Genomic DNA, 72,089 nt, shown 5'->3' on the forward strand with positions numbered 1-72,089 from the left:
ATAAATTGAATTAATCTACTTGATATTAATTGCACAAATTTGTATAGCTTAATGAAAGTATGCTAACTTTGTATTGTATATATTTGTATAGTTTTGGCCGATGAATTGTATATGCTTTAAATTGAATAGTAATCTATATAGCTCTACTGATAAATTGTTTGTGTTTGTAATTTGAAGTAGTTTGCATGATATGTATTATCAATTTCTGTATATCACAACTGGTTGAATTGTTTATGCCTTAAATTTAATTAACTTGTTTTGTATTATACATATAGCTCAACTTATGAATGATCGTTTGCATTTGTAAATTTAATAATCTGATTGGCTATGTATTGTATACTTTTAGTAGAGCCATCGATGTAGCTCAGTCGGCAGACTCACTGGACTGCTGATCCGGAGCTGCGTTCGGGCTTGGGTTGGATCCCCCTTTGGTCTTTGGTTTCTTCCGAGGTTTCCCCAGCCATGGGACTGAAGCCGGATGGTCTATGGCGAGTCCTTGGCATCAACCCCTTTGATTTGATTACCTGGTTGGGTTTTTCCGAGGTTTCCCCCACCAAAAGGCAAATGCCGGGTAATATTTTGGTGAATCCTCGGATCTCATCTATCTCACTACATCTCGCCAAAAAAAAAAAAAAAAAAAAAAAAAAAAAGTAAGTAAAAAATTGCACAAAATTGTAGAAATTTACTAAATTGTAAAACTATAAAAATTTGTAAAAATTGTAATTGTAATATTGCAAAATGTTGACTTGTTCCACATCTTAAAGCTTCATTGCTCATGTAAGATCTATGGAATAAAATAAATGAATGAATGAATGAATGAATGGATCCTTTCAATGCAGCTAAAGTTACGATTGGAATGTCCACACCTGTGGAGTAATGGTCAGCGCGTCTGGCCGCGAAACCAGGTGGCCCGGGTTCGAATCCCGGTTGGGACAAGTTACCTGGTTGAGGTTTTTTCCGGGGTTTTCCCTCAATCCAATACGAGCAAATACTGGGTAACTTTCGGTGCTGGACCTCGGACTCATTTCACCGGCATTATCACCTTTCATTCAGACGCTAAATAACCTGTGATGTTAATACAGCGTCGTAAAATAACCCAATAAAATAAAAAAAATACAATTGGAATAATAGATGTTGGTATTCCAAGCCTCTTAAAAACATCTTTCATGAAGAGAGTAGCGGTACCTCTTGCTCCAACCAGAAGTCCGATTACTTCTGCCGCCTGAAGTCAAGGGCTGCCGAACATTGAATTCTTTCAAATCCAAGTTAGAAAATTATCTTATGACGAGTTGCCAAACTAACTTACTATTATGACAAGTGTTGTATTGCATGTTTCCACGTATTCACATTTTTTTTATGTTCTAATGATATTCAACTTATTTTATATTTTTGTTTTCATATTTTCCGATAATGTTATATCTCTAATGTGATAAGTTGAACTATATATAATCTTAATTTTCCTTATTGTGTGTACTTAGAAATATTGTATTCACTGTATACTTTGTACTGCACTATTTTATTACTACTATTAGTATTATTATTATTATTATTATTATTATTATTATTATTATTATTATTATCATTATTACTATTCTTCTTTATTATTATTATTATTATTATTATTATTATTATTATTATTATTATTATGAATAATTGTCTTTTTTTTTTGTATGCCTCATTTATTTTGACCTGCTGTTCACATATTATTATGCTTTTTTCTTTCTTTCTGTATGTTATATATTATGTCTGATTTCTTCTTATTTGTTGTTTATTTTTTATTATTATTATTATCTTATTCAGTTTTGTGTGTAAAATTGTAGTGTAATTTGTTAATTTGTAGTGTTTTTGTAACGCAGTCTTTACTCCTGGTTGAGTGTTAGAGAAGGCCGTATGACCTTAACTCTGCCAGGTTAAATAAATCATTATTATTATTATTATTATTATTATTATTATTATTATTATTATTATTATTCAAGCTCTTCTAGCTGGTACTTTTGGAGGTAATATGGAATGGTAGGATTGTAGATATTCTTTTTTTCCTTATCCATTTCTGCTGGCTGCTCCTCAATCGTTTCGAAACGCACAGTGGGATCAATTATAAATCCAGATCTTGTAGATTCCTTGAAAGCTATTATATCTATGCGCTGTATACTGCCAGTGACGGAGAGACCATGTACTTCTTCAAAGGTGTTTAATCGGCATCTTTAAGGGCAGTGGCTATAATTGATCTAATTGATCGTACTTGGTGGTGTCTAGCATTTCGCAGACCTTCGCCATGCGGACAGGATCCCAAGGACGTGTGAAAGAGTTTCAACCTCGTTGTGGCAATGCCTACAACGGTTGTCCTGAGATGTTCCCGGCACATCACGTACTGCAGCAACATTTCCAACCATTTTAATGCCATCGCGCCATTCGCTGTTGGAGAGTCGTTCGTGTTTACAAATCCATTTGTTGGCACTAGGATATTATTTAAATAAAACTACGCCTTTCCCTTTCTGTGGATGACGACACCAAATATCAAATTCTCTGTTCCTCAGAAGGTTACGAATCTTTGTAGCATTTAAGAAAGTTCATTCTTATGAAATAAGGCATCTTCTGGAACAATGTTCAGAGATTGGGCAAATCTAATGCTCTCCTCATGAACCTGACGTGTTTATATGATGTATGGGTTTTGAGATTTGTGTAAACATCGAAGGGCATTAATTTGTCACGAAGCTTGAGTTGTGAGGGTGCTAGAAACAATTGACTGTGCCGGTACTTTCCCGCATTGTCTGTAATAAGGCGAAATTAGCGATCCTAGTGGTTAGCAACTATCTATGGATGCATATTTACTACGTATTGAGCTTCGTGACTGTATATACTAGACTGTGGTATACTCATATTCGCAACAATCTGAGTACTGAATCGATTTGAATATAAAACGAGAAGACGTAAACGACAATGGTAAATGGCAGCCAATAAGCAGTAAAATTAAAAAAGAAAAACATAAATCTCATTGGTCGTTTCTATCTGAATCACTCAACTCTTTGAATTAAAATTATATGTTATATCAATCCATTGTTGACAAACCATATAATAGAATTTTCAGTGTTAAATCACTTTTATGGGCTTTTAATAAAAATTAAGAAACTCATTCATTTTATATCTGCAAAATAAAAATATTTTGAAAAATATAAAAAAAATGGAAAATTGGAAAGGTGTGAAAATTTTGTGACATTCTGTCAAAAAATCCCTCAATCTCTTTTCGACCAAAAAATCCCTACGTCAAGGAATAAATCTCTCAACCTGGCAACACTGTCTTCATTAGGCTTTTTCTTTACAAATAAATCTAATAGCCACGTAAAAGATACTGCAATGCTAGCGCAGTCAACATTTGTGTCAAAGATTTCAACAATCTTATTATTCAGATTTTAATCTTTGATCAATGGATGCTATGGTCTGTGCTATGGTTCCATGGCAACTCGTTGTTCCATGGCGTGACTATTACTAACTAGTCCAAAATAGAGTAGGTCAGAGAGATTTTTATCTTTAGTTCATAATGTACAACCCTATAGTACACTTTATAGCATCTTTCATGTACCGTATATTTTATACTTTTCAATATATATATTTTTTCTTCAGCATGACTTAATATTTTCATATTTAATTTCGCAATGGACTTTGTATTGACTACATTGTTCCGCTGATTTGCAACTCGTTCTTGCAGCTGCAAAGGCAGGTTACGGACGTCACTCCTTGTATCGCCTTGTTTAGAAAATGGCGGATACCAAGTTGTATGATGTGTTAGGAGTAAGTAAAAGTGCGTCCGATCTCGAGATCAAAAAGGTAAATTCACATTTATTGTAAATTGAATTACATTTTTTTAGTTTGTTAGATTTACTTGATGTGACTATGTCTGATAAGGTGTTGCGTACCGGGATGTTGAAAAGGAAGAGCTGGATTTGTACCATTTGCCAAGGCCACTACTCATCGTGACATGAGGTTGAAATTAAATAACAGATAATAAAATACCACATAAACTCAGAAACTTGTATCCAGGCATTGCTAATTTTGTGAAAGAATAACATGAAGTAGTCTGGTTTTACTTTTCGTTTACACGTTTTTAAGATTACGACACCTATCGAATGCCGATTTGTAGAAAATTACACAAAGCGCAATTGTTCTTTATTTCTAGATTACAACTTTGGCATAAATTTGTATGGGTTAGTTACTTATTGTATATATTATACTGTGAATATGTTCAAAGTGCCTTTTAATTATGATAACGGAACTGACCAACACGCCTAAACTATTGAAACAGTAATGAATTTGGTTATTTAAGCACTAAATGTTCAAAGTTCATTTGGTTTTCTTTGTTCATATTATGTGAAGCAATTAAAACTTTATTTACTTCATAAATATTAACGTTGCAACTCTGTGACACGAGGTTCTTACAGTGCATAAACTATTTGTATTTAAGTAAATTTGTATATGTATTTTGGTCACCAGAAAGAACTTGGTGCACTCCAGATATGAGGTGTAATGCATTTTAGCTACGCATTTGATTTGTGAGAATTCGTTGTATAAAGACGTTTTGAATATTTCCATCAATCAGTTCCTCGGGATAGCTGGATTTTTAGTAGAATATGTAATAATTTAAACTGATTTAGGGAATATTTCGGATTTTGGCCATTTCTGGTGCTGAATAAGATTTCATAGCAAAGATGTTACTAAGCTTAGTCAGGGTATACCCTATCTAGTCACCGAGATAGGCGTATGCAATGGGGGGGGGAGAATATGCCACCCTACCCAGTTATCTCCTGTATTAGTTGTCTCATGAGTGATGCTTTATTGGTATCACGATTTTCGAACGGTTTTTCACAAACAACGATTTTATGCTCGATTTTCGAAAGATAATAGAAACAGTTTTCGGAAATATACATAACGTAACCCATCACAGTCTAAACTAACCTAATCTAACCTTAACTAACGCAACCTAACCTAAACTACTTGATCGCCACCAAGCAGTAAACATCGTCTCTCAACAAACATAACATTACGCTATCATCCAAAACTATTGTAAAACTTTAAAATGTAATTATGGAGTTTGACTACTGCGCGGTTTGTTAAATAAGGCTCTTCATTATAGAGTAGATTTATAAGTGAATACAATGTTTTGGTTTTTATTTTTCGGAAATGACGGAACATGTTTTTTTGATTAATTTATTGCGATTTGTAAGTTGAATTGGCCGGGCGTTGTTACAATCGGTGGCTAAGTTTCAATGGGGGTGGTTGTGATTGGTTGCTGGGTGGTGGAGTTCGATTGGTCGATCGATTTACAGTATTCTAGGATCTGGCTTTTGTTTTTATGACTTCGATGATAGTGGATGGACGTCTCATGCAGTGCCAGTGTGATCGTGCTCTGGTTACGTCTTGCATATACGAAGGCTAGGTTTGGTTAGTTTAGGGGTTTATTAACTCCCATTCTTACAAAGAAATGCGTGAGTTCTTAATTAAACATGGTGTGTTGTCTGATAGTTGTCCGTGTGGCACTTGTGTGGATATTTTGAAAACAGATTGGGAGACCCTATATTAACCACGTAACGTCTAATTGGTAAGTTGTAGAGCTTATTATATTCCCCGTTAATAATGGATTTTGACAATTTTTTTCAAACTTTCATTTTCGCCGTATTTCACCGTCGTAAAACAATAGAAATAGCCTACTCAATTGTCAGAAAGCACCTATAATAATGTAACCTAACGTAACATTCACAACAAGTTTACCACCTTTTTTCTTTCCAAACTTTCATTTTCGACATTTTGACAACCTGGAAAATTCTGACAACCAGATACATTACAACCTAAATAATCGAGTCGATAGGTTAGGTTACAGTTGATTTCCGACAAATGAAAATATTTGTATCGTTTTTGCGACGATAAAATACGGCGAAAATGGAAGTTTGAAAAAGATTGTGCGAAAATAGTGAAACTCCATAATTACCTTCCAACCAGTCTTTGGACCGTTGACTAAACATTCGTTTCGAAGATTGATTTAAAGTAAACTGTGAGGGGAGGGTAATCTATTCGTTGAGGTCATTGGGCCTATTTACTTGACTGATTCCGTCGTTTGTAATCACCCCAACGAACAGAGTACCTACTCTTCTCACCTTTGTTTACCTGAAGATGAAGGCATCAGTCTTTGAAACATTATGACGTATTAATCACAAGCTTTGAAATAATAATAATAATCACCAGCACTTTATTAGGAAAGTTCAAAGTACACTTCTTCTGAATAATCCATCATTACTTTGTCAGGTATGTTCAGGTATGGGAATCCTAGTAGGAGAGGAAACTATACCCTCACACATTTGCTGCTAATAACCCAGGATTATGATGATAGGCTATGGGGGTATTTGACTATGAAATTGGTAGAGGAATATGATAGATGGAGATTAAAAATAAATTTTGAGAAAACATTTTACTTGCTGTTTCAGGATCAAAACAAAGATTTAAAACTGGAAGTAAATATCGTAAAAGTTTGCAACAGATATAGGCCTAAATATTTAGAGTTCCAATTAATAATCAAGAACTATCAGATATAAGTTAGTGTTAAATGGAGTCCTTTGGGATAAACAATAAAAAAACAAAATGACCATTGTTGTTTGGTCAACTGTCCGAAGACAGGTCTGGACTCCACAAATGATACCAACAACGCATCATTCACGAGACAACTAGGCCAGGAGATAATGGGAATATAGCCTACAAGTCAAAAGTACGTAGTATATTGACATATGGTTCTGACACCTGGAACTTGAAAAAAATATATATATATTCAGTCAAAATTGTCCACGAGAATTGATTTTGTGAGATGTTAAGCAAAGTGTTCAAAATTGGATGGAATCAGAAATGGAATACTGGTCTCTCTCTCAAGAGATTGAAAGAATTGAATTGAAATGATAGGATTATGTGGCGAAAAGAATAGGCATAGGAAGATATTTAAAATTGTAAACTATTACATAATATGTATTCCTCCCTTGACTCTCATTGATTTTTGGAATAGCTGTAAAATTGTTCTGGTTCCCAAAAAAGGATTTCAATTCTGACAGAGTGATCCCCACTTATTCCCGTCTGACCTAGCACTCACATAAGTGTGACTATTATTTTGTTAGATAAGAAATTGTTGAAGTTGGAACAGGTTTGTTGTTACCCAAGCTTGAATGGGAATGATGGAAGTGATACATAGAGTACGTAACTAGTTAATTATAATACTTTTTATTACAGTGCTTCTGTGATAGTAGGTCATCTTTTTGTTTTCTCATTAGCACAGTAGAGAAGGCCCTGAAAACTTGATTCAGAAGCCAGACAAACTGTGCAATATTAAATGACTGCTCTGAACCATTGAGGGACTCATGTTGAGGGTCTCGCATACTGATGTGGGCAGAACAATTGAAAATATGAAGCATTGTTGCCAACTCTAGTATTTCTCAGGAAATCCGTATTTTACTTTATTGCAGTCTCTTTCTGTGTTTTCTGCTTTTCTCCTGCATTCTTTGCATCATGTAAATCGACAGTTACTAGGTATTTGTGTTATATTCTCTGTATAAGGAGTTTCGTGTTCATTTATGTGTATCTAGCATGATTTGTCATTGTTACAGCATATCACCACAGTCTACTATATACAGTCACGAAGCTTAAGTTTTGAGGGTGCTAGAAACAATAGACTGTGACGGTTCTATTTTGCATTGCCTGTAATGAGGCGATATTAGCGATCCTAGTGGTGAGCAACTATCTAATGTTTGCATATTTAGTACGTGTTGAGCTTCGCGATTGTATATAGTAGACTGTGATATCACTGAGGTGAGAAGCGTTTTTAAAAATAAATTACAATAGAATCAACTAACTAGAAAATTAAATAGACTGTTATTAAATACAGGGCTTTCATTTTAAAACTTCTCAATCTAAAGAACTGTTTATTTCGATTAATTTAATTTGAACAAATAAACAGTCGATTTAGATATTTAGGAGGAAGTTTAAAACCAGTGTTAATTGCAACTTCAGGTTTAATACCCTCATCCTCCACCACTCGTTTCAAATTTCAATTTACACCCATGATACTAAAATTTTAAAGAGTAGGTATTTAATTGTTTTTGTATCTCATTTACTTCACATCTTCTGTTTTCTATCGTCAATCTGGCAACCTGGGTTGTTGTTTTTGTTGATTAGAACTGAAGAGACTAAAACTACAAAAACTATTGTTGATTACAGGCTATTTCAGATAGTTACACAAACTGATGTTAAGGAATATTATGGTTGTGTATTATAAACCTATTCTTTAAAAAATTTAAAACAATAGAGGATAATAAAAGCCGAAGCTTGGATTTACATTGATAAGTGCAGTACTATGGAAATGCTATGTAGAATACTTTCGAAATAGACCGTATTACTGTTTAGCCAATGATAGAGCACATTTTGAACACTTAATTTAGTAAATTTAATTAATCACATTTAGGAAATTACGCAAAATAAACAATGTTTTCGCCCTACAACCATCTGACAATAACAATCGATGTTGTCAGGCGACAATAGAAAGCAAAAGACGTTAGAACAAATGACATGTATAAACAATGAATATTCTTTCAGATTTAAGTATAATAATAATAATAATAATAGTAATAATAATAATACTAATAATAGGGCTACCATTTGAAATTTCAAAGGGGGTGAAACGTAAAATGCAATTAACACCGGTTTTGAACTTCTCCTTAATATCGAAGTTGACATGTTTTTCTTTAATTAAATTTAATTGAAACAAATAGTTGTTAAGACCATGAAGTTTTTAAATGAAAGCCCGGTATGTAAACTTTCACTTTCTATAATTCTACAAAAAAATCGATTTCGAGACTTTCGAATTATATATACCACATTTCAGCATTTTCTAATGCCTAAAAAGCAGTTTTGAACATGTCATCTGTCAAAGCCAGTTTATCTATGCATGCATAGGGATCTTTCGAAAATGATTAGAGTGATTTATTAATATTGATTATATACAAATGAATTTATCCAGAGTAATGCACAAGAAATATAGCAACTTTTAGTAAAAATTAATAGATATTTGAAATAAAAAATACGAAATGATAAATAGAATGTATTATTTTTTTTTGTACATAACATGAAGGGACAAATGAAATGAGCTGCCCTGTCCAGTATGTATCCAGACTGCTATGTTTTGGAGCAATTAATTGTTACATCTTTTTAAACCATACTAATTATAAATAAGTTAACCAGGGATAAACAATTCTCAGGTTCCAGGTCGCCATGGTGCCTAAAAATTTATGTGGCTCCTGAATTTCATTTTTGAGTTAAAATTTTTTAAGACTTTGAATTAGATTAAGGGGGAGACGAGTGAAATTTTGGTCATTTTCAATCAAAAATAGTATTTTAATTTTCTTGTGAAAAATGACTCAGCAATATCTTAATGTTGAGCAAGTTTCAATGCTCTGTGGTACTTGAAAGTGTAAAAATTACGTAACATATAAATGGCTGCACCTTGAATTTTAATTCCATGCAAATTTTACAAGCTGTTTTCTCACTTTTTTTTTTTTTTTTTCCAGTACATTTCATAAGGTTCGAAGTGTAAAGGCTCTTACAATTTTGATGCTAGGAACATGAAATTTTTACTTCATGTTCTATACACTGAGGTTAACAAAATAGCACATGGGTTTTATGGTTAAATTAATACTTTTTGAAATAAAAAAAATCAATATTTATAGTAGCAATGGGAAATCTTTATTTTTAGATAAATTTTTTTTCCCCCTTTTGTAGTGAAGATATAGGAAAACTAATGCTTGATGTTTTTCTAAATATTTTATTGGTCTTGCAAAAAATATTTCAGACATTTTACTGAAAAATTGAGGGACACATTTCATTTTGAATTACGCAAATTTTTAAAAATATTTTTGTTAACTCAGAACCTAATTGACTCACAGAAATAAAACTGCACTATATCATTATCTATCACACCGTGATTATGTGCACAAAAAATGAAGGACGAAGCTTGAAAAATGTAGAAAAAAGAAATTTCACCCATCACCTCCCCTAATATTGAAATATTTCTTGCGCATTTTAAGATGATTGTTACTATATATTGCTTTAGTGAAGAGCACAGAGAATCTCTGATAGCATATGTTTGCATTACATAGATACCGGTATTTAATATTGTTTAATATATTCATAAAAGATGGGGCCGAAACAGGTCTACAGAGGCCTAATTCCTGAAGGATGATGATGATGATCATCATAAAATGTATCTCTGCCTTAGCTCAAATTGTTTTCCCATTGCATGTGTGGATTAATGTGCTGGCTCCTGAAAATTTTGGAATTTTGATTATCCCTGAAGTTAATTATCTTAATTTTAATATTATAATCCCGTCACTCTTATTTCCGGCAGCCAATCACGTTGCAGGTCGGCTACATTTAAACTTTTGCGTTTTGTGATTCGCTGATGATGACGTTATCCATTTCCTAAGGCTCGATAAATAATATCGCCCGCCATTTTGGCTCTTTCGTTGGCGTTCGCAGAAAGCACACGAGGATGTTATTTGCCGCTCAATTATTTGCTGAATTACAGTGCATTTTATTTATTATCACAGGAGCTGCGGTATGATAATGTTTAACGGTGAGGCAAATAGATTCCTCGTGTGGTAGCTCGGCAACGAAAGAACAAAAATGGCGAACGATACTACCTACCTAAGACGTAAGCAAAGAGGAGGAGTCACGCCGGGAATAACATCGTCGCGACTATAGCAAATTTTTGATGATTTTTTCCATGCCTTTATGTACAAATTCCCTTAAGCCTTCTTTGAACCTTTGAACTTGGCATTTGGCAAACATATGATGACCATTAGAATATTGAGAAGGACTAGGAACTAGTGTATAAAATGAAAGTGTGTATTTATTTCGCACTGCTTGTTTTTTCACTTTACACGTGATGACGATGCATTTTGTAATTGGAAAAACAAACATTACATATTCTTTGTGTTTACCATAGTTAACTGTTGGAAATTGATATAGATGGGCTCAATGGGACAGTAAAGATCTTTCACAACCAGTCTCTCACTCAATAAGTTGCTTCTAAAACGCTAACATAATTATTAGATAAACATATATCAATCGTAAAAGCATTTTCCAAGAAAAGCAGACCTATGGAGTTTGAAAAGTAGGCTATCCTTGAAGTGGTTGTAATTGTGTTGTTTATAATTTGACAAGTGATTGCTTAGAGACCCTCCAAGGTCATTACTAAACAGTTCTTGTCCTTGAGGAATTGAGGATTGTCTTCAGAATAGTGATGGGTTTACTAACGAGGAACAGTATACTTAAAAAAACCTATGTACTGGTGTAAACTTTCATTTGTATCTTTTGTGGGCTAGAAGAAGAGATTATGTTACATATCATCTGTGAATGTGATTCAGTAAGCTTCAGGATATAAATTATTTTTTGTATCAAAAACTGAGGACAGAGAATATCGCTAGAAGAGATTGTAAGTAAGTTTTTATTGTGGACTGATGAATGTGTGAGCACTGTTTAATTAACTTATTTTTATATTAAAAAAGTGAAGGTATCCTTAATGCTCTATAGCAGTGATTCCCAAACTTTCTGAAGGCATGGCCCACTTTTTGGCGAGACTTCTGTTTGCGACCCTCCCCCTCCCCCCACTACCGTACATCATGACCCCATTAAAAAAATACATATCCTTATAAAATTTCAAACAACTATAATTTTATTCAAAATCAGTAGATACCACCCAAAATACGATTTTAAATAACAGTTTGAGTATTTTCTGGAATAAATAAAAAAAACGACATGGATACTGAGTCCGTTTTTAGACAGTTGCGTGCAACTGGCTTAATGAAGAAAAAATGAGAGAAAATCTCATTGAACCTATTGATGGAATGTTGAAACTACACCTTTTTCGCATAGCATAGACCAATTTTGAATCAGAAAAATACCTCGAGCTTGCAAAAGAAGCTTGATAACATTTGCAATCTCGTATTTATGCAAAGTAAGTTCCTAGTTTATGATTGCCACCAAAACAAAATCGAGAAATCTCCTTGAACTTGAAAATGAAATCAATATTTAAGAAGCTACTTTCTGAAAAACAGGCACATTTATAGTATTAATATTGTTTACTTAATAGGTAATAAGCAGGGAACGGATTTATATGGACTAAAAATATATGAAATATGTAAATATATATGTAGTTATTTTTACCAAAATATGGAATTAAATATGGATTTTTACCAAAATATGGAATTAAATATGGACTTAAAATTATAAAAAAATGACTATGTACGTTAAATATTGGTACATTTTAATCAAACTAAACAAAAAATATAATGGACGTACCTTATCTTCCAATGTAGTTTCAACAAAACACAATTTTTATTGTCTGTTACCATAACAATAGGTTACAAACATTTCTTTCAAGTGCTGAAAAGTGAATCTTCTTCTATTGTCTCTGAGGATAGATTTATACTGACTAAAAGAGCGTTCGACGTCACAAGAAGTAACTGGTACATAATTCAATTTCACAATGTCTGCTGGGGATAAGTCCAAGTTAATCTTCACTGTTGATTCACCACTCATCACAGCAACAACCTTTTGTAGTTCTTCATATCCAGGGTTTTTTGAAAGTACAGTGTCCACCTTAGCTCTTACTGCATCTGCAACTTTACCTCTACCACGATTCAGTTGTTCCACAGTACTATTTATAATTTCAAAACTTTCAGATAGTGAAAGGTGCCTATTTTGGAGACTTTTGAGCGTTTTTATGATGCATGAAAATGTATGCTGAATGTGAGCTAAGTCATTCTTCACACTTATGTCACAGGTAACTGTTTTCGCAGTATCAATTGAGACTGCATCTTCAGAGTCCAATGCAAGGAGAACATTGTTAATAGAGTCTATATGTTCGGCATAATATTCAACTGCTTCTAGCCATGTACCCCATCTAGTTAAAATTGGCTTTGGTGGCAATGGAATTTCAGGGTACATTTCTTTCAACACGTTAACTCTACTGGGAGCTTTGAGAAATACTTTTTTCACTGATGAAATCAACAAATCTACTTTAGGGAAATTGTCTCTGACCACTTCTGCCACACGATGAAATGCATGCGCCACACAAGTAAAATGAGTCAATTTAGGATATACAACAGATAATGCTTGTCCAGCTTTGACCATATAAGGGGCAGCATCGCTAATAAAGAATAACACATTATCGTACATAATACCCTTTGGCCACAGGATACCCATAGCTTCGTTGAACAGTTTAACTATAGTTTTGTTATTGCACTTTTCTAGAACATCACAATGTAAAAGAATTCGTTCAGAATATTGTTCACTTAACAAACCGATAACTACATTACCAACAAGTCTACCTTCTTTGTCGGGAGTCTCATCAATGGAAACCCAAATTGAACTATCTTTAATTTCATCTCTTATCTTCTGTATTGTCTCATCGTAGATGGATGGAGCATACGTCTTCCTAAGTGTTGACTCATCCGGGATTGTATGTTGAGTATATTTTTCAAGGAATTCCCTGAAGACCTTATTCTTTAGTTTGTAGAGAGGAATATCAGCAGAGATGAGAGAACGGCACAGGTCGATGTTAAACTCAGATCTTACATTCGATGTTGTTGGTTGTGTTAAAAACAATTGTCTCTGCTTGGAATTTAGTTGTTTGTTGGCCTGATGTTTACTAGTTGTAATGTGTTGTTGCACCAGGAACTTTTGTGTAGATGATACTGCACACTGACACAAATTACAAAATAATATTTTATTGTCAGTTGATAAACCATCTTCTTTAAATTCTGAAATGTAACTTGTTAGTTTTGATTTTAAATTGACTGAATGACGTACTTTTGGCATATTTACCGTCTTTATAGTATGATTTACAAAACTGAACCTATGTGTACTCTGACTGGCATTTAACTGTTGAGCTGCACAACTGAAGTCTGTTAAAAATTTTAAATTAAATTAATACAGTTTTGTAACTTACTTTCCCATTGTTGATAGGACTGCTAATTTTCAAATAACTCTGATGTTAAAGGGATTACTGAACATGTGTTTAAATCTCTATTGTTGAAATGTATTTTTAAAAGTTAATGGAATTTTGTTTTGTTTTATTGTTAAACCTAATATAATATGGACTGTTTTATATGAAATATGGAAAATATATGGAAATTAACGAAAATATGTACTAAACTCTAAAATATGGAAAAATATGGAAAATAAAAGTAGGATTTTTCAACCCTACACATTGTGAAACATAAAGATAATGCAAAATATAAATTATATTAGCTTTATAAGTAAATATGTATTTACATATAAATCCTTTCCCTGGTAATAAGTTATAACTTACTTACTTATGGCTTTTAAGGAACCCGGAGGTTCATTGCCGCCCTCATATAAGCCCGCCATAGGTCCCTATCTTGAACAAGATTAATCCAATCCCTACCATCATATCCCACCTCCCTCAAATCCATTTTAATATTATCCTCCCATCTAAGTCTCGGCCTCCCCAAAGGTCTTATTCCCTCCTGCCTCCCAATTAACACTCTATATGCATTTCTGGATTCACCCATACGTGCTACATACCCTTCCCATCTCAGACGTCTGAAGTTAATGTTCCTAATTATGTCAGATGAAGGATACAGTGCGTGCAGTTCTGCATTGTATAACTTTCTCCATTCTCCTGTAACTTCATCCCTCTTATCCCCAAATATTTTCCTAAGAACCTTATTCTCAAACATCCTTAATCTCTGTTCCTCTCTCAAAGTGAGAGTCCAAGTTTCACACCATACAGAACAACCGGTAATATGACTTTTATAAATTCTAACTTCTCAACTGAATAATAACAGGCATTTCCTATATTTATTCTGTGTTTAATTTCCTCCCGAGTGTCATTTATATTATTTTGTTACTGTTGCTCAAGATATTTGAATTTTTCCACCTCTTTGAAGGATAAATCTCCAATTTTTATAGTTCCATTTCGTACAATATTCTGGTCACGAGACATAATCATATACTTTGTCTTTTGTTTAGCCTCATGGTCTAGTGGTCAGAGCTTCTGGCTATAGTTCATGAGATCCCGGGTTCGATTCCCGGTTAGAGCACAGGAATTTTTCCTTAAAGGGGATTATTCCTGTGTTCGTCCATGGTCTGGAATTTAGGTTAAGTTTAGATTTAAGACTTCTCCTGGCACTACATTATCATAATCATCCTATCACATCATTGGGGTAATGTAACTCCTCCTTCCAGGCGCCCCAACCTCAGAAGTGGGTTACAACTAAGCCATGGCCAGGAGAGAAGACTAGAAATGTCTAAAAGAGACAACCTGGTGGCATTGGATTTAAAAAAAAAATACTTTGACTTTTCGGGATTTACTTCCAAACCTAACGCTTTACTTGCTTCAAGTAAAATTTCCGTGTTTAAATAACAAGTAATAACTACGGTTTTTTATTTTTTATTCTGGGCATTGTATATTTTTATGTTTCTAAATACAAAATAAGTGTATGTTAATATTGCTTTTTTTTTTATTTATTTTGTAAACCATCTGGCGACCCCCCTCAACTCTTTACACGACCCCTATTTTGGAAATCACTGCTCTATAGCATAAAGGGACGTGAACTTAAAAAGCCCACATGCTTTCTTGACCTTGTCAGTGTGACAGCCTCTTTACTCCCAGAAAAAAATGGTATTGAATTTGATAGCTGTCTAAGTATACCTTGGAGTCGGTCTGTAAGTTATGAAGAGAAAAATTGCTGTCCAGGGTGCCAACTCATGACCCTCTTGTTCTTAGTCTGTTGTTCTACCAGAGACTGAACAGTTCTTCTGGAAGATATTTTGGAAAACATCATTTGAACATTTTTACTCCGTCATTACAGTGAGAAAAGTGGTTTAGGGATTCAAATTCACCTAAAATATGGTTCCTTAGTCTTACTGAACATATGGTTCCCGCCAGAATGTTTCTTTTGACATTTGTGCAGAGTGTGAAATCCGCACTAGTAGCAACAGAGTTACACTAAATTCCACACCATACTGATAAATGAATGAAAAACTTCAATTTATAGTTTGTTTCTTCATCCTCTCTTGCTGTCGACAGTACTATGAAATTTTATATCAACTATCATTAAATAGAACATTGTTAACCATGGGAAGTTAGGATTTCATTAGTTTGTGTGAAGTAGAGGTAGGCCTGAAGTAAAACTGTTTATGGCAGATTATAGGTTATTTTTGGTACATAGTATTATAGTATAAAATTAATTTATTTCCGAAGTTTAGCGTTCTTTAAATAAAGAATTTGCATACATTTTCCAATTCTTAAAATGCATGTTTTACATTAAAGTAACCATTCTCTACTTCAAACAGAACTTCTGACAACAACAATATGTTTTTCCTCCAAGTTGTAAATACAGCTCTTACAGATAATGTTCGTGCCATCTTACAGCACTACAGTCTGGCAAGTGATATTTAGCGTTTAACTAGTGAATAATTGTTTTTTAGGGAAATGGAGAGAATATTATGTGAATTTCAGAGGATTTCCCCCATTATATTCTATGCACATGTTGCAGCAATGTATGAAGTTCTGGGACACATTGTACTTGGGGTCAAGAAAACCCAACTCACTAATTACCTGCCACACAGCAATCTCGCAGCTCGGTGAGAATGCCGACTACTTAGGTTCAAGGTCGGCCCATGACACATTGTATAGGCTCTCCTTATCAGTTATTGCACCACATTCTCACTTCACATTGTCAGTCTTAGTCAGCTGTCGGATGAACTCTATTCAGAAATTCCCATTATTAAATGTCGGCATCCAGTACTTAATTATCTTGCTCTTGAATATTAAGACTGAGAATAGTTTCAACATTTGAACATTATAGACGAACTCGTCAATCAGATAAAATGTATTTATATGTTGAAAATTTTCACTCTCTGTCAGTGTTTGAGATAGAAAACTACAGTACTCGAATGTAGCCTATAATGAAGCAAAACTGTTGTGATCCTCGTTTGATTTCAAGAAGCTTGTAAAATAGAACTGTATGTAAACTCTTCTGTCTCAGCAAAGATGTTGTTGGATTGTTGTTTACAGCTGACGCAGAGCTTCAGAAGACAGCCAAATTCAATTTTTTAAAATTTTATTTGAAAAGATTATCTGTTTTCGCGAGTATTTCGCGTAATAAATATTCTGAAGTACGAGTCTAGTGACTATGAGGCTATTTTGTTGAAATCATTCGATTTCGCGATTAATTTTAATTCATTTTCTAGATTAACTTCCTAAGATTTATGTTTTTTGCGGATACAATGAAGTTTTCAAGCATTTCACATATTTCATTCATAAATCACACCCATGATTATTACTGAACATTTGTTTGTCGGATGCCACCACTTTGCTATCTTATTAACAATTCAGTCATTTTCAACAATCATCACAGTGACATCCTTTTCATATAGACTAATGAACTTGAACTGGCATGTATCTCGCTAAACCAGAAATACTTTAAATACACAATGCTGCCAATCTTGAGTAGTCAGATGAATGATTAGTAATCTAGGAATATAGAACATAATGGAGAACATTTTGAGCAACTGCTCTCTGCTCTGAAATGCAGGTAATATTCTCTCAGTTTCCTTAAATAATTAATTCACTAATTGAACGTGAAAGGTCACTTGCAAGACTGTAAGATAGCAAGAATGTTATCAAAGACATGGCAGGAGTGTCAGCCCTTAGTTTTATCTTGCTCTGTACAGCTCACATCCAACAGGGTTTTAGGTTATACAGTCAGCTAAAACTTCTTCCTAGACGAGACACATAATAGTGTCATGAGTTCTAGATAACTCTTCGTTTGTCAAACTATTACTTGAAACCTGGTATGATATATCAGGTGAACTGGAACAGTTGGAGTGGCTATAAAAAGAACAATTTTTCTCATCTTCGAATGTAGGCTTTCACGGCTTTCCAGGCCGGATGTAACATCGCCAGTCGACCATGGTCTCTTAGCCTGGAAAACACTCACACTATTTTCTCATCAATTTTGTTAAAGAAGTAGATGTAGTAAGCCCTTTGGAATTGAAGTACAGTGAAACCTCTCATTTACGGACATGGAAGGGACGTAACAATCTGTCCGCATGTGAGAGGTATCCTTTATTGGGAGGGAGACTCCCCAATCTAACAGTAAATTTATAATATACATTATGTATCCCTTCACGCTTTAAATGAAATGTATTACTGTAGTTTAATTCTAAATACAGTCTACTGTACTACAGCAAATTCTTTGCAACTTTGAACTACAGTAGATAAGACCGAAAAAGGAAAATACAGTCTTTGCCATGCAATTTTATTCTAGGTCTACAGTTATGCAGTACTGTAATTTACAGTTTTCAACTTAACCTTTACGTTCAGGTGCCATGTCTCTCGAAACAGAACAACTGATTGAAGTGAATAGAATAATCCTAATAACCCTATCACGTGTCGAATAAAATTTCACGATGGCGGAAACCTTGGACCCATCAGACAGGTTAAATTTTATGACTTTGTTTATGCACCTGCTTCCAGCTAACAAGGGGTAGCCGGCTGGACTAGTGGTAGCCTATAAGATCCTTATTGTCATCTATCATGTTAAGGAATTTCTGTACAGTTCTCAAAACTAAATTTTCCATTTTTGTAACACAATAGGTCTTGAAATCGAACTTCTGCCCGCAGTCAGGAGCTGAAGCAGGCTTTAGGACTGTGAAACAGCTGTCCGTGTCTGAGAGTGTCCGTAAACGAGCGTTAAAGTTATCATTTCTACATTATTTCAGTTGAGACATAAAAATCTGTCCATATATGAGGAGTGTCCCTATCTTGGAGGTGTCCATAAGGAGAAGTTTCACTGTATCAGGTCTGATCTGATATCTCTGTCCAGAAGTCTGCTTAAGATTTTTTAATGTCTTGTTGAATCTTAATATTAACTATGAATTCTTTCAACAGGCCTACCGCAAGCTAGCCAAAGAATTTCATCCTGATAAAAACCCAGAAGCAGGTGATAAATTCAAGGAAATATCATTTGCATATGAAGTTCTCTCAGACAGCAAGAAACGTTCCATCTACGACAAATATGGCCTAAAAGGGATGCAAGAAGGAGGTCATGATGGACCTTCAGTTTTTGCTCCTGATGATCTGTTCTCTCACCTTTTTGGCGGAGGTCTCTTTGGTGCAGGAATGGGTGGCATGCGTGCAAGGCGACAGCACAGAGGCGAAGACACAATCCATCCATTAAAGTAAGTTTCGCCGTTATGCATAAAGTTTTTTTATTCTTTTGTAAAACTTTTTTTAGAGTAAACAGATGATGTTGATATTATGATAGTTTCAATTTGAGCTATTGATGCTAGTATCAAATACTTGCTGTTGAAGAGAAAAGACTTGTGTTGTTTGTTTAGCGATACATGCTAATCCAGGATAGTACAATATTTTGATATAATTTACGAAAATAGATCATTTTCAGAATCTCTGAAAATGGAAAAGTTCATTTGGGCATGGAGTTAGTCTTTGAGAGCGTCTGTCCACACAGCACACATGCACACACATACAGTGTACTATGCCTTTTCAGACTATCAGACTAATGGTATCTGTACACCAATCACAATATTACATCACGTCGCATCAATGTGGTTGAATAGTATTGTAATGATTAGAGCTCTGATTTCCATGACATGTCATATTTTAAATGTGCACCAGGTTCATATTTTAAATGTGCACCAGGTACACAAAAATTCGTGAAATTCTAAGATCCCATTGAATTTCCAACTTCAAAATTTATAAGAGTAATCTTAAAATGTCAAAGAAGAAACATGATTTTTTTTAATCATATGGTTTTTTTCGGAAATAGAATTTTGAATTTTTGGGCCCATAATCTATAATAATAATAAATCTGTAGCCAAAATTTTTCTGGTAATTTTCGATTTTCCAAAAATAATTGGTCCTAACACATATAATTAACCACCCTGAAACCGAAAATCGCTTTTTTTTAATTTTTGTTTGTATATCTGTCTGTCTGTCTGTCTGTCTGTATGTTTGTTACCTTTTCACGCGATAATGGCTGAACGGATTTCGATGAAAATTGGAATATAAATTAAGTTCGTTGTAACTTGGATTTTAGGCCATATGGCATTCAAAATACATTATTTAAAAGGGGGGTTATAAGGGGGCCTGAATTAAATAAATCGAAATATCTCGCTTATTATTGATTTTTGTGAAAAATGTTACATAACAAAAGTTTCTTTAAAAATAATTTGCGATACGTTTTATTCCTTGAAAAATTTTGATAGGACTGATATTTAATGAGATAAATGAGTTTTAAAATTAAAATAACTGCCATCTAAGGCCGTGTAATGAATTAAAAAACAAATGACTTCGTCTATAAGGGGCCTTGGACAGCAACAATCGAAAGCTATGAAAGATAGCCTACAGAGAATGTTTCTGTATTTGTATGAAGTAATATTGGAAGCTAAATTCGATTTGTATAATTAATTATTATTTCACCATTGGAAAGTGTAGTTTCTCTATATGGACATAATGTTATAATGTTATTACAGTAACTTCTGATATAATATAATATAATATAATATAATATGTAATATTATATAATATAATTTAAGTTATTTGAAGGGTTCAGAACCATAGTGGGCCAAATGCCATTTACTGAATACGTAGAAAACAAGGGTTAAAATTAAGTTATTACCATAATTCAATGGAAACCTATACAAATAAAATAAAATATACACATTAAATCTAAATGATGTCAATCTTCATTAAACTATGGTTGCATGTAATAAAAATTAAGAAACATGTTAAAGGAATTGTCATTGCACCAAATGAGTGTCTCTGGACCAAAATGATCTCATTTTAATTATTTGGATGCAATTTAAATTAAGTAACATATTAAACGATTTATCCTTCTATCAAACACGAATGTTCCCTGGATCAAATGTCCTATTTTAATTATGTAAATTACTTTATATTTATTTCTAACGGGTGCAGCGGAGCGCATGGGTACGGCTAGTGTAAAATATAAGTTTCCATAATAATTCACTAGAGGGGTGCTCTGCAATAACAAGGTATGTACACATACTTCGGTATATTCGCCACAGTTAATGTATCAAAATAACAAATTCTGTAACGAAATTTTGACGAATAATACATTAAACTTATACATATAAACTGTTAATAATACTAATTCAAAAACACAGATTTGAAAAAATCTTTCTTTGTTAATGAAACAATGTTACTTTTACTTACTGCCAAATACTGTCCACCCATAAACCACAAAAGTAAATTAAAATCATCAGTACCAGTTGCAGAAGACAGCCCTGCAGTATATATTGACTACATCCCAACTCTGGCTACTAGCAACAGGCATCTATAATGAACACCGACCAAATACCCCTCATTTCTCGTGAAAAACAACTGAGTAGACTACAGTGGATTTTGTGGACTTTATGTTAGCAAACAGCTGGATACATTAAGAAGATTGTTTGATTGATTGATTGGTTGATTACTGCCAAACACTCACTTCTTACACATGCCTTGTTATTGCAGAGCACCTCTCAATTACAACCTGAAAAAATAGCATTTTTGGCGTGTTGAAATCTGAGCACAATGGTTTTTTAGTTCGTTTTAATATGAGGCATACAGAGCAGAAGTGGTGTAAGTAAAAAATGGGTAATGGGGATTAAAATAAACATTCTGTAAAATACACCGCAAAGTAGCAATTAATATTCAATTTATTTAAACTATTAGTAGTTAGTGGATTGCAAGAAGCACATATTAATTGCTACTTTGCGCTGTATTTTACATAATTTTTACTTTAAACCTCATTATCCAATTTTGACTTACACCACTTTTGCTGTGAACGGCTCATATCTCAATTACAGGCAGAGAAAATGACATTTTTGTATATTTGTATGTGATCAAAATCGTACTTTCTTTTTTTACATTTGACATCATTATACCCATAAATTAAGAATGTGATGAGTGAAAATTGTGAAATTAAAGATTTACACTCAGTTGTGGAAACCTATTGACTTGGCCAAATTTCATAAAAATCTGAAAACCTAAGGTAAAAAATTAATTAAAAATTAGATCACTTGACATGGAATGACCCGGATGCATATTTTTATAGTTCTTTAATTAGGTCATACAAATTCGACCTCTAGTAATAATGATACCAGTAATGAATACTGAAATGTAGAAAGGCAGTGGAATAGTGGAGGAAAATGGGAGAACCCCAAGAAAACCCCTCAGAAACTTAACTTTGGCTTTGTCCACCACAAATAAGAGACCCCCCCCCCATCACTAGGATTCAAACCAGGTTCTGCAGTCATCATAAGCCAGTGCTCTGCCAACTCAATACGGAAAACACAAATACAGAATCACTGATTATGTGGGGACGAGGAGGTTAAGTTCTTGTGGGACACTTTTCAATATAGCCTATAGCTATTTTTTAACCTGATGTCATAAATTCATTCGTGTATGGTTCTTGCAAAGAACATCGAACTTACTATATTTTGCATTTCATAAATGTATTTTATAAGCAATTTTCTTTGTAATAGTGTAGTACTAAACATATACAGCCTCTTCATGTTCTTTCATTCGACCATTCTTTCACAGCCATTTCTCATTCACACGCAGATACATACATCACAAAATTCCTGAAAAACATATACAGTAGAACTCTGTTATAACAAATCCAAGGGACCTTAAAAATTATGTGGTTATAAACGAGTGTCATAGTAACCAAGTTTCATATTATCAGTCTAGTGAGGTGGAAAATGAAAAATAACAAACTTAATTAGGCTTATTTTAGATTTATGTACGGTACTAGCCGTACCTGTGCGCTCCGCTGCACCCGTTAGAAATATAAAGTAATCACATAATTAAAATAGGACATTTGATCCAGGGAACATTCGTGTTTGATAGAAGGATAAATCGTTTATTATGTTACTTAATTTAAATTGAATTAAAAAATTAAAATGCGATCATTTTGATCCAGAGACCACTCATTTGGTCATAAAAATTAGTTTAGGAAATACAGGAAACGAATATACAGAAGAGCCTATCAAGTTTTCTGTGCATAAGAATCTATTTTAATCTTACCTGTCCTCGATTCACTCAGAAGTTACTGTGACTATTACACTTTTACTATGTCACACTACTTTCGACCAATAAAACGGCACGAAAGGACGTCTTTCAACCAATCATGGCTGCTTATCGCACAATTTTATCGCGTCCCTAGCATTTGTTTAATTTTATCACGTCCCTAGCATTTGTTTATTTTTTTTATCACTTCCCTAGCATTTGTTTCTTTGTTTGCCAACATTTCAAACTGCACTGGTCTGGCCGTCAAAAAACAGAAAATTACAAACCACTCCAGTCGATGCACATCACTTTCAAATATGATTCGCATTTTGGCATTCAAGAACAAGAATTAATAAAGGTCACTGGTCATATATGAAGAGCACCATTCGGAAATCCTGAATGAGTTGAGGGATACACCATGTACACCAACGAGTTCACTTCTTTTACGCACACGTCCAAAATAACATCAACTGAACCACCAACCACCAAAACATTCAAATTTGAAAATTGTATTTTCAATAATTGTTTCTTTTAAAATTATTCATGTTTATTTTTTATTTCATCATTGTTAATTATAACGTTTCTTGTTTATTTCATCATCCCTAATTAAAACTTTTCTAACACTTGTTAATATTATTTAGGTTATGTTTGTTATAGCTTCTGCTATATATTATGGATAGTCACGTATCAGAGATTGTTTAATACTAAGATTTATTGAAAATCATCTGTCAAGTGACGTTGATTACTGGGATCCGGATGATTGAAATGGTATGCAAATGTTTTAATAAAAATTATACTGAATCAACAAAGCCTTCTTGACTAGTAACAGTCCACAGAGTTCAATGATGATTCCATAGTTGGCACAACTGATACCGGTAACAAGAAAACATCATAAGACACTACTGCCATCTAGCGTAATGTTGAGATGGTACAATAATACATTTGAAGACAGTTGTATTTTCGTAAGCCAATTAATATTTTATTGTACACTTTGTTACTTCTAATTTTTATGTTGCCTACTTTCTTCTAATCGTGTAATAGTCAATTAAATCCCACTCGGGTTTTGATTTTCTCTAGATAAATCAAAAACTCTAGTGAGATTACTGTTGATAACATTATAGCATTATGTCCATCTAGAGAAACTACACTTTCCAATGGTGAAATAATAATTAATTATACAAATCGGTTAATTTAGCTTCCGATATTACTTCATACAAACACAGAAACATTCTCTGTAGGCTATCTTTCATAGCTTTTGATTGTTGCTGTCCAAGGCCCCTTATAGACGAAGTCATTTGTTTTTTAATTCATTACGTGGCCTTAGATGAAGTTATTTAAATTTTAAAACTCATTTATCACATTAAATATCAGTCCTATCAAAATTTTTCAAGGAATAAAACTTATCGAAAATTATTTTTAAAGAAACTTTTGTTATGTAACATTTTTCACAAAAATCAATAGTAAGCGAGATATTTCGATTTATTTAATTCAGGCCCCCTTATAACCCCCCTTTTAAATAATGTATTTTGAATGCCATATAGCCTAAAATCTAAGTTACAACGAACTTAATTTATATTCCAATTTTCATCGAAATCCGTTCAGCCATTATCACGTGAAAGGTAACAAACATACAGACAGACAGACAGACATACAAAAAAAATTTCAAAAAAGCGATTTCCGGTTTCAGGGTGGTTAATTATATATATTAGGACCAATTATTTTTGGAAAATCGAAAATTACCAGAAAAATTTAGGCTACAGATTTATTATTAGTATAGATTCACTTTTAAGCCTACCATGAACATAATAAAATACACGTACAATTATAAATGCAATATTCTGTATTAAAACAGTTTGTTCAATACTCACCAAACTTCTTTACTTAGGAGTCAAGTAATCGGTCATTTTACTCTATTGTCTCCTATTTTCCCAATACACACTTTCTAAATTACGTTCTATATTCATTATTTCAGTTACAATTTCACTGCTCCTTCCCCTAGCTTCAATCTATTCTGTTCAATTGCAGAAACAATTTTATCCTTGCGTGCACTTAGTGAAAGCTACCTGGCCGAAACTGATCGTACGCAAGTGCCATTAATACAGCATGAATTCGGGCGGGTTAAAGGAAATCTGCCTCCATTTCAGAAGTCTATGACAGAAGGGGACAATAAATAATTCGCCAGACTTCAACAAAATATTTCTTAAAATACTTTGGTTCTTAGACAATCTTATTCCAAACTGAGGTTGAAAATGATGTTATATGCGAGGTAGACGCATATACATTTGTCATATTAAGCAAGGTAGAAAAGCATATGTCTTATGGGGAATTAGTTGGGACCACAGAATGACGTTATAGGGGAAGTGTCGTGCAAAACGAGGTCGCTATAACCAAGTTCTATTGTATTGAAAGATTTACAAGAACTTTTAAAATGACGAAATACAGAAAATTAATGTTGAAATAGTGTAAAGATAACACTCTTCCTTTTGCCGCCTATGCATAGCCATAAGTAACTACATGCTGCTTGTGTAGAGTGGGAGAAAAATAAGGTTGTGATTGACACTGTGTGGAGAACTCACATGTGTGGAGGTTCTGCGTTATCTTGCCCAATAATTCATGACCTCCTTACGTCACCCCTGGGTCAAGAATTGTGATTGGGCAAGATAACACCAAGCCTTCAAATATTTGAGTTTGCCCATGGAGTGTAAATCACAGTCTTATTTATCTCCCACTTACAAACAGCTTTTTAGAGAACCTGGAGGTTCATTGCCGAAGCCTGCCATTGGTTCTTATCCTGAGCAAGATTAATCCAGTCTCTAGCATCATAGCACACCTCCCTCAAATCCATTTTAATATTATCCTCTCATTTATGTTTCGATTACCCTACGTATTGAATGTACCGATTCAGCTATTTCAGGTTGATGACTACAGTATGTCGACATCTGCTCATCTATTTGAAATAACAAGTTATTATGTAAAAGAAGACCTAAAAATTAAACAAATATTGGATAAATAGAGCAACAGGAAAGATTGATGTACACTTGTTTATTGTTGAGTTAAAAAAATTATAAAAGTAATATGTAAATAAGCTTTAAGGTCTCTCTTTTTTCCCCCGTATTAAATAAACGCACTTGGTTGAAACTTGCACTAAAAACTAGACGTAAGTGCAAGTTAAAGCCAACATAAATTGAAAAAGATATATGATGGAAAATGAGGTATTAAATGTATATTTCTTGCATATAATTGCTATTCGTTTACCTATATGTTAATTATAATTTATTAAGTTTATGTACTTTTTGTGAACCATTATTAATGATAAATATCCATATCCATTTATGTTTTGTCCTCCCCAAACGTCTTTTTTCGTCAGGTCCCCCAGGTAACACCCTATATCCATTTCTGGATTTACCCTTTGCTGTGGCTGTGCCAAAGAATCAGTCCCATTTCGAGGCTTATGTTGGGGTTTCGTAACAAACTCTTTTTACGGTGATGGGTTGTTAGCCCTTTGCCCAACCCCCTAGCTGGGGGACCACCCCTTATCGGCTTTCGCTGACTACTTATTCAATATATTCGCAGCTACCCTCCATATCTGGAGGCCATCTAGATCCACTACCTGAGGGTGCACCATGTTGTGGTGATAGGGACACACAATACATGATATTTATCTCCTACTGTATGAAATAAAATGGAATGTGCTTTATTTCACTCAAATGGGCAAACCTGCAAACATGGAACGTGCAAATAGCGAAGATTGACTGTTCATAAACTTAATACCGAATTTCCTGAGTTACACTTATTGGATCCATGTATTGTGGGTCCCTATCACCATGGCATGGTGTGTCCTCAGGTTGCGGATCGAGGAGATGGCCTCCAGATATGGAGGGTAGCTGCGAATATATTGAATAAGCAGTTGTGGACAACCGATGAGGGGTGGTCCTCCAGCTTGGGAGTTGGGCGAAGGGCTAACAACCCATCACTGTAAAAAACAGCTTGTTACGAATCCTTCAAATAAGCCTCGGAATGGGACTGATTCTCTGGCACAACCACAGCAAAGGAATAAATATGGGAAATGCCTGTTATTATTTGGTTGAGAAGCTTTTATCATCCAGTCTGCTGTCAAAAAATCTGAAAGTTAGAATTTATGAAACAGTTATATTACCGGTTGTTCTGTATGGTTGTGAAACTTGGACTCTCACTTTGAGAGAGGAACATAGGTTAAGGGTATTTGAGAATAAGGTGCTTAGGAAAATATTTGGGGCTAAGAGGGATGAAGTTACAGGAGACTGGAGAAAGTTACACAATGCAGAACTACACGCCTTGTATTCTTCACCTGACATAATTAGGAACATTAAATCCAGACGTTTGAGATGGGCAGGGCATGTAGCACGTATGGGCGAATCCAGAAATGCATATAGAGTGTTAGTTGGGAGGCCAGAGGGAAAAAGACCTTTAGGCAGGCCGAGACGTAGATGGGAAGATAATATTAAAATGGTTTTGAGGGAGGTGGGATATGATGATAGAAAATTGGATTAATCTTGCTCAGGATAGGGACCAATGGCGGGCTTGTGTGAGGGCGGCAATGAACCTCTGGGTTCCTTAAGTCGGTAAGTAAGTACACTTATTGGATATGTAGGTTGTAACATAATTTTTTGAATGTATTTGAAGATGGATTCAGCACCTATACCCAAGCCATTATAACTACGCACATGCCATTTATTTGCCTTGGCAACCCTTCTCATGAAAAAATTGAATGCTGTGTGGTAGTGTTCTCAACCAATCAGAAGTAGCATTTTCTATCAGCTGCTGCTATGTTGAGCACTGCTGTGTTGTCAGTTTGCTACATGCTGTGTTATATAATCTTACTACCATGTGCGTAATTTTTTTTTGTGTGGAGGAGGGACCTGAAGGCTTGCATTACAGCCTGAGGCTTATTGTGCTTACCACTCCTATTCTGTGAATGATTGGGTAGCCGAATGACTGCTCTCTTGTACAAGTACAACACACCGCACTGTGAACTTAATCCAGGCTATGGTATTAGCTTATGTATTAATATGTTCAGTTTTGCAGTAATAAATGAAGAGTCCACTGCAAGAATGATGGATGTCACTTTCTTGTCGAAAATGAACCAAGACAGTCAATGCATAGCTTAAGACATAGAATGTACATAGAGAGTTATATGGCATTAACACTGATAGTCATTGTTCAGTAATGATCGGAAAATTACAGTTAAGCTTTGAGCACTAAGCATTTCAAACTTTCAATTGCTTCTCCTGCAAAATGTATTCCAAATGACATCCATCATTCTTGCAGTGGACTCTTCAAATGTTAAACTGTAAGCTTGACTTTTACTATAATGACTGTGATACTGGATGTTTTCTTTCTTTCTCATTAGCACAGTAGAGAATGCCCTGAAAAGTTAATTCAGAGGTCAGGTTAACTGTGCAAGATTAAACAACTGCTCTGAACCATTGGGGGATCCATTCTGAGGGTCTCACATACTGATATGGGCAGGACAAATTAAAATTTAAAGTTTTGGTCATCAAATATTTGTTGGCAACAAACATAATATACTGCATTTTAATAGGATGTGGGTACTTTTACTTTTACAGTCCCTTGACATAGTTCTCATCCATGTGAACAACCCATCTCTAGATTTTTAGGAAGACTTCTGAGTGCCATTGGCTGTATTCTTTCTATCATTAGTGTTTGCAAATCACCTCCTACCTTGAAGTAGACCTTTAGAGTTGAAACAAATGCCATAGAGTGGCTTTTTCCTTAGCTTGTAAAACAAGTCGAAATCAGGACAGTATGGAGTGTGCGCTAACACCTTCCACTGCCAATGCTCAAGCAGTTTGGTGACAGGCATGACAATATAGCATTATGTTATGAAGACTGATGTGTTTTTGGTTATGGAGTAACAGTTTAGGTGGGATCTTGTCAGAGTTAAACCTTAATAAATGCTTATAGATAAATACCAATACTCAGAGTTTAGTATGCACTATCAACAGTAATATCTCAAGTGCAGATAGTGTGAGGTAATTTAGCTTAACTAATATTTCTTGTTATGATCACAGATTGAGGAATAATTATCTCATGACAAGAAACACAAGCTTAACAGCAATATTAAATTACCAGTGAGTGTATATTAGTATTTTCCCTGTGAAAGCAGATATTATAAATACATATCAGCCTCTTGCAAATATGAAATTCATGGACAAGACCTGAGAAAAAAACTTGACTGCTCGTCTGTGACAAGTGAACATTTTTCCTTAAGTGAAATAAATTCTGAGCTTTTAATTGTGCTTCTGTAGTTCGAGCATGACTAGACTAGACGGCATTTCGGAAGGCGGTCAGCTACTACATGTGCCGTAGCATTTCTGGTATGTTACGTCACAAACTTGTACAGTAGAACCAATCAGAATCAGTCTATAACAAGTACTTCATGTATGAGTGTTTCAATACAAGTAAAACTAACATTTACTGTGTATGTGTAAGATAAATAAATGGAAGAAGAGACTGTAAAAAGACTTCAAAAATGTTGACGAGCAGAATGCTGCCGGCCATCTTGCTGCTGACTGCAACGTTGCCAACGTGCAAGTACGACTGTAGAAGCATGTGGTGTGGGATTGAGAAACATGCAAGGAATATTGTTAGTGAAGGAAAGAGGGTTTGTTTGGTGTCATGCTTACAGTAATCAACGGCTAAGGTCATTATTGTCTTTTGATAATTTCAATTTTCTCCTGCGCTATTTATATTGCACGTGCGCATGAAGTACGATGTGGCAGTGTTGTACGCTGCCTTGCTCTCTCTATCTGTCTCTCTCAGCGCAAACACTAGCAGACTACCGCCTTCTGAATTGCTGTCAACTTTAGTGAAAGTGAAACTTTTGTCTGATTGATGAGCCACCATAAAATTTTTAAAACTCTGTTCATGGGTAAACATTTGAGATTATAATATCGTAACACTTCATTGTGAACTCATTTTTGATAAAACATGGTGTATGAATTGCTCGTTTTTTCTCTACCATCACCACTTACTTTTCTTTTTCTCCTACCTTAAATGACAGTCATCTTTTCTTCTCCCACCAGTATCCACTCTTCCATAATATCAGCTATCTTGTGGTATCCTGTGTTCTCTGTAAGTTGACTCCCACAGCAATCTGCACACTGAAGCTTTTACAGTCATTAAATTCATTTAATGTTACTGATAATGAGCCTGAGTGTCTCTATGAAGGGTAAAGGCCTTCTGCAAAATGGTAGCTTTTGTTCTCTAATGTGATGAGCATTAGGGTGTACTCAGTGGTAGTAGCCTGTATGATGGTCTGTATTGTATTGTGTCTATACAGAGTGTCCCAAATTGATGTCTACACTTTTAAATACTGTTTTACAACAAAGAAATGAGATAGAAATACGATTTTTGTGGTTTATGATTCAGAAGGCAGTGGAAAGCATGGTAACATGTTCATCTGTTTATAAACAAACATGGCAGTGCAATTATCGTTCGATGAACGTAAGTGGATACTGACATGTTATTGGAAAGTGAAGAATGTTGTTGAGGTTCAACGATGTTGGAGGGTTAAATTTGGAACATAACCACCAACAAGGTTAACTATCACAAGAATCTGAGACAAGTTTGAAGTCGATAGAAGTTCCAACGATAACAAGAGTGTTGATGCAGTCATGCAGGCTTTTGCACAATCCCTAAAGAAGTCAGTGGGGTAATGTTCTCGTGAGATTGGCATCAGCAAATCCAGTGTTCATCGAATTTTGCGAGCTCAAAAATGGAAGCCTTACATTCCAAGACTTGTCCACACACTAAATGAGGATGACCCAGATAGGCAACTGGAATTTTGTGAGTGGTTCTTGAACATATGTGATGAAAGGGAAAATTTTCAAGTCTTAATTGTTTGGTCAGATGACAGCACAATTGTGTGTACTGGGCTAATGAAAACCCACACATCGTTCAAGAAAAGGCCATCAATCTTTCAGGCATAACAATATGGTGTTGTCTGTCTTCCAGAGGAATAATTGAGGGGCGTTTTCACAAAACTCGTTATCTACAAAATCTTCTTTTTTTCAAGACAACTCTTTTCTAAAATACAGAAGTGTAGATACCGAGTTTTGAAAAATCTCTTTTATTTCAAGATCAATTTACTGATATACTTACCAACTTTAGCTTAATTCTGATAGCACCATTGGATTCTCCTGACCCAAAAACATAAGGATACGCTAAAACCTCAAAATCGAAAAAAAATGTAGATAACGAGTTTTGTGAAAATGCCCCTCAATTGGGCTGTACTTCTTTGAAAGGACCGTAATGGGTGAGAAATACCTTCAAATGTTGGAAACCACGATTCCACGTCTTAATGACCTCTTTGAGAATGAAAATGGGTTTTACTTTCAACAAGACGGGGCTCCAGCTCACTTTCTTGTCAATGTGAGGAATTTTCTCGATCGCAAATTCAATCAGAGATGGATAGGACAGAAAGGAAGTGCTGCGAAGTTCCCACCTCGATCTCCAAACTCTACATATATGGAGAACTCTAAAGGACACAGCATACGCCACAAAACCACAAACACTGGAGGAACTGAGAGTTCCATTAGCAATAATCCAGTTGGTATATCACTCTGTTGTACGTCGTTGTTGGGAGTGTACTGTGGTGGAAGGGGGCTATTTTGAACATGTACAGACTTAAGGAATACAAAACCGCAAAATATTTCTGTCTCATGTTGTTGCTGAGAAATGGTGTTTCAATATGTGTATACATCAATTTGGGACACTCTGTATTGTATCACTTATTCACTGTTTACACTTGGTCACTTGAACAGGCTTTTCCCCAAAATTGTGTAACTGTGCGTGTGCATAAGGGGAGAGGGAAGAAGAAAGAGAAGGATGTCATATATTATATGATGTATTTTACACTCAGAACTTTGCTTTGTTTGTGGTTTCCAACACATTTAACAATCGTTCCTCCCCCCCCCCCCCCCTTCTTCCTCCTCTAAATATTGTTTATGTTCCAGTATATATTCATGTATTGAATTTCATCAATAATACGAAATGGCAAAGTAATGTGGCACTCTAATGCTCGATTCTTATATGTGAATATTTTTGTTCCAGGGTTTCTTTAGAGGATTTATACAACGGAAAGACAGCTAAACTACAGCTTAGTAAAAATGTAATTTGCACAGTGTGTGATGGGTAAGTATCTTGATGAGTTTCAATAAGTCTTAATTTCTGAATGCTAAATAGCATATAACAAGAAGACTGGAGCAAGATTATTTCTAACTTGGCGCTTCCTGTTATAGATAGAAAATTTCTATCATGATAAAAGACTGTATTTGTTGTTCAGTGGTGATGGGAACTACCGTGCTTCATTTTTCCTCTTGCTTTCTAATAGAAACCTAACATGTTATCTGCTGCTGATGATGCTAGTATCAAGTATCTGGTGTTAAAATAATAGTTTGTAATGTGTCGAATTAGTGATGCTGCAAGGTGCATCACCAGTAGCAAGCTTGCTATATAAGCAGATCTACGAACAAGTTTAGCTAGAGCCAGAATGTCGCATTACAGTTCCTCTACTGTCCAAGTAACCCAGAAATAGTTCACAAGTGTGATTAAGTTGTTAAATCACACTCACAGTATTCAAAAGACAGTACGACTGTGTTCAATTGCAAGTATCTCGCTATATTAACTAAACAAAACAATAAATTGATTATTAATATCTAAGAGAAAAATTCGCTCCGGCGCCGGGGATCGATCCCAGGTCCTTGGTTCTACGTACCAAGCGCTCTAACCACTGAGCTACACCGAATTCAATCCACAGCACCGGACCGAATCCTCCTCCTTCAATGTTTCCCTTTTGTGGTCTGACTCCAAGATAGGCACATATGTTGACGTATATGTCCAATGTCAACTGCCATTATACTAGGAGCGCACTCAGCTGAATGACTTGTTTGGCCGGGATTCCGCAGTTACGTGCACAGTAATCTGTACAAATTGACATTGGACATATACGTCAACATATGTGCCTATCTTGGAGTCAGGCCACAAAAGGGAAACATTGAAGGAGGAGGATTCGGTCCGGTGCTGTGGATTGAATTCAGCGTAGCTCAGTGGTCAGAGCGCTTGGTACGTAGAACCAAGGACCCGGGTTCGATCCCCGGCACCGGAGCGAATTTTTCTCAAATATTAATTGTCAATATTACAGATATTATTCTGTAGGACAAATTAATAAATCTATAATAAATTGATTGTTGTTTTGTTACCAATTATGACATGCATGTGAGGTAGAAATACAGAGTCAGGCAGAACAACATAGATCTATTCAAAATTTTATTGTACCATCTTACAGAAGAATGCTAGCTATTTTGACATCATTTTGTTTTAAAGATATCGTCCAAATGCTTGCCTTCACGAGCTATACATGCCTGAAATGACTGTGCGTCCTTCTTTCTCAAAAAATATGGCCTCATTATTCCAAATTTTGCAACAACACACCAAACAGTAACACGCTTGCTGTGGAGAAGTCACTGTTGCATTTCTCTAGGATTTTCTGGGGCCCAATACTGAAGGTTTAGTTTGTTGATGCAGACCGACAAATGAAAATGAGCGTAGTCACTACTGGGCACAACAGCATTGCCTAAAACATTCTCCAATATGGTCTCGTAAGCAACCTGGTGGTTGAGCGAATCACATTCCCGGAGTTCTTGAACCATCATAATTTTGTAGGGATGGAACTTGAGGTCTGGATGTAAGATTCGTCTGACACTCCATACAGATATTCCCAGTGACAGAGTATATTTAATGGCTGAACATCGTAGAGAAGTGTTAACAGCATGTCCACTGCTGCAGTATTCTCGGGAGTCTGAACATTGCAACACTACTGGACGACTCCTGTTTGAAAGCTTAACCTTTTGTTTGAAATTTCTTACCCATAACAGTATGGTTTTCTTGTCAAGAATTCTTCCATGTCGACCTACTCTAAAATGGATACGAAATTGTTGCGTTACAATCACAGAGTCACCATTTTTTAAATATGCTTCAACAACAAATGCACGATATTCACCTGTCCACGCCGTGATGGTAACTGAAATAGCATGACTTGTGTGTTCAAAGGTACATACCACTCAAGCACAACTATCAAGAAACCTGTACAGCAGCCAATTCAAACCGGGGAGCTCATTCTGCCAGACCCTGTATATGTTTATTACTATTACAAACAAAATACAATCGAGTGTAATTTAATGATGGCCGTTGTAAGACGAAAACAAATCAGCTTGGATATTAAATTAGCTGCATTTAGTGATTTAGATAGCAGATTGAAGCAAACTGAAAGTGGCTATGGGTTTGTGCAGTCAACACTCACAACATTCATAAAGAAACATAAGGAAATAGAGGATATTGTTGCAAGTGGTAAAATTAAACTGCACCAGCAGAATATGTTGGCATTGCATTATTGAAATGAAGGCACGTAACATTTCTGTAACAGGCCCTATTGTGTATCGAAAAGTACTCAATTTTGCCAGTGTACTTAGTGATTCTAAGCAAGCAATGATTGGCTACAAGGTTTTTAAAGATAGACATAGGATTACTTTTATTAAAGTAGACGGAGAAGCAAAATCAAATGGTGAGCAAATGTAATTTCATAATATTTAATGTTTTATACTTACTTTTACTACAGTCTCTTTTAGAACATAAATTTGGGCAAAATTTCATAACCCATCAATTCAACAATAACCCTGATAACAATACAAATTTTCTAGTTCTCAGATAATTATTGTATCAAGGTTTGACTAAACACATATGTATGTACTCTTAAATGTGCTGTCCTCTTTTAAACTGAACACATTGTACAGTGTTTGATATTTTACGAAGACACTGATGACTTAACAACAGTTGCACCATGGGATGCATTAAGACATATGTGTTGTGTTCCTAGAAGTATGGCAACACAGTGCCTCACCACACTTTTGCAGCATAAGCTTGTCAGTCCTAAAGTAATAAATTTAAACAGTAAGCATGGCTCTTAGTATATTATTTGTGATACTTGATTTCCTTTTTTATTGTGATACTTGATGTTTTCTTCATTTTCTCTCTATTTTGATAATTGATGTTTTCTTCCTATCTACTGTGATACTTGAAGTTTTCTTTATTTCAATTGTGATACTTGATGTTTTCTTCCTTTCTATTGTTATATTTGATGTTTTCTTCATTTTCTTTCTATTTTGATACTTGATGTTTTCTTCCTTTCTATTGTGATACTTGATGTTTTCTTTCTTTCAATTGTGATATTTAGTGTTTTCTTCATTTTTTTTCTATTTTGATACTTGATGTTTTCTTCCTTTTTATTGTGATACTTGATATTTTCTTTCTTTCAATTGTAATACTTGATGTTTTCTTCCTTTCTATTGTGATATTTGATGTTGTCTTCATTTTCTTTCTATTTTGATACTTGTTGTTTTCTTCCTTTCTATTGTGATACTTGATGTTTCCTTTTTTTCAATTGTGATACTTGATGTTTTCTTCCTTTTTATTGTGATACTTGATACTTGATGTTTTCTTCCTTTCTATTGTGATATTTGATGTTTTCTTCATTTTCTTTCTATTTTGATACTTGTTGTTTTCTTCCTTTCTATTGTGATACTTGATTTTCCTTTTTTTTTTTTCAATTGTGATACTTGATGTTTTCTTCCTTTCTATTGTGATATTTGATGTTTTCTTCATTTTCTTTCTATTTTGATACTTGATGTTTTCTTCCTTTCTGTTGTGATACTTGATGTTTTCTTTCCTTTCTATTTTTATACTGGATATTTTCTTCTTTTCTATAAATTGTGATAATTACTTGATGTTTTCTCCCTTTTTTTATTTTGATACTTGATATTTTCTTCTTTTCTATAAATTGTGATAATTGATGTTTTCTTCCTTTCTATTTTGATACTTGATGTTTTCTTCCTTTCTATTTAGCACAGTGGAGAAGACCCTGAAAAGTTAATTCAGAGGCCAGATTAACTGTGCAAGATTAAATAACTGCTCTGAACCATTGGGGGACTCATTTCGTGGGTCTCACATACTGATGTGAGCAGGACAAGTTAAAATTTAAAGTACTAGGGTCAAAATATTTTGGCAACTGACATAATACACTGTATTTTAACGAGATGTGGGTAATTCTTCTTTTATGATCCCTCGACATAGTCCCCATCCATGTGAACAACCCATAGTCAAATTTTTAGGAAGATGTTTGATATCAGCAGCATTTTGTCTGTGTGTAGTGCTAGTCTCACACCTTAAGGTAGTTTTCCTCTTGAATTGAAGTAAATATTGCTAGTTATTCTTTTAACTTGTTAGGTTGGTGATGTAAATCTATCAGATTCAACATAACAGCAAAAACTATAACGACATTCTGAATAGAGAAGGAAGCTATGTAAAACTACTGAAAGTACATTGGAAACTTTGAAAAAAAGAAGGGGGGATTTAGGCACATCGAAAAAAGTTAAAGTAATCTAGTAACGCGCGGGGGGGGGGGGGGATGTGCGTGCGTGCGCGGTTTTTTTACCCCCTTCTCAGTGGATGCCACTGTCCTATAAACAGATGTCCTCAAGAAGCTTTTACTTATTATATACAATTATTTTTGTTAACAGGAAGGGCGGACGCACTGGGGCTTCCCATACTTGTCGTACATGTCGAGGATGTGGCATTAAAGTTACATATAGGCAATTGGGGCCTGGTATGTCGCAGCAACTACAGTCACGGTGCCCAGATTGTGGGGGTGAAGGTAATGTGACCTGCACATTTTATATTATTTTAGGATGTTTCTGGATGTGCTTCGTATTATTACTGGTAGTCTAGTTTTGTGATTATACATGAGATTTCAAACCTTATTATACAAAGAAAGCCACTCTGCTTTTTTTTTTAAATAGTTTTTTTTTGGTAATGAAAGTGTAGATTTTCTAAGAATATAATTTAATACTTTTTCTTTTTTATCACAGGTGAAGTAATTAGCGAGAAGGACCGCTGCACAACATGCCGTGGCAAGAAAGTAGTCAATGAAACCAAAATACTGGAAGTTCACATCGATAAGGGCATGAGGGAAAGTCAGAAGATTTACTTCCGTGGGGAGGGAGATCAGCAGGTGAATTTGCTTGAATTCAGAAACTCGAAGATTTTACTGATACGCAACTAAGTGTATTATGAAATGTAATATTATTTGTTTTTGTTTTATGTATAACACATTTACTCTGAACAGTATTGGTAAAGGAAGCCTGGAAAATCGTTTTCCATGGATGACATGTCTTTTTTTTTTTTTTTTTTTTTTTTTTAATTTTTTAGTTGGTTATTTCATGACGCTGTATCAACATCTTAGATTATTTAGTGTCTGAATGAGATAAAGGTGATAATGCCGGTGAAATGAGTCCGGGGTCCAGCACTGATAGTTACCCAGCATATGCTCATATTGGATTGATTGAGGGAAAATCCCGGAAAAACCTCAACCAGGTAACTTGCCCCAACTAGGATTCGAACCCGGCCACCTGGTTTCGCTGCCAGACATGCTAGCCGTTACTCCACAGGTGTGGACCGGATGACATGTTCACAGGTTCAGTGTGACCATGTTGTGTCTCATCTTTTGGTGATGCACCATTGTGTTGTTGTAAACAGATATTGCTGTAGATACAGTAGCAATATCTCGTGTTCGAATCAGAAAATTATAAAACGAGCTTCTATTCTCGAAAGTTATGCTGAGTTTATAAAGGATTTTGCATTGCTAGTCATTCAGATAATTAAAAAAAAAATTGATGAGAGGTCATTCTTTGCCACATAGGCATGGCCAGTCTTCAGTCAATTGTCAGGAAATTTGGGTGCATGTTATTTTGAAAATGTTAATTGCCAACTCATGCAATGGTTTTTAGACACTTCTCGCACTAAGAAGTGAAACTTGCAAAAAGAAAATACCTATTTTAAAGTGCTGACTGTCCACACCATAAAGTTACAGTTAACTTTAACATTTCATGGTCGTGAACATTTGTCAGTATTTGTGTCATGTTAATTAGCTTGTTAACTTCGTTCGCAAACATATTTTATTTAGCATTTATTTTGTAATAGAAATTTTTCGTTAACTTTTGCACAGTAGCATGTTTGCCTGCTAATCCAGAATTGCTCTTGGGCCTTGTTTCGATTTCCGATTGGGCTGATTATGTTGCTGGTAACCTATGGCAAATCCCAAGTACCATCTCACTGCCACCAATTCCATCGATGCTAAATAACCTAGTATAATTGATATAACATTGTTAAATAACAGGATTAAAAGAAAAAAAGCAACTTTTGAAATCTTTATCACAGTTGCCATCATTACATACTGTATGCAGTAACAAAGTTGTAATAGATCTCGTTTATAAAAGCAATTATTGATAATATTGGTTCTCCAGGTCCACTCGTAACATTTTAATGTGTGCATACGGACAGAACACGAAAGCTTACTGTATATTATTTATCAACATCATATGGAATAAACAAAAAGTGATTGAAATTTTGAAGGCATTTTAAACTTACCTTGTATTATGGACACAAAAAATAAAAGACAGAAAGATCAAGAGTTTATTCATGGAGGAACTTTAAACAAAAATTGAAACGTAACATCAAAGACATTGAATCAAATGTCTATAGAAGATGTTTAAATTAAAAGTTACTAGATATCGCAGAGTTTGTCATTGAGTGTCAGTACTGAAATATTTTTGACAGTTACATATAAACTTACACAGAGTGAAAGAAAATATGTTACATTAATTCACATTGCTTATAGATCAAGTTAGTACGAATAAATGTTGGAAAATAATGTTATTGAATGACCTGTAACCTGTTGAGAATTTTAGCTTTTCTGTAGAAAAAATTACATGCAACAAATAGCAGTACTGCAGAATATAAACAGCAGTGTGTACTCCTATTGTTTCAATGATTTGCAGAGAGGTGGGTGTAATGCTGAGGTACCCTGACTGCAGCTTTGTCAGCTTTCCAAAGCCACTTTACTATAATCGACAGTAAAAATTTACAGTTCCTTTAGACCAATGTTTCTCAAACTATGGTCAGTGGACCACCTGTGGTCCTCGAGGTCTGCCCTTGTGGTCCTTCAAAAAAGGCAGAGGAAAAAATAAAATTAAAACGAATTTCGTATCACTCTATAGCTGAAAACCTGAGAGTTTGGAAATGACACATGGCAATCGCTCTTTCACTTTTTCTCCCAGTACTGATATTTTATGAAATTTATTACCCTATCCCTGTACTGACTTCCCACTCTACTCTCAACAACAAAAGAGGGATTTAAAGCACTATGAATGTGGTGTTTCTCGCCATCTTTTCCCTGCACATCTAGTGCCACGCCTATAACCCATAACAGAGGACTGAACATTTTCATGTATTTATGACTTTCTTAATAGTTTTGCCGACACCCAGTCTGCACATTGAAATGGTCACGTACTGTATGTCGTACACCAATAATACAACTCTGAGGTCACAATTTGAAACTTATTTTCCAAGTAAATATGACGAATTTTCATGGATTCGTGATCACTTTCATTGTGATATTGAAACTAACAAACTTTCATTGAGTGAAAGAGAACAACTAATTGAACTCTCGAATGACACCGGACTTAAAATGAAATGCCAAGCAGAAGGTATGATAAATTTCTGGACCCCATCACAAGTGAAAAGAGAATATAGTGAATTTTACAATGGTGCTTTAGAGATTATAATTCAGTTTGCTTCTACGTATCTGTGTAAGAAAGGGTTTTCATCACTAACTCTAATAAAAACAAAGTAGGTTACCGAAATCAACTCAATGTATCTGACGATCTCCAACTTAAGCTTACCAGCATAGTCCAAATATAGAACTGTGCAGGAATCGGCAGGCTCATCCATCTCATTAATGTACCAACATTTATTTATTTTTTTATTTAATAAGTTAAAGATAATCCAAACTCTAATAACCTTGAATTATTAAATAAACAAAAGTGAATTTTCTTCTATTAACATTAGCTTAATTAGTTAATACTAATATAAAATTAATTTAATGTAATTAATTTTAATTAATTAATTCTATTTTAAAATATAAGTATGCTGGTATAAAAATATGCTACAAAAATGATTAAATTTGCTTTCGAAGGGAACAAGAGTAATGTGGTCCGCGGAACTGTTCTGATGGAAAAAAGTGGTCCCCACTTCAAAAGTTGAGAAACGCTGCTTTAGACCATTGGTGACCAACTCATGCTCTTTGTGCAAGAGCACTCTTCACTGCACACATGCAATATAGTGTGCAGTATGCAAGAGCAGAAGTCCCACTCAAATGGTTTATGTTGGCAGCCCTTTAATACTCAAGCTTTACATCACGCACAGCATGTTTGTTTATACTCGTATGTTTGTCACTAGTTGTGCTAATCAGCATCGGCTAGTATATTTTACCTATATGCATACTGTATTTACTCGTATATTCCTTCGCCTGTGTTCACTGCAACAAAGACGAAACTCAGGCTGTGTATTCAAAATGTTTTTGCTACATGGATGTGTGCAATAATCCAATGATTGGATTCCCGCACGCAGCTTACATACAATATCAGCTTTACTCTTTTTGCTCATGAGTGCACACTCTGCTTCATAAGAGCAGCCGAGTTGGTCACAATTTGCTTTAGACAGTTATTAAAACCTGTACTTTTTATGATAATCTTTGTCATCCAAGGCTTCTGTTGAGACTTGAAAGCAATGTGAAAATGACGCTCAATGGGTTGCTAGCCCAGAGAGGTACAATTGTTGGGGTTTCCACCTATGCAGCATTTCCTCTAAAGACACACAGGAATAGGCTTGTATAAAACCTTAGCACAGCCAGTATTAAGCTATGGTAGTGAAGCGTGGACTGTGAAGAATAAAGATGTCAGTAGAATAACAACAAGTGAGACGAGGTTCATGAGAGCAACAGCTGGATATACTTGCTGGGATCATAAAAAAAATGAGGACATAATGCAAGAACTTCAAGTAGAACCCATTATGCAGTTCATAGCAAGTATCAACTTCAGTGGAAGGGTCATCTCAAACGAATAGATCGATGCAGAATTCCAAAAGCACTGTTTCATTACCATCCACATAGCAAAAGATCTCTAGGTCGTCCGAAGAAGAGATGGACTGAAAATTCTAGTTTGAGACCGTAACAGGCCACTCGGCCTAATACTTGTTAGGTAGACTACAACTTTTTATGATATAAATTCTACTAAAACAGGTTCATAAATAGCTTACTCTAAATTACCCTTACAAAAAAAGAAAGTATTTTTAAGCAATTTCATGAAATCTGCAATCAAGATTATAATTCAGAATGTCGTCATACTTCTAGGAATTGAAAACATTATTACAAAAACAACCCTTGTCAAAATTGCTATTTTTCAGGGGGACAATAAAAGAATAACACGTCAGCTATTTCTGTTCAACTGGTGTTTTATCCTTGTGTCTATTGCACTTGATATGGGCCGTTTTTGAAGTCTATAAACATTTAAAATAGTAGCAAATGTGTCCTTTACTCAGTTTCATTAAAATGACTAGGGCTGTTTTTGTAATAATGTTTTCAATTGTATCTGAGAAGGAATGTAATAAGTTCCCTCCCACACTATGTAATGTGTAAGGATTTGTGCAATTGAAATTTCAAAATCAAAAAGAGACGTTTGCAGACAAAAAATTATGAAACCCTGTTAGTGCTGCTATTAAAACCTTTTCCAAAGTTAATTTTATCTGCTTTCATGAAATCTATCTTTTCCACATTTGAGCAATATTTGTTCTTATCAATTATAGTGGATAAGTCCCATGCCATGGCGTCGTGGTCTAAAGCATCCTGCCTAGGACTCACGTTACGTAATGTGCGCTGGTTTTAGTCCTCCTGGGAGAAGAAATTTTCTCATGAAATTTCGACCAGTGTATGGGACCGGTGCCCACCCAACATTGTGATGCACTTGGGGAGCAATAGGTAGTGAAATCCGATTATGAAAGCCAGCTATAATGGCGAGGGGATCATTGTGCTAATCACACGGTACCTCCATGCTTAGGTATGTGGATGTGAAGCCAACAGCCGGCTGGTCGGTCATGGCCTTCATGGGCTGTCATGCCTCGGATTATTATTTTTATTATTATTATTATTATTATTATTATTATTATTATTATTATTATTATTATTGTGGTGCATAAAAGAATTGTTAAATATTGCACTTGTTACTAGTTTTGTCTTTCTTCAGTTCGTTATGAACTTCTTTAACACTTGCCTTGTTGAGAATAAAAAATCAAAGAAGGTAAACAGTGTTAATAAATACCATTAACAAATGTTAATGTTAATATTGTTGAACAGCATTGTGTATTAAATTTGGTGAGAACCCACATTTACAGAAAGAGATACAAAGTGCCTGTGTTAGCTGACCAAATAATTATCCTCTAGGTGTGATCTGATGTACGCATTATTGCATTTATGTGTGTTTAAAATTAACTTTTTTTTTTCAGCCTGAAGTTGAACCAGGTGACGTAATAATTGTATTGCAACAGAAACATCATGATAAGTTTCAGCGTTCAGGTGATGATCTCGTAATGACTCACACAATTACACTGACTGAAGCCCTTTGTGGATTTTGTATGGTACTAAAACATTTAGATGGTCGTGATCTCTTGATAAAACATCCTGCAGGACATGTTGTGAAACCAGGTGAGTTGATGAAGCTTCACTAGAAATTCATTCATTTGCATTGTGCTGCAAATTGGTTGGTTTCTAATGCACAGAAAAGTGAGCTCCACCTAACAGCCTATATCAGCGAAAGCTATAGCTAGTTGTAATGAATGGCGCAAACTCTTATCAGTTACACAACGAACACGAAATTCGCGCCATTTGCTACAATTGGCTACTGCTATCAAACATAATAGCATTATGTATGCCAGACTGGGGTATTGCTTACTCATTTACGTTGTTGTTTGCTAATGCTGAATTTCTGACAACGAAATCATTAATTCTCTCGCTCTCCAGTATTTTTCACTCAAGGGGGCCAAGTTGATAGTGGCTGGGTAGTGTTGAAGATTTTTATCCATTTCCTCTTGAAGATCACATAAGGGGCAGAGTGGTGAAGGAAATATCCCAATCCTGTGGAGATGCTTGGCCAAGCAGTCGTGGCCCGTAAGCAGTCTAAAATTTGCAACTGCATTCTTCCTTGGGTATCCAGGAATGTTTTGGGTTGAGACAGATTCCCACCTTTTATTTTTGGAAGTTTGGGGATGATGATTTGTTATGATTTTGTGGTATTGTGAAGTAATCATTCTTTTGTTGTATAATAGGATAATTGTGTAGTAGGTTTCTGAATAGTACCACGGCCCTTTTTGGCAAGATAATCAGCAGCATCATTGCCAGTCAATCCGCAGTGTGCTGGTATCCATTGAAAAACTTTTTCTTTAGGTTGTTGAGGTGAAATAGGCATTTCCAGCACTCAAGAATTTGTTGACTTTTTGGCGTTAAAGTGGATGTTTGAGTGAGAAAGAATTACTGCTTGGTGGAATTGAGCTATTCTACCCCAATAGCAGCTGTGGAAATACTAACAAACCAACAACTTCTTCAATACGAACTAGAAAAGACTGCTGTTATACAGTATGAAAAGTTAATTAGACTTCCCTTCAATACCTGGCGGACGAAAAATTTTATAACAAATCTCAAAACATAGGAAAGTTTTCTCCCTAAAGTTCACAATATCAAAAACAGATAACGCTTTCTACTAACAAAGAAAATCTACTTCTTAAAGTAAACCCGTTACAAATGCTAGATATTGAACATTATACAGATCTACTGGAGGATGTCAAAAAAGATGACACTCCAAAAGACGTACTGAAATCATTAGCCTTAGAAACAATCCATACAAGATTCCCAGAACAACAATGGCTCCATCCATATTTTTACTGACTGCTCCTTGCTAACAAATCAAATCGGAACAGGTGCTGGAGCTACATGCCGTCTGTTCTCCTTTTACAAACCCCTTGGATTTGGTACTACAAATTTTGATGGAAAAGTCAAGGCCATATATCTACGACACTTCAAAATCTTCTATACAAATAGCTTACTCATTTATAACTATACCTACTTGGCGTACTAACTTTCAGTACCTAAAGTCTGGTCCATACTCATTACTCAGGATTGAGACTGGGTGTGGACATAAAAATTTCTTCGATTTCTGATAAAATGTCATGGGTTAGGCAGAAACTGTAATTTTCATTATACTGTAATTTAATGAAATTGATTAAATTTGTCTTCAAATTGAAATAAAATTGAATAATATGAGTACAACAAATACGTAGGCTGTATTTCAGTATATCACAACTTCAGTAAGAATAGTTAATCTTAATTATGTATGTTAGATTGTTTGTCTTATTTTTCATACCTTCACAAATAAGTAAAACTGAGCTCCATATTTAGCTTTACCACAGACTTTTCAAAACGGTACATGTGAGCTACTCCTACAAACAGCTAACAATAATTGCAGTATTTGTTTGTTTATACTTCTGCTGCTGTTGTGCATAAATCAGCTATTCATCATTGAACAAATGCTCAAATCAATGCCACCATCTCTAGCAACAAATTTACCCTTTTCACTGGATTGTCATCTTACATGCACTGTACAATCTATTTCTTAATTTCTGTCATGAGTTCTGGTTCTCCTTAGGGTACATACAGTTCTGTATTTGTTCTAATTCATTGTGCTAGATCAGGGATGCAGAACTGGGAGAGAGAGGGATGATAGCATTGGTCCCCCTTCCACAGTCTACCAGCGTTGAATGATGTTTCTGTGATTTGTGGCGGATTACAAGAGACTGGTGCTCATGATCAGAATGATGAAAGTATTTCTGACCGCAAGAATAATAATTACAACACTTAAACTTAACCAACAAATTCGAATTAAATGCATTACATGTCTAATGGTATATAAACAACACGTCTATATGTTAAAAAAAAAAAAAAAGGCATTTGTAAGTACTTAAATGCACAATTTCTCTTTTAAATTTAACTGGTTAAAGTGAACTGATGATAATATTAAATGTTTAAACAAAAAATATATATTCTTGTGTTGAATTCCACTACTAAACAGTGAATACAAATCCCCTCTTCCCTATCATGTGAATGATGCATGGGGTTCAAGGAAGGGGTGAAAGACGTATTCCAGCTTGTGCCATATGCCACAATTGGCACCCAGTTCTGCATCCCTGTCCTAGACATCTCAACAGATCTTACATAGGATATTCCTTTCCCATACTGCTAATCTGTATGAACCATACATAGCCACTTCTCTGAGTACAGTATTGTTGGGTATACTCAGTTTTATTTTTCTCAAAGACAGTGATGATAGTTGTGAGATTATATTCATATGTACTATTTTTTTTTTTTTTAAGTTGTATACCAGAATGTATTTTCCTGTTTGTGATTATGTATTCAGTCTCTTTTTTTTTTATTACATATATTTTTTTATTATTGTTATTTTAAAGTTAATACTGATTGTGTATATGTATTCAATCTCTCTTTTTTACTTAATTATGTTTATTATTATATTTAAGTTTATATTTATATACCGGTATGTATTTTTCTGTATGTGATTTTATCCTGGTTGAGTGGAAGAGAAGGCCTGATAGCCTTAACTCTGCCAGGGAAAATAAAACTATTATTATCGTAATGGAGGCAGGAATGCATGGCAGCATCTATTGGCACCTTTCCTTTAATCTCTGTAAAATTATATTGGAGTGCAAGAGGTCAAATGACTTTATTGTCAAACGCCTGGCATTTGAAAACAACAACTAATTTCCGTAATCTTCTATCCCATATAGTTAAATTCTTGAATTTTACCAAAATTATAGTTGTCTGTTACTAATCTTGCTCCATCCTTTTGTTGTCTTTATTTGAGGCGTTCAATGTACAAATGGCCCAACCCACAAAATTTGAATATTGAGTGTATTGCTTTAAAGAGCTCCTCATATTGTTTTCTTCAGAGTGTAAATTGGCCTAATAATAATTCCCAGTTTTTCCATGAGATTTCAGCACAATTTTTGTTTGTGTATCACATTTCACACCTGTTACTAAGAGGTAAAAGTGGAAATATAATTTTGTGGGTTGAGTCATTTGTGCGCTGAGCACTTCATTTCTCCTGATTATCATATATTTTGTTTCCCCTTCATTAATTAGCAGTCCCATTTTCCTGTCATTTAGCAAAAACCTTCAGATGGATCATTGGCTTTTACCTACCGGTGCAAAATCATCTGGAATGGGGAGATATAGAAGTGTTTTGTTGAAATGACATTTTTCAGTGCTACCTTAGGAAGAAGTGTTGACAGTACATCCCCTTGTGTAAGTTCTCGTTTCATTTCAGGAGTGTTCTGAGGTCTTTCTTTGTACTTTGACTTATGATTTCGTTTCCTTTGTTGTAATCTTGACTATATCTATGAGGTCCCAAAAGTAATATGCTAATTAAGAGAGTGTTTTTCTTTTTTGCAAGGGTACAATTTTTGTGTAAATAAGTATATCGGCAGTAATCTTTCATCGTCATCAAATGTTTTGTTGCAGGTGATATTAAGGGTATTGAAGGTGAAGGAATGCCTCACTATAGGAATCCTTTCGAGAAGGGCAATCTTTACATCAAATTCGATGTTACTTTCCCAGAAAGCCATTTCACGAATGAAATAAAACTTAAGGTAAGTGTGTATAGTCAATTGTCAAGTTTAAGGGGGAGAGAGGTGAAAATTTATCATTTTTGACCAAAAATCACATTTTTCATTTTTTTTATGACTAATGCTTTAAGAAATGTATTTCTATAGTTTCAGGTAGTTACGCCATCTGGAACTGGTCATAAATCAGCCATTTTTAAATATCTGCACTTTAAATGCCTTGTGCATGGAAACTTTAAAATGTCATTTTGCACATTTCATTTTTTTAAGATTATATATTACAAAGAATGGTAAAACTTCCACAGAAATTGTGCTACCAGGCAGATTTTTTGTGCATCCTCATGAATGCATGATAATTATTTCTCTGCATCCATTTTGCTCTACTCCTTAAACTGTATTGCTCAGAAATTGTTAAATTGAGGTGTATATTAAAATACTTCGAATTTTATAAACCACCTGACATAATAATTTTAAGATCAAAAATAATAACGGCACTGAACTTTAAATGCCTGGTTTTACTTAACATACAATACTAGACTCAAATAAAAAAAAAACAGACTGAATGTGAAAATTTGCAGAGGTTTTAGACTTTTTTTGGAATCATACTTTTTTTTTTCAAGTAATTCCTGAAATACCCATACCAAATTTTTCCTAGTTGTTTATATACTATAAAGGAAGAGGAAAATAAATTTTCACATTTTAGCTACCATATTTCCTGAAATACATTTTTCACCTGCTTCCCACCTTAAAATTGTGTGTCAATACTCTCCCCCTTTCCTGTCTTGAACATTCATTATTAATATCATAACCATTTTCTCTGAATTCCAAAATTATATGTTATCTATTTTGAAATCAACAGGTTTAGAGCTGGTTATAATATGTAATTGTGGTAAATCTGTAAATTCTGCAGTTATCTTTAAGTAGTGGACAAAGCAGATGTTGCAGAGGATTTTTCTCAGGGTACTAAGTTTTCCTTCTATAATTCCCCCTACTCCACCTCCTCACTTAATCTGTTCTCTGTAATAGTAAAAATAAGCTGTGTAAGTCTTTGGTACCAGTATGGGTTTCCAATATTGATATAGATGGTCTTCGGGCTCTGGACCTTGGGGTTTATGAGGCTACAGGCTACTCGTCTGCGGATGGGACCTGACACTATTGGGACTGAGGCAGGATGTCGAACTTGTCAGCGTCAGATTCACTTCCACCTGTCGAACTTGAGCAATAATTGCGTAGCTATATAGGGTTGCACACTACTCATTCCTGCCTGAGGCCATTGAAGAATTGGAGACCAGGGTTTTATCTCTCCTTGACTCTTTGACAGTATTTGAAGATGCAGAGGAGAGACTAGAAGGAGCATGAAAACGTTCCCTCAAAAATTCATCATAGTGTGCCAGAAAAAAAGTTGCCTAAGTCATTTGCGTAATAGATCAACTATTGATCAGACATTTTGTATTCGACAGATAATGGAGAAAAAATGGGAATATAAGGGTACATTGCATCAGTTATTCATACATTTCAAAAAGGCATATGACTCAGTTAAGAGAGAATTTTTATATGATATTCTTATTGAATTTGGTATTCCCAAGAATCTAGTTCGATTAATTAAAATGTGTCTCAGTGAAACGTACAGCAGAGTCCGTAGTTTCTGTCAGATGTCTTTCCAATTTACTGTGGGCTAAATAAAGCAAGGAGATGCACTGTCACCTTTACTTTTTAACTTCGTTCTAGAGTATGCCATTAGGAAAGTCCAGGATAACAGAGGGGGTTTGGAATTGAACGGGTTACATCAGCTGCTTGTCTATGCGAATGACGTGAATATGTTAGAAAATCCACAAACGATTAAGGAAAACACGGAAATTTTATTTGAAGCAAGTAAAGCGATAGGTTTGGAAGTAAATCCCGAAAGACAAAGTACATGATTATGTCTCGTGACCAGAATATTATACGTAATGGAAACATAAAAATTGGAGATTTATCCTTTGAAGAGGTGGAAAAATTCAAATATCTTGGAGCAACTGTAACAAATATAAATTACACTTTGGAGGAAATTAAACACAGAATAAATATAGGAAATGCCTCTTATTATTCGGTTGAGAAGCTTTTGTCATCCAGTCTGCTGTCAAAAAATCTGAAAGTTTGAATTTATAAAACAGTTATATTACCGGTTGTTCTGTGTAGTGGTGAAACTTGGACTCTCACTTTGAGAGAGGAACATAGGTTAAGGGTGTTTGGGAATAAGGTGCTTAGGAAAATATTTGGGGCTAAGAGGGATGAAGTTACAGGAGAATGGAGAAAGTTACACAACACAGAACTGCATGCATTGTATTCTTCACCTGACATAATTAGGAACATTAAATCCAGATGTTTGAGATGAGCAGTGCATGTAGCATGTATGGACGAATCCAGAAATGCATATAGAGTATTAGTTGGGAGGCCGCAGGGAAAAAGACCTTTGGGGAGGCCGAGATGTAGATGGGAGGATAATATTAAAATGGATTTGAGGGAAGTGGGATATGATATTAGAGACTGGATTAATCTTACTCAGGATAGGGACCAATAGTGGGCTTATGTGAGGGCTGCAATGAACCTCTGGATTCCTTAAAAGCCATTAACTAAGTACTGTTGCTCCAAGATAATTGAATTTTTCCACCTCTTCGAAGGATAAATTTTCAATTTTTATATTTCCATTTCGTACAATATTCTGGTCACGAGACATAGTCATATACTTTGATTTTTAGGGTCAAATATTACATAAAAATCCGAACTCTACTGAAGATGAACAAAAACGCTATGAACTTATACATCAGTCTAATATTTGTGTGTGGGTGATGACAATGCTGAACTTATGATACTGCATTATAAATATGATGGTTTTATTAATTATAAAAAGTCTTCAAATTAATAACTTTTGTGCAGGAACTGGAACAACTACTGCCACCAAGACCTACATTTGAGGTGCCAAAAGGAGAAAATGTGGAAGAAGTTGACCTCCATGAGTACGATCCCAATGAACGCAGTGCTGGATCTGGTCGACAAGAGGCTTATGCAAGTGATGATGAAGACCATGCTGGTGGTCCAGGTGGCATTCAGTGTGCTCACCAATGATGGCCCTACCGCAAACTTAGTCTGGCCAAATTGCCATGTGGCTAATTGCCTAACAGAGAAAGGATCCTGGGAAATGTTGTTGACACTTCCATTTGGACTTTAATTTTTTGAATTTATTTAAATACCTTACTTGAAGAACGACTGGTCAGTTCTCAACTGCCTGCTTGTAGCACCGTGTCTTTTCCAAAATCTATTTGTTGTCATTTTTATGGAGACCATGCATTAAACTATATTACTATTTGGTGAGGAGATGGTACATTTTAATTTTATTTTAGGGAGAGGCTCTACGCCTTTTGAAGCATATTTTTCATATCTGATTAATCCATCTAGTGTATCATGTGTAGAACTCACCATGACAGAAAATTATACAAGTTTCCAAGCCCGTCAAATTGTATTATTTAATTTTTTAAAAGATCAAGAATAAAATAACATTTGGACAGTATATAACTGTTGAAACTCTTTAATAGTGATTGCACACAGAAATGCTAGTTGCCGAGAAGTAAAACATTATAAAATATAAATAGCATTGGGATTAACGAAATGCTACAGTAGGCGTATTTCCCATCTAGGAGACTAGCGAATTAGGTTTTTTTGTTACTATAAATTTTCACTTGTAAGATTTGGGGAAAAAGAGAGAGAGCGAGTGTGAGAGAGAGGCATTGTGATTTGTTTTAATATAATTGGAATGGATACGAGTGAATGATTGTTGTTATTCATTACTTAAGTTAACAAAGTGGAAACAAAAATATATATATTGGTCTTGGCAGATGAAATCCTAAACGATTGAATATACGAAATGTAGTGATGGCTGCTTCAGCGGTTTTCACAATGCAAAATGCATGTCAGATGTGAAAGATTGTTTGCAGTATTCACTCGTTCTCTGTTTGTAAATACAAACTATATCCATGAATCCGTATTCACCTTTCCAACCTTCCTGATGAAATTTTAAAATGACGGTGATAATCAAGATTTTGTATGTGAAACTGTTAGTAATGAACCAGTGTATCTGTTGATCAGAAATACAAGAGTGTTGGTATTACATTTTTAATTTGATACAGTTTTAATAAGATATCCACCTAAAGCTGTGTAGTTACTAACTGTCTGGTATCTAAATTATTATTATAAAAATGTATTCGTTGTCTTGTGTGACAGTATTTAGTGGAACTGGGTTCGATTCCTGGCAGGACTGAAAATTCACTTGTCTGATGTTTGCCTGTGTTGTCGCATGTACCATGTTGTGCACGTGATCAGAGATTCCTGTTGTTGTGCACGTCTGATGTTTCAAACTGCTCATAAAAGTTTGGTTGGAACAGGTCAAAGGACCCATTTTTTTTAAGCTGGATGATAATGATGAAAATTTGTTTTTATATGTTTGCTGTTACTTGGGACTCTGCTAACTACTGCTGTTAAAAGACTGAAGTGATGTGGATAGACAGGAATGACCGAAAGCACCCTAAAATCTGTTACAATAATACCTAGTTTCTGGAACGTCAGTTACCTGTACTTATTCAGTTTTCTATGTGAGTTGGTACGAAAGTAATACCTCTTTCCCTGTCCCCCCTTGAAACTTGGCAGCCAAGATGTTGCGAATTCAGTTTCTAGTTTCACCATATGGCGCTGCAATGAGATACGAGGTGTGTTCTTAAAGTAAGTTCCGTTTTTAATTATAGCCGTTGCATCGCTGCAATCGTTATTTTGGGCATGCGTGTATTCTTCAGTCTTCAGGCAAACTGTGCATGCAGTTTCAGAGCTTCAGTCCATGTGTGTAGTTATTTGTGATCATTTGAAATGTTTAAAGTGATCGAGCATCCCGCCGACTGTGAGATGCTGTCTGTTATCCGTTTCTTGAATGCGAGAAACATCAAACCAGCTGACATTCATCAACTTTGTGAGGTGTATGGTGCATCGACAGCACGCACCAAATCGTCATTGATCAAAGATGGCCGACTGGTACGCTGCTTGTCATGCACAGGGACGCAGCCCTCATTGAACTTCCTAACCCATCTCCTGACCATTCCATCACTACTGGCATTATCACCATACACCTCACAAAATTGACGATGAATGTCAGCTGGTTTGATGTTTCTCGCATTCAAGAAACGGATAATAGACCGCATCTCATAGCCAGCGGGGTGCTCGATCACTTTAAACATTTCAACTGATCACAACTAACCACACACACGAACTGAAGTTCTGAAACTGCAAGCACAGCTTGCCTGAGGGCTGAAGAAGAAAACACGCATGTGCAAAATAACGATTGCAGCGATGCGATGGCTATAATTGAAAACGGAACTTACTTTAAGAACACGCCTCGTACCTTATAAAATGAAAGGCTGTGATTGAATTTCTCACTGTCGAGAAAATATGTGTAATTGAGAGTCATAGTCATCTGAGAAATGTGGTATTGAGTCAGTATTTTAGACATTAGTGCAGTTAGACACTGGGTAAGACACTTCAAGAGCAGAGAAACGAACATCATTGATAAGCCTTGAAGCGCTGTCCAGCAACGGCAGTGACAGAATGCAACAAGGATTGAATCAGCACACTCAACAAAGAAGACAGCAATATCACAACATCTGAACTGTGTGATACTGTAAGCAGTGGAGAAGCAGCTTTGATAACCACCATTAAGCAGCATGGTTATAGAAAGATTTGCTCCTGTGGGTACGTAAAATGCTGACAGATGAGCAAAATTATATTTGTTCGGAGCTTATGGAGCATTAATGCAAATGAGGGGGATACTTTTCTGTCATGCATCATTACAGGAGATGTAACTTGGGTCCACCATTATGAGCTGAAATATAGTGTTCATGCTGATCTCTGGAATTGCAGTAAGGATTTTTACTGGTACATCATCTCAATCACAGATGGCGCAGGTGCATAGAAAATTATGGTATCTTTGTAGGAAAGTTACAGAATGTTTATGAAAGATGCGGGAATACTGCACTTAAATATCATAAGAATAGCCATTAAAGTGTCTGAAAAACAAATTAGGAGGCAAAACTTTCTTACTGATGTGATATGATTTAACATGCTGATATATTTAAAATGAGTTTGCGAAACGGTTGTCATCTTTACAGTTTGTGTGCTTATCCGACTATTAGTATTGATTAGAACAAATACCAATATGCAGAGTTAATGTATTACTATTTCGTAAATTATAATAACTGATAATAAATAATGCTGGAGGTCACATTTAATTTATTCAATTATAGTTTCAACAATTTAGTATTTTATTTATGTACTGGTAACTTAGGTAGAGACCTTCACCTTTAAGCATTTTTATGTACTGAAAAATTAGTGAAATTCATTTTTTTTTTCTCAGCAATGAATATATCTGTACAAAAGGTCAAGGTAAAGGTATCCCCATAACATGCCATGAAGGCACTTGGGGGGGCATGGAGGTAGAGCCCCATGCTTTCCATGACCTCGGCACTAGAATGAGGTGGTGTGGTCGGCATCACGCTCTGACCGCCTTTTACCCCCGGGAAAGATCCATTACTCAATTTATAGGAGGCTGAGTGAACCTCGGGGCCGTTCTGAAAGTTTGGCAACGAGAAAAAATCCTGTCACCACCTGGGATCGAACCCCGGACCTTCCAGTCTGTAGCCAGAAGCTCTACCAACTGAGCTACCCGGCCGCCATAATGAATAAATCTGTAACCTTGAAATTTTATGTGCTCTATATACACTACTTTTGCAATTGTATAGTATTTTCAGATTTAGTGAAACTGTTACCGTTTTAGGTTATTAGAAATACAAAATGGCACCTGTAACTCCTGTTTATTCAAATGGTTTCCCTAGTAACTCGGACAGTTTTTAAGATATTGCAGTGAAAATTTGCAAGAAATTATAGGTTTATACTTGCGAACAAACTTGCGTAGAACTATTGGTTTAAAACTTAGTTTTTTATACATAATTTTAACCTAATGAAATTGGGAAAAAAAAATATATATATATATATTTCTAGTAAAGATATTTCAAAGATTATAGGTTATGTTGGTCATATGACAGTCAGGAATAAATACGAAAAAGAATCACTCAGAAATATTGATATTTTTTAAAATTATCAGGAAAACTGCATTTCAATGCAAAAAAATACAACTTCCATTTTGAATTGGTAATTGTAACAGAAATAGGTAATAGTTATACTAAATCTGAAAATAGTATACAGTTGCAGAAATGGCGTATATTGAGCATATGAAATTTCAAGGTTAGATATTTATTTATTGTTGAGAAAAAAATATCGAGTTTCACCATTTTTTTAGTGCTTAAAAGTACTTAAAGATGTCTGTCCCCCTTAAGGTAAATATTCTATGTTTCTGTGGCACATTAGGATACTTGAGTGGTTGTGATGGAGCTTCTCACTTTATGGTGGCGATTGTTCCTCATTAGTTTGTGGACATCTTTATGGCATTGTTCTACTCTAAGGATGATATCCCTCTTCTATTACAAAGTAATAGTAATTACTTCTAAGTCTTTTATTGTAAGTCTACTTGCCACCTCAGAAGCAAACTACGAAGTGTACTCTAATGGTGTACAATCTACATGATGTAGCCTCAAGACAAGGAACACGCAAGATAAGCATGCCATGTGCCTTGTCGGAGTTGTTGACCTTCAAACAAACCTGCCCCTTTACTGCTGCTGTTCACATTATTTTGTCTTTCCCCTGTATATGGTACAGCATGATTACCCAAAACGTTCATAAGCACATGGCATTCTGGCATTTATGTTGCATAGCACTGCTGTTTATATATACGAATGCTGTTCGAGCCATCTAACATTCATTCCCAACTAAGGTTCAGAACTCACTGATTTTGCACTTTACTCCCTTCGATGTCCTTGAAGTTCTGTACCACCTAGTGACGTCATAGGTACCAGAGGTTAAGATTTCTCAGTGACATGTTTGAAAATTCTAGCTGTAGCATGAGATTAGGCAGAAAAAATTTTATTATTTAATAAACAACTCATATCTCCAAGACTGATAATAGATCCAACAATGGATTTTCCATTTCTGACCTTTTGTAATGATCCTGATACGTATCTCTGAAGCTTTTGAATATTTCTGTGCATGACATGGTGCAAAGTCCAAAAATGTGGAACATTGTGAAAGTCTTAAATGATAGTTTTCTGCAATTTCTATTCGAATTATTTAAAAATGGAGGTAACTATCATTTTTATATGATTAATGTTTATGTGTGACTATAATATTGTAGGTACTTGCTCTATAAGAAAAATGAACATGTGAGGCAGACCACATTAGAACTTCTGTCATTGTGAGAGCAAAGTTTTGAAAAGAAAATGACAGGTCTGTAGCTTCTGTTGGTCATTTGTCGATATTAAAAAAATCTGTAAAGAAAATCACTGTTTTGTACGAATGAAAATTGCAAGTATCTCTACAAACAGATTTATTAATTTTATTTTAAAATAAATGACTAGGGACCGGATTTATAGGTTTTATCTTTTTCTTCTTTTTCCTTACTTCTATACTCATAATTTCATAGATGATTTTTCGATTCATAAGAGTCATATAATGTAAATTATGTTAAACCTAAAAAATCTAAATCATAATTAATATGTATTTTTATATATTTATTGCGTTTTATATAAATATATTTAGAAATTTCAATACATCTTATAATTTTTATTCTCTTCTGCACTGGAGAAAGCAACCCAATTTGAGATCTTTACCCCTTCAGTCTTTTGTTGTTTTGGATAAAATGGTTAACAGGGAATTACGTCTTTCTTTGTACAGTGAGCTGTCATTCAGAGGTTCACTCTCTCAAAAGGGCACTGATTTGGACTGTATGTGAGGAGCATCGTTTCAAACGTATTATGTGCAACTTACAATTTTTTTACACGAACGACGAAAAACTGCATTACTCATAAACCAGAAAAGTTTTCAAAACACTACACAAACCCATTTTTAAGTATTGGTTTCATAGTTTACAAATATGACGATTTGGAACCATCAGACTTCACAGCCTGAAAGATAAATAAATAAAAAGTAACAAATTTAATTTCGTCCACTGGGGGACTTAATACGTTTTGAAATGATGCTCATGTATTTTGGAATTTCCACTGATTACAGGTTTAACATGCCGTATAAGGATATGAAATGACAAATTTCTCTTGAGGTGAATGAACTACAAAAAAAGACTCATTGTTGAAATTTGTGAAGTTTTCGGGTATGTTAACTGATTGAAGATTGATCTTGCATGTGCAAGTACGAGCTATGAACTTTTCTGAGGTTCTGTGCAGTCTGTCTTATTCTGGTGCTTCTGGTGTTAATATGAATTTGTATACAGTAAACCCTCGTTAAGGCGAACCTCGAAAAATCGTATGTTCGTGTTAACAAAGTTCGTCTTATATTACGATGTACCGAAGTACATATGATATTTCAGTGCAGAAATTCTGCGTCATCATATGATGGAAGAGTGGAACAGAGAAAAATTCTCTCTGGCACTGGGATTTGAACCCAGGTTTTCAGCTCTACGTGCTGACGCTCTATCCACTAAGCCACACCGGATTCCCATCCCAATGTCGGATCGAATCCTTTAGTTTAAGTTCCACCTCATGGATTCCCTCTAGTGGCCTACCCTCATGCACTGCGTCATAGATGTATGACAGTGGCTGGTCAGCACGTCTGGCTGCGAAACCAGGTGGCCCAGGTTCGAATCCCGGTCGGGGCAAGTTACCTGGTTGAGGTTTTTTCTGGGGTTTTCCCTCAACCCAATACGAGCAAATGCTGGGTAACTTTTGGTGCTGGACCCCGGACTCATTTCACTGGCATTATCACCTTCATATCATTCAGACGCTAAATAACCTAGATGTTGATACAGCGTCGTAAAATAATCCAATAAAATAAAATGACAGTGGCACAATGTCCAAACATGTGCATAGGTGCACTCGTTATGAGTGACTAAGTGGCCGGAATCCAACGGAATAAGCACTGTCTTAAATCACAAAGTGATTATTTTTCGCATATCATATATTACGGTGTACTGAAGTACATATGATATTTCAGTGCAGAAATTCTGCATCGTCATATGATGATGGAAGAGTGGAACAGAGAAAAATTCTCTCCAGCAGAATTTCTGCGTTAGATGCTGAACTTTTACAGCTTGATTATTTAGAAAATGATATCCGTGAATACATAAACAGAGCGGATGATTTCTGTGATTGGACAGAACAGAAGTTCATACAAAAGTATAGGCTATTTTCTGCCAAGCCTAGAAAGATTTCTATTCTCTCTGAATCAAACAATGGAAACAAGCGAGAATTGCAATTGTCAGAGTTCAGAAAACAGAATTGAGCCTGTACTTGGTTATAGGTTATTGTTAAACTCTAGAATCTCTGGTCCTAACAGAGAGTTAATGTTAAAATGTGAAATATAAAGTTGAAGAAACACAATATTTTTAATAGCAATTTATACTTTTAACTTACAGTTAATTAACGTTATGTTAGATGCATTTTAATAAAGGTTGAAGAAACCAGGCCTGAGTTGTTCAGTCAACTGTCTGAAGACAGGTCTGAAGACAAGTCTGAACCTCATAAGTGATACCAATAAAGAATCACTCATGAGGCATCTATTGCATACATCGCTGACTATTAACATATTAGCACTAGTCAGACTTCAGATGTATACAAACAGTTGTTCTTCCTCTGACACATATCTTCAAGTGAGATGTGCTGCCTGATAATAGATGTACATTTTAGCCAGAATCTCAATCAGAGATATAAAATCTGAGTATGGCATCTTTATTTGTTTGCGGTCTGGCATAGTTCGCTCTTATAATGACATCTAGTCCTACACGTTGCAGTTGTAACGTATGTGAGCTATCAATTACAGGTGTGTGCACACCCTCAGTATTCTCAGTCAGTGCTGCCAGTAGGAAGTAAGGAGCCACTGGCAGTCTCATGTTAGCGAGCTCCTGTTCATTCATTCATTTTATTCCATAGATCTTACATGAGCAATGAAGCTTTAAGATGTGGGACAAGTCAAAATTTTACAATATTACAATTACAATTTTTACAGTTTTACAATTTAGTAATTTTCTATAATTTTTACAATTTTTTACAATATTTTGGCGAGATGTAGTGAGATGAGATGAGGTCCGAGGATTCGCCAAAAGCGTAAGCGTATTCGTGTTTGATTACTCCAACTGAATGCTGACTTTGAAGTTTTTATTTTCATCAGGCTACAGTATTGAAAGTCATATTATATTAGAGTATATAATGACTATTTTATTTAGTTCATTTTTATGTTAAATGTTTTAATATTTGTTAATGTTGGAATTCTGAACTTCGAACTAGTTCATTTGTGTGTATATGAATTAACATTGAATAATTACCAAATTTCTGGGCCAGTATGGAGGAACTGTAAATGTGTGGTGGAAAGTTTGTGGAAGTAGCCGTTTGCTGGTCTTAAATATGAGAAAAAGAGTGATATAATAAAACAGATGATCCACGCCACATCTTCCTAATCTGATAACGAAAACCAAGAATTGTGTTTGTCATTTTCAGGAATCTTGGTACAAGTGTCATTTTATAATAATAATAATAATAATAATAATAATGATTTATTTAACCTGGCAGAGTTAAGGCCATACGGCCTTCTCTAACACTCAACCAGGAGTGGCTCTATGATTGAAATTTTAGACAAGAAGGACTGCTGAATTGTCTTGAATTACAAATAAAGCATGTGTCCTAACATTTAGGACAATTTGCAGTCACCCAAACGGCATAATAACAATAATAATAAACGTGTAGGCTGTATTGCTGAGGTGGCCGCAGGCTTTTTGGCAGTTATATGGTTATTAATGTTAAAGACAAATTAGTTAAATAACATTTTGGATTCATCATGATATCTCCTGTGTTGATCACGCCATTTACACATACAATTGTTGGAATGTGAGCAGTAGAAGGGCCAGCAGCTCTTATAACTAGCTTAACAGCCTATGCATGCTAAACTTTCTGGTGTTTTCTGCATTTTCTAGTCTGTTTAGCGTCACTCATAGCAGACTTTTCCAGGGTTTCTTATCTGCTCTATCAATTTGAGCACGTTTCCTCAATTTGACTTGAGTGAATTGACCATTGCAATGCGATGTAACACCAATTTTCCACTAAAATTTGTTTACACACTCACAAAACCTACACCACAACTTTTGATTAAATATCATTATTCATCCGAGAAATTCGGTTTATTTAGCAAATTTATTCTGTTTATTGCATTTAAATCGGACAACACGTGTAATCACAGCAACTTCTTGAAGTTAATAGTGCACCCAAAATTGTACTCTAACAATCCTTGTGCCCTCCCCATCTGTGTGTGACACCTCTCCCACCTGGCATACCTAGCTGCATAATGGGGTATATGCAGTGAGGGAAGTGGGGAAAAAACCAGAGGCAGTATGCTACCCCAAGATTTTCCTCTGGCATACCTCGATTTAAATAAAAGGCATACCCCCTCCCTTACAACATAGACATACATGATGTATACAAGAAATTGTTTCGTGCAGTCAGTAACGCGAATCTTTGAAGCTTACGCAACACATTAAATTTCTTAATAAAATAATTTCACGTTACTTCAGTTATTTACTAGATCATTTTACGATGTTCTTTGAGACATCATTTAAAATAATGTTAAAGCTTCAAAGCGCCTTACTTAATTATAAATAAAAATTGCAACAACAACAAAAATGACAGTCACTAAATTGGCAACAATGGCCACCACAAGCTACAGACCACAGCCTTCTATACTTGAAATATTACCGTTGTAAACATTCCAGGTGTTGAGTTTATCAAATAAGCGTGTCTCAATACACACTGAATACAGTTCCAGAAGGCTGTGGTTTAGATTTGCGAAGCAAACAGACAGTACTCTTTGCGTGAAGAAATGTATAAACAGATTTTTACGATCACATTTTTTCAGTGATGGTATGTCATTTTTCACTAACGGTATGTTTTCTGACCATAGAAACCAGAGGCGGTATTCCATACCATTGCATACCATCTCACTTCCCTCACTGGGTATATGCCCCACACAGTATAGCTGGCACCAGCGTTTTTGGCATGTGTCGTAGATATATAGTGCCCAGTTTGTGAGCATGTTAGTGCAGCTGGGAATGGTACCACTTCCTATACACGTCATATCAGGCATTTGCCAAACACAGTTGTCAGACTGACTACAGCAAATGTAAAACACTCGCACTTAACGTTCCCATTATTTATTTCACATGCCAAAAATGGTGATGCGGACTGTACCAAAATTAACGAAATCCATCAGGAACTTTATATTGCATGAAAGCTTCAAACTCCTACCAAATTTCGTTAAGCCAACTTTTTAGTCTACTGAATTATAAGACATCACGTCAATAATAATAATATTATTATTCGCTGCTGTGTTTAATTTGGCTTAAGGGCACTTACATTTACATTAATATCTTATACCTCATCACTGGTACACTCCATGGAGGTACTTGTGGAAAGTAGAGCTCCATGGTTCACGCTTTCATGACCTTGGCATTAGAATGAGGGTGTGGTCAGAACCACACTTCGATTTCCTTTTACCCACGGGAAAGACATGGTACTCAATTTGACAGGTGGCTGAGTCAACCTCGGTGCATTAGGGAAGTGTTGACAAAACGAGAAAGTCCTGCCACCACCTGGGATTGAACCCGGAACCTTGCAGTCCATAGCCAGTTGCTCTAAAGTCTCGAATAGCTGCTTTCTTAGTCCTAGCAGTTTGTTTAAACTGTGAGTAGTAAGAATCTCAAGTAAGAGCAGACATAATGGTAAAATATAAAAATTAGGAAGTAGATTAACATTTTCTAACAGGGAAAAGGTATTTTAAGCGACTTTAATAAATTTGAACTGTCTGAAATTTTTATAAGTATATTGGCAGTATAAAGATGTTATGTAATGCCATATAGAATGTATCTCCTTGTGCTGACTGAAGGTGGGTGGTAAGTAATCATAAATGAATCATGAAATATTTTATAAGAGTTGACCTATCATGTAGGTCAGTGGTTCCCAAACTTTTTGAAGGTGAGCCATTTATTTGCAACTCCCCACTATTGTACTGATACTTAACCACTTTCGAAAAATACATATTCCTGTAAAATCGAAAACAAATATCATTTTACTCAAAACTAGTGAAAACCACTGAACTAATGTACCAGTACATGCAAGACCATAAATTGAAAAATGCAAACCTATTTTCCAATTCTCTTTGGCTTCTTAGACTTGCTGATATATTTTTCGAACACTTACAGACTTTGAATAATGCAAAGTGGATATAAAGGAAAAATTGTGACTGTGTCGTGTATAGTTCCTGGAGTAGCTCAGTCGGAAGAGCATTCGTGCTGGGATCCTGGGATCGATACCCGGTCCCGGAATAATTTTCCTTGAAATTATTCAACTTTGAATAATAGCTTGCAAGGGCGAGATGTTAACACAACAGAGTTAAAATCGACGGATTTACAAGGAAACTTTATTTCTGGTCGACCTCACTTGATTAAAAAAAGAAATTTGATTCATTCCAGTGCATTAAAAAAAAAACTTGGAAAATTTAGCTACTTACCGGGTATGATATGATAAATATAGTGTTTGTTTCTGTGAACATCAATTAAGTTTGCACAATTTTAAAGGCAGCTTTTGAGTATTTTCACTAAGAAGTGCAAAACAATTTAATATGACAGTCATAATTGGATACTGAATCTGCTTTTTAGGCAGTTGTGATCAGCTGGCTTTAATTTAAAAAATATTAAGGAACGACTCATTAAAATATACACGAACTGGTGGAATTTTGAAACTATACGTTTCTTCGCATAATGTAGACGAGTTTTGGATCAAAAGAATGCAATACCACCTCAAGCTTGCAAAAGAAAATACTAAATTTTATAAAGTAGGCATATTTGCAAATTGGTATTTAGGCAAAATAAATTTCTAGTGTATGTTTGCCATCAAAACAAAAGCAAGAAATTGAAAATTATGATAGTGTGAATATAGACTTCGAATTTGAGACGCTACTTTTCAAAAACAGGTGCATTTATCACATTAATAATTTTTTTTTCAATTTATAACTTGAAATTTTTTTATTTTGATGTTCATTGTTATTTATGTTTATGTTTCTAAATGCTACATAAATTTATGTTAATAAGGCCTTATTTTGATTTATTTTGTAAGTCATTTTGAGACCCCCTCAGCACTTTACACGGCCACCACTTTGGGAACCACTGATGTAGGTCATTGCAAGAGCTTTCTTTACTTATGTAATGCATTTAGTCTTTAATTATGTACAACTGTTTTGTAAAATGCAGACTTATGCGATGTTGTCTGCATACAAACTTATTTTAAATTTGACTTGTTTCCTCCTCCCCCTGCAGGGGCGGTGCCAGCAGGGGGGCTTCAGTGGGCCAGTGGCCACCTAAATTTAACCCATGCCCAACTTTCTGAATCCTCCCGTCCGTGATCAAACCAGATATTGAATGTGCAACTAAATCTTCCAGTCCATTTTATGACTCGTTACTGCGTTTATTTACCTCTCCATGTTTCCTTGGTACCATTAATTACTTCACAGTTCCACTTACCACTGTGCATAAACTGCCAATGTTGATGTTTTAATTTGTGAATAAGTGGTGTGCAAATGGACAATTAAACATGTGCTAATTTATACAAATATTGAACATTAGAAATAATATCAATGTAGTGAGAGACAAGGAAGGAGGGTTTCTGGTGGCATATCTGAAAATTGTCCTCTCTCCGCCCATACTCTACTTATAGCGTGGAGACTCATGTTAGTTTTAGAATACAAGGAAAAGTGACTAAGAATATATGTATAATTAAATTAAATGTCAGAAATTTAGCAGCCCATCTACTAACTTCCTCTCCCCCCCCCCCTTCTCCTTGTGGGTGACTCTCGATTCCCTCCCGTGGTCAATTTTTATTCCAGTTTCCCTCCAAAACAATAATTGTAAATATACCGATTTCCTCCTCACCAGAATGGGGCTGCAACATTTAAACACACCGATTGCCACCCATAAAACATCTTTCATTGCATTAGATGTTTTACAAAAGTACAGGCAGACACCAAAATAAAAATAAAATCTGCAGTTATCAACCCAACTTCGACTACAAAGACTTCGAAACAAAAAAAAAAATTATTCAATTAATAAAATTGAATTAGATAATTGAAAGATCAATATTTCACAGTATTGCAATGCCATGTCTTACAAGGCCCTTCCCAGTATTTTCATGTAGAAGCACAGCCTGCTTGAACGCATCCATGCATTTTATGGCTGCTTATACTGCGTGCTCATTCAATGGTCAAACATATAACATGGCTAGAAAAAAAATTGTCAGTAGATGGCAGTGAAGTCGCTTGTAGATATAGATCCTATACTTTATGTTGTAACATGTGATTAAAATATTACTTTGTTTCGCGACTCTAATAGCACAGTCTAGTATATACAGTCACGAAGCTCAATATGTAGTAAATATGCATCCATAGATAGTTGCTAACCACTAGGATCGCTACTATCGCCTCATTATAGACAATGCGAAATAGTACCTGCACAGTATTGTTCCTAATACCCTCACAACTCAAGCTTCGTGACTGTATATACTAGACCAGCCATCATCAGCACAGAGTACCATGGGGTTAGCGTCTCTTACCCACGGAGAACACAATGCACTATGGTGCAGTCGTAACTGCTAGAGGGTATGCTCTCTACCTCTTCTTGCTAAATGACAGTGCACATAGGACGGCTCCGCTTATCCTTTGCCCATTTTAGTGACCACTGTACTGGATTGGTAATAGCTTCTTCTTCCTTTTCGTTAACCCACTGTATTCTTTGCTCTTGGGAAAAAAAAAAAAAAAAACTGAAAAATTTTTCTGTTTGAAACTTCCCTACATTACTATACCTGGTAAGGTTTAACTTGTCTCGGTAGCAATAAAACCAAGTCCCTTCAAATGAGGGTGGAGATTATAGGAGGGTTGTAAATTTTCAGGATTCCTTTCAAAACCTTGTTATTGTACAGGCTGCCGGAACTCAGTTTCTTGAAAGACAAGCTCTGTGATGGAACTACACAGTACGAAGAGAGATATTTTGTAATTTTATTTTGCGCTACAGAATGTAGCAACTAGTCCCTTCCGACACTGGATGGACGGACGGCATCGCTCCACTCCATCACCATAACACAGACGAAGTAAGACATATCTCCTTTCTCTCTCTTTTCACAGAGAGACAAGATACATCACACAGACTTTAAGCAGAGGTTTCACGAATTTATCCACATGAGTTTCTGACACAAGTTTCTGATGGTTATTATTCCAAAAAACACTTCAATATGTCACACTGGCACAAAATAGAACTTTTTTTTTCTCTCTATCCATAGTTTGGAGCAGACATACAGCATATTTGATGCTGACACCATACGATTTCAGTAAAAGCATAGTTAGAATGGGTCCACGCCTGTGGAGTAACGGTTAGCGCGTCTGGCCGCGAAACCAGGTGGTCTCCGGGTTCGATTCCCAGTCGGGTCAAGTTACCTGGTTGATGTTTTTTCCGGGGTTTTCCCTCAACCCAATATGAACAAATGCTGGGTAACTTTCGGTGTTGGACCCTGGACTCATTTCACCAGCATTATCACCTTCATCTCATTCAGATGCTAAATAACCTAGATGTTGATGAAGCATCGTAAAATAACCTACTAAAAAAAATAGAATGGTCTTATGAGCATGCAGTGTAAGTAGCCATTGGATACGTTCAAGCAGGCAGTGTGTAGAAGAAACAAAAAACTATTTTTAAAAACTTTTACACAAACTTAAAAGGTTTAAATTGTCATGATTGGCAAGGAAAATATAACCCTAGTCTACAGATACATAATTTTTAAACATACTGAGCGTATTTTCTAAAATATTATTTGGTTATTTAGTTTATACCCTTGACAGTCCGAAATCTATGTAAAGTGTGACCGAAAATTGTGTGCCTGGTTGAGGAATATAAATGCTATGGAGGGAACCAGACTACATTAAACATAATAACGAAAAACTGGGAGGGAAAAGAGTTGTGCCCATTCTGGGGATGGAATCAGAATCTGATTTTTTGGAGGAAATCGGCGTTACCCGCTTCTTGTAGAGGCTATTGTAATGCCACTGAGGATTTCCCACCTGATGCCCCTTTCCCTCCCACAGAATTCAAAATGCTGGTGCTGCCACTGTCCCCATGAGACTCATGGCCTTTGACATGTGGATAAAGTAGTATGAGTATTGTTCTGAGAAGAAGTACTACTAAGTTTTTGCCGAAATTTATATAAATACATATATAACATATTGATTTGCATTATCTATTTTGAAGTCAACTGGATGTGCTCCTGCTAAACAAGAACAATTGTGTGGGATTTCAGGTAATGTGGCGAATTTTGCAGTGAAGAATCTGTTGGAGGTGTTTGGGTCTGCGATTCAGTATGAGAATGATTATTATTATGCAGTGTTTGTCCTACAGAGGACTAACTTTATTATAATGACTAGCCGTACCCATGCGCTCTGCTGCACCTGTTAGAAATAAATATAAAGTAATTACATAATTAAAATAGGACATTTGATCCAGGAACATTCGTGTTTGATAGAAGGATAAATCGTTTAATATGTTACTTAATTTAAATTGTATTTAAATAATTAAAATGCGATCATTTTGGTGCAGAGACACTCATTTGGTGCAATGACAATTCCTTTAACATGTTTCTTATTTGTTATTACATGCAACCATAGTTTAATGAAGATTGACATATCATTTAGTTTTAATGTGTAAACTTTATATTACTTGCTATATGTTTCTATTGAATTATGGTAATAACTTAATTTTAACCATTATTTTCTACGTCTTCAGTAAATGGCGCTTGGCCCACTATGGTTCTGAACCCTTCAAATAACTTAAATAGTTATACAGCATAAACAGTGATATGTAATTATATTTCTTTCTTTCGCAAATGTAAGAATTCACGATCTTCTATTTACCATTGCCATGGAATGAATATATGTGTTTTTTCTTCCTACTCAAAAATTTTATATTTTGCACATAGGAGTTACTGTAGGAACAACAACGCTATAATCTGAGGCGGCAGTGAAAATGTATTGTATTGTTATTTTAAAAGTCTTATATATCCTTAAATATCAGTCCTATCAAAATTTTGCATAGAATAAAACTTATCTGAAATCAATTTTAAAGAATCTTTTGTTATGTAACATATTTCACAAAAATCAATAATAAGCGAGATATTTCGATTTATTTAATTCAGGCCCCCTTATAACACCCCTTTTAAATAACGTATTTTGAATGTCATATAGGCTAAAATCTAAGTTTCAACGAACTTAATTTATATTCCAATTTTCATCGAATTCCGTTTAGCCATTATTGCGTGAAAAGGTAACAAACATCCAGACAGACAGACAAACAAACAAAAATTTCAAAAAAGCGATTTTAGGTTTCAGGATAGTTGATTATACATGTTAACATCAATTATTTTAGGAAAATCGAAAATTACCAGAAACATTTTGGCTACAGATTTATTATTAGTATAGATTAGATAACGGAACTTTGTGCGCTAACAAACTTGAAAATATGCTTGCAACTATGCGGTAGGAACAGTTGAAATATGCTCTAAAAATTTTAATATATGCAGTAAAAAATACACTTTAGAGATTTAATAATACGATATAAATTAAAATAATTTAAAGTAATAAGTGTTAAGAGCTATATTACACAGAAGACGATTTTGTCATCAATAGAAAAACATTTGTCTTCAGAAACCCATTTCTTCAATAAATGTTTTCTGATACTTTTTTTCTTTTGGCATGTTGATGGTTAAACTCTTAAGCAGCTCAATCATGTACTAGTTCTTTGCTTGATTGTGCAGTAAAACTTGTTGAAATGAAAATTTACACTCCACGAGACTTCATTGTTGCAGGTGTTAAATACATTCAGTTTTTTCTATGAAATCAGAGTGCACTAGGAGCAGTGTTTGCAAAAGTATTCATGAATAACAAGTGCTGTTTCACATTAATTCATATTTTGAAGTCTATCTCTATCTCAAATACATTGGTCTGTAATCAGGTTGCCAGATGTCCTGATTTTCATATAAAAATTCTGCGTCCTGCTTTGAATCGAGGTGAGACCTAAAAGTCCCACCTTTAGAAATGAACATCACTTGTACAGCTTGATTGAGGGATTTTGGCCCCTGCAAAAGTAAGTAGATAGAGTAAGAGGGAGTTACTCATCACTATTGGTGAGCTGGGTCACACAGGTCAGGCTGCACAGCTGAAACATCTAACATTTCCTTCTTATCTTGTCACGGTACACTCTGCCTTAAAAAAAACAATCCTAGCTGGCCGTGCTGAGTCACGTCCCTCTGCTCCCCACTTCCTCATACTGCATGGTTTCAAAGCTAGCATGCAAACAATAGCTATGCTGGAAAAGAATGTCCCTACTCGGTAAATCTAAAATCTGACAACCCTGTCTGCAATATGTACAGCTGATCTTCCGAGTACCAGATATTGTGTGGTAAGTGCAGTGTCTGATTTGAGTTCCAGGCATCGTGGATGAACTTGTCCATAATTATGGAGTTTCAAGGAGAGTGGGGCGCTCGAGACTGGAAGCCTTATATGCGTGATTGGTTTCAATATATTTTGTTTAAAATAAAGATGCCAGTATTACGTTGCCATTTTTTACATAGACTACAATATCAATTGCCCTTGAGTGTACAATTTACTGCATGAACTATGAGTACCGTAAACTGGGGTTACTTTGAATATTTTTTTCAGAAAATCATATTTAGGTTTCTACATGCTGCACTTGTTATAGATGGAGGTAAATTTGGTATTAGAATGATTTTATGATAATTTATCTTCATCTATAACAAGTGCAGCATGTAGAAACCTAAATGTGATTTTCTGAAAAAATGTTCAAAGTTTCCTCTCTGTTCAAAGTAACCCCAGTTTACCGTAGTTATAAATTCCGTGTTATCTGCTGGGGATGAGTTACGTGTAGTCTATAGCCCAACTGAAGGATTAAAACGTTGATTGTTAAAAAGATGTCAGTATGCCATCCCAGAGTAAATACAGAAGTAGTGCTATAGTAATATTCATTGGGTTTGTAATTCAGTGGAATTTGTAAGTCTTATTTCGAATGGGAGAATGTGCAGAACTTTCTCTCAGATATTAAATATGAAGGCTGCATTTGTTGTAAGTATAATTGAATTTTGATGTAGCCTAAGCGATCAATGTCTATTAAATTTTTTCTGGGGCCTTATTCTTATTTTATGTTTGAATCCTCAGATCTAAAGGCAAAATGTGGTAACACATCATAACCTATGTTTACTAGTTTTTGAGCATGAATTAGATTTGAAACATCAGGGGTGTATTCAAGGGGCGGAGGTTACCGGTTTTGAATGCCCCCCCCCCCTTGAACGTTTTAAAAAAATAACCTAGCCTATTTAAATTTGAGTATTTCTTTTTATCTGTAATCGTTTTCCCTTCTCTAATTTTTTCACTGTCAGAGTAACAAAATCTACATCGACATAAGGCATAGTCTAGTCTAATATATATAGCCACGAAGCTCAATACGTAGGGAATGTGCATACACAGATAGTTGCTAACCATTAGGATTGCTGCTGTCGCCTACTATACAGTACCAGCACAGTCTGTTGTTCCTAGTACCAGATTTGTCTATGGTACCGGTACCCTCATCAACTCAAGCTTCGTGACTATATACTAGAGTGTGGTTCCACCCCTCCTTCAATACATTCATCATTGCTAGTTTCATTCTTCATCCTTAGTGAGTTCCATGTTCCATTATTGTGTTTAATTACAAGTAATTGATTAACTAGTGGACTTACAGCTGTGCGGCTTACAGCTGTTTTGGTGCATCACCACACCTTCTTCAGAGCCTACAGAGCAAGATTCAAAATGGTTTAATTACATATATTTCAATGTACTGTATTTGATTGTTTGCATGAATTTTCCTGTTATGTAAACTGTCTTACCTACCATATACAAATAACTGTTGACTAAATATGTAGGCCTATGTGATCATCGTGTAAGTGTAATGAATGACACAAGCATTTTTTTATTATATAAAATTAAACAGAAGTTAAAATTTATTAAAAATTGGATGACAGAGAAAAAATAACGTTTCAAAGATTTTATAAGGATATTTGTGAATATGTTCTACTATAACAAAGTGTAATATTAACCAATATACCTTAACATAATAATAATACACAACATTTAAAATACCACTAATGTAAATTGTAAACAATCTTTATACTAGATCCCCCCCCCCCCTGACAAATTTCTGCATACGCTATTGTGAAACATTAACCTACTGTCTGGTCTGGTGGTCGTAAGTAGGGCACCATGTATTTGAATGTTGGAATATTTGGTTCACTTGTGTAACTGTAAACAGAGGTAAGTTCGAATATTGTGTGGACTTTGGCAACCTGCTGTTACTGCATAGTTTGTGGGCATGTTTAGTCAACTGTCCGAAGACAGGTCTGAACCTCATAAGTGATACCAATAAGACATCACTCATGAGGCAACTAGACCAGGAGATAATGGGATAGGTGGCCAGTTTCTTTCCCCCCTTTATTGCATACTTCGCTGACTGTAATGTACTATTATACTAATCAGATTTCAGATGTATACAGACAAATTGTTCTTCCTCTGACACACATTGTCAAGTGAGATGTAGGTACTGCCTGTTAATAGATGTACATATCAGCTAGAATCTCAGTCAGAGGAATTTACCCTGATATATGGACTGAAAATTTGTGAAAAATTTATATGAAATTCCCTCACACTAGATATTTTAGGTTTAAAATTAGTTCGTCTAGTACTATTACGAATGTGGAAACCTTAAGAGACCCAAGATTTGCGTTTACATTAATTTCAGTGATGCTCAGAAATTCATCATCTTCATGTAATGGTATTACAACTTTTGTAGCCTGTTATAATTTATATTATCTAACAACACTTTTAGAGGTCTTCTGTGGTTTCTCATAGGGAATACATATAGGTACTTTATTGGAACTGGTCATCCTACCCCATTATCTCCTGGCTTTGTTGCCTGACAAGTGATGCCTTATTGGTGTCATGTGGTTCCAGGTTCCAACCAGTCTTTGAACTGCTGACCTAAACATACATACAACATAGGCCTATGTTTGACTTGAGGCTTTCCCGGCGTTTGATGTAGAGTAACTTCTCGGGTTCTCATCCAGGTGAGTTGGAGATTAGCTTCCAAGCTTTCGACGGCTAGCTCTGCCATCTTCTTCAGGGAATGAAGTGATGTGGGACCATGTCTAGCTGGTATATATATGCAAAAGTAGGGCTTCCCGCTGCGGGCCAATCAGGAGCTAGTTCCTAGTCCCGACCGCCAGGCACATTCTGGTTGGTGGAAGCGGCAGCCAATCAGGAGCTACTTGCTGGTCCTGACTCTGCCGTGTGCTGGTGGTCTAAGCGTATTGATGGCAGGTTTCCATGCTGTACTCAACTGTAGACCTCCGTCTCTGTTGAAATTATTGCCATCTAGCTGGATTTCGATGGCTTCCTTGATAACCAAGTCCCGGTAACTTGATGTCTTGTCCAAGATGGTGGTGGCGCCAAAATCTATCTTGTGACCAGTTTCTAGGCTGTGTTGGGCTACTGTAGACATCGGGGTAATATAGTCTTATGCTGCGTTGATGTTCCTTGCAGTGTTCCATAATGGTACGTCCCATCTGCCGATGTAGCATTTCCCACACTCACAAGGTTTTCTGTAGACACCAGGTGTCCTAAGACCAAGGTCGTCCTTAACTGGTCTCAGCAAGTTCTGGATCTTTGTGGGCGGCTTATGGATGGTCTTAATCCCGTGTTTTCTTAGCAGTCTGCCAATTTTACCCGAGATGGGGCCATAGAACGGGATGTATGTCATGCCCTTCGTCTCCTCTTGTTCCTGGCTGAGAACCCGAGAAGAGTTTTTCAACATAGGCCTACATATTGGTGGTCTAGCAGCAGACATCCAACAGTTCTCATGAACTAAGAATTAGTACCTATTTTTATATTTCAACTGTAGCTATTTTAATAAACTTTCATCTGTGTCCATGCTTTATTACAACAAGATAATACAAGTCAAGCAACGATTTTTCTGCATTTGAGATGATGTATGATCAGTAGAAGGCATTTCTGCATTATAAATAGGCTAAGCTACCCTTGCCTATTCTTTTTTTGGTTAAATGGTGGGTGAGTTTCTAAGCTTGTTGGGCTGCCTTCAACATACAAATACGCACGTAGAAACATGTTTATACCGAAATATTCTGTGTTGTGTTGGGTAACATGATTCTTAAATCTGGCCTTGATCAGATTTTGTAATGCAAAACATGATGCTTCCAGAGTGACCCAATACAATTGAATGATTACGAAGTTATATAGTAGGCCCAATGTTCACCCAAATCCTGAACTCATTTACTCCAATTCATTTCTAAACCTGAAATGAACAGTCATCGTTAACTAGTCGGGACAATTGATGACGTTACGAGCATTTATATCAATGGATTTATCGATGAATGGAAACGAGCCGAGATGCACCTTAAAAATTGCTTTGATCATGAATGTTGGTAAACGTGTAAATTGGTAAATCGTAAGTCCTCTTGATCATAATCTGTTATTCAAATGTTTAAGGGCGCAGCTGTTTACGGTACTGTACAGTTTTGTTTAGAATTTCGAGTTGTGACCTTGAAATATTTTATAGTTTTTAGTTTTAAAGTGATTGTGCGTGTGATAAAAGAAACTCGAAGATTCGGAAAGTTTTTTTTTTTTTATTTTTATTTTGCTGAAATATATGCTTTGACACGATCATATAGGGTTCTACGTAAAACTTACTATTCCCACACTCTAATATATGTATTAGACTGTGCTATTCCGCCATTGTGCAGGTGACATTTTATAATAAAATTATGTTACGAGCTATGTTTAATGTTAAACCTATGAATAGTGACATGGAATGGAAATTAACGTAATAGGATAAACATTACGTGAGTATATATTCTATCTATGTTGCAAGAAATTTGGAAGAAACTAACACACGGGACGTTCAGATGATTTTGAAAGT

General features: G+C 35.3%; 1 protein-coding gene across 1 annotated transcript; it reads left to right on the forward strand.

The window, feature by feature from the left end:
• The first annotated feature begins 3,673 nt into the window (after positions 1 to 3,673).
• Positions 3,674 to 50,993, forward strand: LOC138694918 (dnaJ homolog subfamily A member 2-like). The gene is made up of 8 exons (XM_069819108.1): positions 3,674 to 3,825; positions 19,007 to 19,296; positions 32,267 to 32,347; positions 36,787 to 36,920; positions 37,135 to 37,277; positions 42,662 to 42,860; positions 46,740 to 46,867; positions 49,757 to 50,993. Exons 1-8 carry the CDS (start codon positions 3,757 to 3,759, stop codon positions 49,943 to 49,945), a joined length of 1,233 nt encoding a protein of 410 aa, XP_069675209.1. The 5' UTR covers positions 3,674 to 3,756; the 3' UTR covers positions 49,946 to 50,993.
• Positions 50,994 to 72,089: the final 21,096 nt, after the last annotated feature.

Source organism: Periplaneta americana, chromosome 1 (assembly GCF_040183065.1).
Source record: "Periplaneta americana isolate PAMFEO1 chromosome 1, P.americana_PAMFEO1_priV1, whole genome shotgun sequence".
Classification (NCBI taxonomy): Eukaryota; Metazoa; Arthropoda; class Insecta; order Blattodea; family Blattidae; genus Periplaneta; species Periplaneta americana.

What these genes read in the sequence shown, in the direction of transcription:
- LOC138694918 (XM_069819108.1), top strand. Translation starts at nt 3,757, where the DNA reads ATGGCGGATACCAAGTTGTATGATGTGTTAGGAGTAAGTAAAAGTGCG. An exon ending in CCCAGATTGTGGGGGTGAAG is followed by an intron (nt 36,921 to 37,134) that starts GTAATGTGACCT and finishes TTTTTATCACAG; the next exon opens with GTGAAGTAATTAGCGAGAAG. An exon ending in AGGACATGTTGTGAAACCAG is followed by an intron (nt 42,861 to 46,739) that starts GTGAGTTGATGA and finishes GTTTTGTTGCAG; the next exon opens with GTGATATTAAGGGTATTGAA.